At 39.9% G+C, this 67223-nt stretch overlaps 4 protein-coding genes across 5 annotated transcripts; 3 read left to right on the top strand and 1 right to left on the bottom strand.

Annotated features, from left to right (window-relative positions):
* The first annotated feature begins 6646 nt into the window (after positions 1-6646).
* On the top strand, positions 6647-10753 carry LOC111562399 (nuclear receptor coactivator 7). Of its 2 annotated transcripts, XM_023260900.3 has the most exons (7): positions 6647-6804; positions 7552-7714; positions 8529-8681; positions 8780-8932; positions 9043-9138; positions 9257-9330; positions 9578-10753. In XM_023260900.3, the coding sequence occupies exons 1-7, from the start codon at positions 6779-6781 to the stop codon at positions 9714-9716; spliced, it is 804 nt and encodes a 267-aa protein (XP_023116668.1). In that variant the 5' UTR covers positions 6647-6778; the 3' UTR covers positions 9717-10753. The 2 variants fall into 2 exon arrangements, with proteins under 2 accessions (XP_023116668.1, XP_023116685.2); XM_023260917.3 differs by lacking the exons at positions 6647-6804; positions 7552-7714 and adding an exon at positions 7727-8229.
* Positions 10754-12297: 1544 nt separating this feature from the next.
* Positions 12298-15278, top strand: hint3 (histidine triad nucleotide binding protein 3). Its single transcript, XM_023260889.3, has 5 exons — positions 12298-12460; positions 12917-13034; positions 13287-13356; positions 13584-13710; positions 14240-15278. Exons 1-5 carry the CDS (start codon positions 12323-12325, stop codon positions 14285-14287), a joined length of 501 nt encoding a protein of 166 aa, XP_023116657.1. The 5' UTR covers positions 12298-12322; the 3' UTR covers positions 14288-15278.
* A 124-nt stretch (positions 15279-15402) lies between these two features.
* si:dkey-29b11.3 (actin-binding Rho-activating protein-like) lies at positions 15403-17428 on the bottom strand. Its single transcript, XM_035943816.2, has 2 exons — positions 17281-17428; positions 15403-16917 (listed from the first exon to the last, which is right to left on the bottom strand). Exon 2 carries the CDS (start codon positions 16907-16909, stop codon positions 16376-16378), a length of 534 nt encoding a protein of 177 aa, XP_035799709.2. The 5' UTR covers positions 16910-16917; positions 17281-17428; the 3' UTR covers positions 15403-16375.
* Positions 17429-17921: 493 nt separating this feature from the next.
* trmt11 (tRNA methyltransferase 11 homolog) lies at positions 17922-28469 on the top strand. Its single transcript, XM_023261074.3, has 13 exons — positions 17922-18016; positions 19908-19973; positions 20152-20225; positions 20390-20471; positions 20631-20723; positions 20850-20984; positions 21060-21216; positions 21312-21392; positions 21557-21721; positions 22111-22183; positions 22724-22858; positions 26160-26280; positions 28169-28469. The coding sequence occupies exons 1-13, from the start codon at positions 17939-17941 to the stop codon at positions 28307-28309; spliced, it is 1401 nt and encodes a 466-aa protein (XP_023116842.1). The 5' UTR covers positions 17922-17938; the 3' UTR covers positions 28310-28469.
* The last annotated feature ends 38754 nt before the right edge of the window (positions 28470-67223 follow it).

The following is a 67223-nucleotide window of genomic DNA, read 5'->3' as shown; positions in this document are numbered from 1 at the left end:
GATGTTGGTGAAATTTAATTCTCTGTACCAAACATGTTTCATGATTTGAACAGACCTGATACAGAGAATCTACATTGCACTTAAACAGAATAACAAGTTCATATGGGAAACTTTACAACAAACAATTACTAAGGTGCACATCCAGCAAGTCCACAGTTGAGGTAAAAAAATCACTGCAAAGCTGCAGTAAGATGCAGATCAGATCATCCCTGCAAGCGTCCACTTTCACCTTGTATCCTGTTGCCATTTGATGGATTCAAATGTAGCATATAAATAAAGAAGAAAGAAAAACAGTGCCTGTGGACTTTTCATGCAAGCAAAAGTTATATACAATAGAGTGTTACTCACATGCAAACATGATCTGATCTGATCATGCTGAATGCATTGAAACATCTGCAAAGTTAATTATGTATATATAAAATAATAATCTAATTATGTATATCCATCCATCCATTATCTATACACTGGAATCCTCAATAGGGTCACACTCACATTCACGCCTACAGACAACTTGGAATCACTAATTAACCTCAGCATGTTTTTGGACTGTGGGAGGAAGCCTGGGAAAACCCATGCATGCACAGGGAGAATGACATGCAGAGATCCTGGGAAGGCTTGGATGTGAACCAGGCATCTTCTAACTTCAAGGAGAAAGTGCTAACCACCAAGCCCCTTTGCAGCCCTAATTATGCAGATGTTTTTAAATTACGCATTGTGTTAATCCTGCTTTTGTCTGTGTTTCCTCATGTACCCCTTGTATGCTTCCCCGCGTATCACCAGCACTTACTGATGACCAGCAAAGTAGCCTGAAAATGACAGCAGGAATGTGTATTGTGCATGTGAGTCCTCATGCATGTGAATACAAAAAATAATATATTGCAACAAAATTGAAAAACATGACAAATGAAGACACATTTGAAAAAAAATGCACCACTAGTTGTCAAAAACTGGCCTGAGCATTCTGAGGTCTTTGACAAATTCTAACCAAATTATTCATTTTTAAAAAATGACTTTATTCAGCTTGTCCTCAAAGAATATGTATACTTCCTGTGATGTTACATTGAGTTGTTCTCTGTGTGAGTAAATGTCACCAGTGAGCTTTCCAGGGCAGTTTTGAACATCTATAGCTCTGACATCAAACTTCAAAGGTGGCAAAAATGTTCTCTACTCTCAAAATGAAAAACACCCACAGGAGTGAGGGGTACAGCAATGACAAAAAGTCAGTACATGGAAATTATTAGCTTCTTTGACATATTTGGATGAGCAAATGTGATCCTCTTTGAAACAGTGCCTACAGATAAAGGTCATATACTTGAACAACACCACAAGGAAAACTAGCTTTTGTAGTCATTAGTTCACCAAAAATATCAAGAATGGTAATATTCTTATGTAATAAAAGTGGTTACATAGTTTGTCCTTTGGCAAAAGCAACTTTACATTTTGAATTTTGTCTCTGAAGTCAGTTTGCTGACATTTTGACGACTCTTCCATGCAAACATTACTTCAGTTGCAAGATATTTGAGAATTTTCTTTCTCATATTGCCCATACTTCCCACAACATTTCAATGGGATTCAAATCTGGGCTTTGACCTGGCCATTTTATAACCTGCAGTTGCTTTTTTTTTTGATGCACTCTGAGGTGGATTTCCAACAGGATTATTATCCTGTTAGAAGCTCTACTCCTGGTTTAAGTTTAATTTACAGTAGAATTCAGAGTTCAATCAGTGACTCCAAGCACCAGATAGCAAAGCAACCCTAAACCATAGCATTGCCACCATCATCTGTCACAGATAGAATTAACCTCATGGAAAGCACATTTTCATTTAAATGTACATTACAAAGTAAGTTGAATGTTTTCCTGTTGTAAATAATAGTGTAGCTGTGAAACGTCACAGCAAATCATGACGACATGCCACAACAACTCTTACCAAGCAACCCTGGTGGCCATGTGACCTATCATGGGTTGACCATGGTGGATGGCCTCCTCTGTCATCTAGACAAATCTCATGTTTGATGGAGGCCTGCAGGCACTGGCCATGTCATGGTCAGCCCACGGCCAACCAACGTCCTCTGTCCTTGAGATAAATCTCTGTAAAGTCTCTCTGTGTTCATCTCTCAGCACTTAAGAAGTTTCTACCTAAAGGTTTGTGACTTGAAATTTTCTCCTCTGTCCCTGTTTGTGCGCCTTTAGCAGCCTTCTGTTGCTGTTTACTGATCGCTTCCAGCCATATCTGTCTAGTTGCTGCTGTTGATACCTCCAGCTGCAAGTTTTCCACTGGTGGAGCAGTTCATTGTGGAGAAGTGGTCTGAAATTCAATGTTTTTATCATGCACACTAGTGAATCTACTTAAGCAGTTTCGGTAAAGTACTTTGCCGCTGTGTGTAGTACAGTGGAAAAACCCAGAGCCACCACAGCTCCACTAATCATGGCTGTTTACAGCACAACTCAGCAAAACTAACCAACCCCCCAGTGGAAAAAAAACCTATGGGCCTACAGTATTTGTTGTTACCCCTCAAGAGTAACTGATCTTAAATATGCTATACACCAACTTGCAAGTAGTTAGCAAACCATTGCATGTGTTTGCTTTCCAGAACCGCAAGCTAAAACCTTGCAGGGGTGGATATGAGCCTGCAGACATCAGCCTGCAGAGTGATGTCGGTTGTTGTGCATACTGCTCTGTTAATTACTGTGTTTGTGACCCTGTGAGAGAGAGAGAGAAGTATGCTGTCAAACAGAAGCCTTTCCCATGTCTGGTTTCAAACAAGCATGGGGCAGAGAGGATTTACAGGAATTGGAGGAGAGGTGAAGAAACAAGTGCTTTACAAGAAGTGACTGCCAAGGAAATGACGAAGATGTGTTTCCTGTGTGCGTGTGTGCGTGTGCTTAGGTGTGTGTGTGTGGGGGGGGGGGTGGGGGGGTGGGGGTGCATGCTCTGATGGGTATTGCTCATTCACTCTGAAGCACAGCTGCTTTCACTTACAGTGGAATGAACTAAATACACCCTCTTCAGATTACTTTATGTAAAAGAATGTTTCTAAAAAAAAAATTATATTTGAGCTGCACCCGTAAGAGTTTTGTGCAGCTGATGTCAAACTTTTCTAACATGACAGCATTTATTGTAAGTCATTGCATTCGTTTGCCATGGTGGTCTGAAAACAATTCCTGAATGAAAATAAGAATTTGCTTTCCAGCAACAATTACCAACACATTTGTATGCTTCATTTTTGTATCTCTTTCTTTCAAACAAATCCCACGTCCAAAATACACCCAACTGAAATTTCCACTTGTCATCTTGGATAGAAATCTTCAGTGTTACTCAACACCCTCAAGGGTAAGCAATTCATTTACTCATTCATGCAGGTGACCTTTACTGTGCTGAATTTCAAGCAGACAAAGCATATATTCTTACGACTGGAGCTGCTAATAAAATACTGAGCAGAGACGTCAGAACATCTCAACATGTCATCAAAATCGCCAGCCATACTACGGGCATCACAGAGGGTGTTTTCTACGCCAAATAACCAGAAACTTCTAGTTTTTGTCAGGGATTTTCTGGAAAAATTAAACCATGTGAAACTTATATTAAGCTCACAGTAGCTTGCAAAATCAAATAGCTCTACTTCAATTATTTTTTTTTGTTATGCATTTTTAAAGTTCGGCCATCAAAGCCAAATTTCCTCATTTTTACAGCCACATTTTTCATATCTAGACATTATTTGGCCTTAAGTTAAAAAACAACAGATCTTGATAAATGTAGCTTTGGAGCTGGAAACCATACTATTTACAATATTTTGACTCTAAATCTTCCCAAGTGCTAGCAAAAAAATTCTAAACAAAATAGCACACTTTTGTTCTTTTCACTCATGTTTTAATACATTCAGTGGTTGTAGTTCATGTGACTCTATTTGTACCATGTTGACTGACTTTTGAAATATACACACACACACACACACACACACACACACACACATATATATACATACTCTGTTCGTTGCATATATTTATTCCATTTTTTATGCATCTGTATTCATCTTAGTGCATTAACTTTCTATACATATTTCCATACATATTCTATACATATTTTTCAAACTCAATGTCTGTCATCATCAACTGTTAGCATTAGAAAACAATAAAACAAGCATGGACTAATTCCACCTGAACAGGTTTAAGCAGAGTTTTTTCAAAATGGATTGCAACATACCCATAAGTACATAAAAGAGTTGAGCAATCTGATGCGATATCAAAATCACGGAATCCTGCTCTACTGGAAAACACCTACGAGAAAAAGCCATCTGTCAAAATATGGCAACGGAAAATTTGATCTTTTGAGTTTGGTTGAGTTGGGAACAGATAAGTTACAAATTTCACCTCAATCCAGTGAAAAGTCAAAAATTCATAACTGAAAAAGTGTTGAAAGTATATTTCTAGGATTTTCCTATGAGCTTAATAGAAGCTTTTACATTAATTAGTTTGAGAAAAGTCATTACACGAACTGGAAAAAGAACTCTGTGAAGAAAGAAAGAAAGAAAGAAAGAAAGAAAGAAAGAAAGAAAGAAAGAAAGAAAGAAAGATGTCCTGAGACAGCTAGAATACTTCTTTCAGTAAGAATTCTTCTCTATGTCAGCATGTACACATGTATATGACTGTCACATATGCATGCATCAGTTGTGTGTTTTTAAGCAGAGCATGCATGTCTGCCTGTATGTATACATGTATCTGTATTTCTTTTTAAACATACATATCAGTGTATCTGTGCGCCTGTGTGTTTACCCATTGATCCAGTCTCTGTGTCAGACTGGACACAGTCTCAAATTGATCTCCTTCATCCTATTCCTTGTGTAAGAGCATTAAGCCGGCTTGTTGACCCCAGAATGTCCCTCATTGTTATCTCCTGGCCTGATACCTGTAACTTTTTGACTTTAGGAAAATGATGTACTCCTTTTTATTGAATAGATCCCGGATAGCATTTGTTATTGATCCATTCAAAGGGCTGCAAATTGACGCATTTGTCACTCTGGTGACGCACAAAGAAGACTTTAGAAAGTTCCAGCCATACAAGTGGAGATATTTGGAAATGAGATTCTCAGCTTACAAACAGGATTACTGATTCAGCAATTCAGTGTGTACACATTATTTAGATCCACTGAGAAGCCAGGTGTGGTAGAGTGAGTTGTCCTCTAATCTCAAGGTTGGTGGTTTCATCCACTGTTATAATAAACAGGCAACTGCATGATTCTGTTGGAGGATTAATGCAGAGATAATAACCAACACTGGAAACTGATCATTAATAAGCTGTCAATACTGCAATCAGAGTTTGCTTTCTGATAAAATCTTCTGAGATTTATCCTTCGAGGGTGGCGACTGTTTAGATAAAAACCTAAAATGATAGATGCAGGGAGCAAGATTACGGAGTTTGTGTCTGAGCCACTTCAAACCTTTAATGTAAAAAACTAATTACATTAGCAGGATGAGTAGTTATCTGCAACTGAAGCAACAAGCCATTTATTATCACAAATTACTGATATAGCATGACCCCAGAGACTTCTAATGACAGCCTTGTTCCAAATATGTGTTCACTACAGACCACATCCATTTCTGCATCTGTACTACAAACTTCCCTGTTTAAGTGGCCAAAAAACTGTTAAGTCGGTTCCTCTTTTACGGTGCTCAGAGGAAACCAGACACGTGGGAGAGTGTGAGAGTTACGAGTGGAGGAAGCAAAACGTGAATTAAACATCCGACATTCAAAGTAGCTTACAGCCCAGAAACACTTTGCTGAGTCTGTACAAAAAAGGTGTGAAAACAACCAAGAGATACATGCAATATTATTTCTTGAATAAAACCATAAGCTGCATTAGTTGCTATGGATTCAAAGTGTACAGACTATAATTACCATACTTTTATTTCGACCATCCTATTATCATTATTATCAGATCAGTGTATCTTTTAATAACTAAAGGCATGTTACTTTAAGTATCAAAACTGAACATGCTAATATTAACGAAAGGCCTCTCTGACTGTCTTACTGTTGCATAATATATAAATGCTTTTATGGATGCATTTAAATGCTAGAATTTGCATGTAGCAGCAGTTCAAGGTTGTAACTGGTTAAGGTGCAGCTGCATTTGACTGCTGTAGACATTGCTACTTTCATGCACTGTGTAGTAACATATTGCATTTTATATCCTGAGCTTCTATGCATGTTCTTCTGGACAGTAACCAGCAAATGTGACTGTAGGATAAATGCAGTAAAGTGAAAAGTGCAATATTTACAACTTTAAATGTAATGGAGCTGCAAAAACTGGTACTCAAATTTAGCACCAGAAAATTCCATTGAACAAAATTTGCTACTGATGGGATGAAAAGATAAGCCAGACATTCAGGCCATGCAGCAGGACATACAAAGCCTACATGTATAATGGCCCGAATCTTTTTTTTTGTCAAAACCACCTTGCTCTGTCACTGAGCCATGCACTGCATCGACACTAACTGAATGGACTCCAGCCTCACAGACAGGATCCCAGAGCTGCTCAGGTTAATATGTCACCAGCTTTGGCTTTCACGCACCGTTGTGAAATCCCTGCATGAATACGTGCATGCCGTGTAGCACTATCAAGTGAGAACGGGAGGGTTAATGGTCAAAAGGGCTTATCTCAGCAATTGATCCGCTAGTATAAAATGCAGGGATGGCAGAGACTCAAACTGGGAATGCTTTTCCAGCAGTGAACAAACTATCTACTGTCTCCTTCTCCTGACAGTCTTCATCTTCATTCAAACATGGGAGTTGCCTACAGCGTTGGAGAGTAAGTAAAACATATCACCAGATCTATGAACAATGTGATGCAGGTTCCCGAATATGGTTGTGTTATCTGGAGTTGAATCAGATAGTATTTTGATTTGCTTGTTTGAAATAATTCATGGAAATATGCACATACAATTGCAAAGATGTTATGCCAGTAACTGATTATTTTGAACTGAGTTCAAATCAAAAATAAATACATGATAAACAAACCTTTTGCAAAGTCATGTGGAAGTAATTAGTGTTAATGTGTTGGATGTTGATGTGACTATTTTTGGCATTCTGTGGTAAAGAGCTTGTTGCAGTGCAACTCAAGAAGTTTGAGATTGTGTTAATGAAAAAAATAAGATTTGGATTCCGCAAAATAGAAAGTAGCTCATTGCAATACGATTGTTCCATATAGGAGTTGCCTAATAGTCACTTATGCTCTCAGATAACCCCACTCCAGCATGATGAGTGCTCAAAACAGTTAAAGCATGATTCATTTTCCTTCCATTCATGCCCAGGCATATCAGGCATTCGCTGATTTCCTTTGTCAGAATTAGTTTTCACTCTCATGGGAAGTGGAGCGTGGGCTGTGATTAATGCTGTAAATGTGCAGCTTTATAGTGGTTGTGGAAACCCTGCTATTTATATTAAGACTTTTTATGTAAACTGTACAGGGATTAACAATTTAAAGCTGCTTAGGAACAATATATGATGCTTCTTCACAGGTTTTTAAAAAATGCCCTTTGTCCTCTTGCCTATACAGGGTCGACCACCTCTACACCTTCTTTGTGCAGTGGTCGCCAGATATGTACACTAAAGGCAACAAGAAACACTGCAAACCTCGTTACCTCGTTAGAGAGAAGGACATGGCTGTGATCAACAAGCTTCTCAGCAACTCTGTCAGCCCCGCTGCGAAAAACTGGGAGGTGAGGTTTGCACAAATACAATTACACGACCACAGATCAAACAAAAACACTCCGGGTTTTTGATTCATTAGGTCACGGCAGAAAGCTCTCTGGAGTTCAAACATTTGTGGATCACAATCTTCGCCTGGTAACTTACAGTAACAGAGAAAATAAAGTGCTTGGCAGCGATCCCTGACATTTTGGGAAATCCTACTGTCCATATATGGACATCCTTTTTACCCTCCTTCTCTGCATCCCAGGATCATACACCCATTTACTGAGAAAAGAAAGTGTTCAGTGTCAGAGCTAACCAATAAGAAGACCTCTACTTGAGTTTCCAGCCAATCACAGTGCAAGCAGATGTAGTGAAAGCAAGCAGAGGATGGCTACAAAAGGATGGCTGCCGTTTTAGTGAAACAGACATGTGGTGTAGCAGAGCACAGAGTCTGACAGAGAAATCAAGAGCTATGAAGCAGCTACCAGGAAATATTAAGGTGCTTTATTTTGCCAGTGAAAGTCTGGAGCCGTATGTAGAGGTAAGAATGTGGTGAATAGAATCATGTTAGAAAGTGTATGCATTCATGAGAAAAAAAGATGCTCTACTTCAGTCATCATCCATCCTAACATGTTTCCTGGCTTGATTGGCATCCAGGAATTTAGAAATGAGTTTGCTTGTAATGATTATGTGTTAAAGTAGCATTTTGTGACTTGTAAAATTGAATGTTTACTGTCTGTAAATGAAACTGTCAGCTAGAAGATTGTACAGGAAATGCAGGGGAAATTTTCTGAAAAATTTCTTATTCACCAACTGCTTGCATCTTGTCGCCTCCTGTAGATTATCACAGTAAAGGACCCCAAGCATCGCCTGAGTCTGTGCAGCTCATTGGACTCTGAGGCAGAAGAACCAGAGTACCAGGGGGATGTTGACAGTGTTCTGCCTGTTCTGAGCGACCACAGCCTGCTGCTAGATGACCACCACCTACAGAGAGTAAGTTATACTCAGCAGCAGTTTGGATTATATTGATTACAGCCTTCAGCTAAGGTTCTGTCAGGACATCGTTTGATGAGCAACTCATTTTTCAACAGCTTGCTGCTCACATGCCAGCAAGGACCCAGGGTTACCCATGGCAACTGGTCTACAGCACGGCGGTCCATGGGAGCAGCCTGAAGACACTGTACAGGAACATGGCTGGTCTGGACAGTCCTGTGCTGCTGGTCATCAAAGATATGGACAAAAAGGTTTGCATCTTGGTCATCAGTTTTAAAATCTTCACTTCTCAATACAAAAGTAATAAAACTGATTCATTACCAGCATCTCCTTTCATTAACTGATATCTTTGTCTTTTCAGGTGTTTGGGGCTTTTTCTTCTGATCCATTCAGAGTCAGTAAATATTGCTACGGCACTGGAGAAACCTTCCTGTTCAGCTTCAACCCAGACTTCCAGGTAAGAGTGCAATTGTTTGTGAAGTGGCGTATTTTTATCACAAGAAAATAATGTAAGAATGCCTCGTATTGTGACTGGAGTATTAGTTTCTAATGTCTTGCATGTGACCTTTATCCAGGCATACAGGTGGAGTGGAGACAACTCCTACTTTGTGAACGGCAACTGGCAATCTCTGCAGATTGGTGGAGGAGGGTAAGTTATGTAGTTATTGATTTCACCTATAAAAAGCAAAAAGCAGCATACTGTCAGTGTCATAATGTAATAAAAAGCAAGGCTGTAAAGTAATCACTGTAACGACTAACTGTGAGGTAACCACATTATTCTGTGCTGCTGAATGGTCCAGAGCTTATAATACCAGTTTTCTGCAGTTGTCTGTCTTCAAACATGAAGCACTTTCAAAAGATTTGACATTAATGTACTATTTTCTCTTGGTCTTTAGGGGTCGTTTTGCCTTGTGGCTGGATGCTGATCTGTACCATGGTGCAAGCTTCTCCTGTCCCACCTTTCACAATGCGCCTCTCTCCACACAAGAAGACTTTATTGTTCAGGACCTTGAGGTCTGGACTGTACATAGCTGAATGGGAACGTCTGAAAAGACGAGATGAAAACTGAACAGAATCTGTTGTCCTGTCTGGAGATACAAAACTTCCAAGACTTGAAGGAACGTCTGTGGTGCAGCCACTACTGTACCGACACTGATGGAGCAGATGTAACCATGTGTGAACCTCAGTCAGACTCTTGTGGTGGTTCTCTGGTTTGGTTGGTCTGTACCTGCTAAAGACAAGTGACCAGATGAACTCCTGTGATTCAGGGCCCTGCTGCTTTAAACCACCAGTCATTTGTTAGCAGCTCTGTGCTAAGCCCAGAAAGTAACTGGCATTCAAAGCCCTCCATGCCCTCCTTTTATTATGGAGCGCATTATGATCCAAAGTTCACAGAATTACAGTTGGATGAAAAACTTTCAGCCACTGTAACCACATTCAGGATTTAGGAAATCACTTTTCTTTATTTCATTTTAAATTGTCAGGCATATTTGTAAAAAGAAATGAATGACATCTATGTTTTTACAATATGTGTCAGTGTGTTAAATGTGCATGTGTTCTTGAGTTACATTAATTATTTAATGTTAAAAACACTGTAAGATGGTAGGACCTAGTACATCCTATCTGAGGTCTTACATGAGGTTTGGTTTTGACACTCTTCATTTGAAAAAATACAACAGACCAAACCAGTGAGGCTTGAAAAAAAGAACAGAGTTGCACTATAAACAATTTATTATTTAAGAAAGTGTCCTGATTATGGTGGAAGGGACTTCAGCTGTGTTGACGTGTATTTAACTGTCACTTCTGCTTTTTGTGGGGAGGGGTTTGTGAGACACCTGTGTGCCTAATTAGAATAGACAACACATTGTGGAAACATTCAATTTTTTTTGCATTTTTTAAAAACCAGATATTTAAATATATTTTTAAAGAAAGCTCAAACAGGAAAGCAAAGTACAAAAGCCATTAGTTTGTTTTTCTTATGTGTATATTTGAATGTATGATCTTGCCAGGCGGTGCTGGCACTGCCACTGGTTTTCTGTGGAACAACATTAAAACTGTATTTCCTGTTAAAACTGAGTAAAGGTGTGATTTTTTATTATAATTAACCACCAACGTACAATAACAACACTATTACCTACTGAATTAGATAGGTAGGTAGAAATAGAGACCCACACAACAAACAGAGTGAAATACTTTCATTGAATAATTACATAAATCAGCACAGACTAGAAGGACAAATAAATGTAAAAATTTTAATTACTCAAACTTTAGAGTTTGGAGGTTGATTGTACAGAAAAAGATGCAAAACCAGAGTGAAGGAGACAGTGGTGTGGGTGCAGCAGCAGGTTGGAGGGTGTTTTTCAGGTCTGTGGGGTGTTATGTGTCATTTTCCAACCATGCACACATAGAACACGTAAAGTCCAAGGGAAGGTTATATATATTATAAGCCATTAAAGTGCAATACTGGCTAATATCATGTTTAAAATTTCCTTCAATATTTCCATATTTTCATCCTTTACATTGGCTTTATACCTGGTTGCACAGCCATTGTTGTTCATTTAAACTAAAAAGTAATGAGGGCCACTGATGTTTTCATAAAAGTCGACAAAGTTTTGTTTAATTGATCGATTTAGGCTTCTTTGCTCATTGTTTTTTTTGTTTTTTTGTTTTGTTTTAGTTTTAGTTTTTTTGTTTTAATTAGTTTATTTGACAGGGACCATGTACAGATGAACATTAAACACAAGGTAAATATGTTCTGTACCAGATTATAGTGTACTTGCTACTTACCATCTGCAGTCCCTGGAGCAGGCATTTAAGAGAGAAACAAGTAAAGATAGAAATGCAATACATCACATTCTTAAAAAGGATCTCACATTCTCACATTTAAACAGCTAAAAATAGTCATTTCAAGGACTGTCGATGCTGATAGGTTTGGTTTCTCCGGATCCATTTTTTCGTTTCTTTAGAGAAGTTATTGTAAAATTATAAAAACAGTTATTGTCTTCAGTTCAGTGCGGAGGTTATTCCATTCCGTTACTGCTTTGTAGGAGATGGCCGATTATCCAAAGGCAGTATTACACAGAGGGATACAACACTGCCACCTAGAAGAAACCCTTGTTCTTCTGGTAGTATTTCCAGAATTTCATGCAATGAATAAAAAACTCGAGAGGTGAGGGCACATAACCATGAACAACCTTGAAAACCCAACGTACATTGGCATACACAATCACGTTTTCAAAATTTAACATCCCATGCTTATCCAATATATGACAGTGGTGATACTGTTGTGTCTTCTTATCCAGCATTTTAATGGCTTGTTTAAGTACTGGAGAGGTTTCAAAGTTGTTCTGTTGGCTTATGACCAGCATGAAATACTACATGAAATGTGACATAATCGAAGCATAAAAAGGGGTTTTGCAGCTTCAAAAGTAAATGTTTCTGATACTCTGATACTTTCTGATACTCTCAAGTGCAATTTGTTCATTAACAAATTACACTTTAACCCACATCGCTCTCTTGTGGGAATCCTCTGTCCTTACATTTGCAATTTAGATCGACAATCTGTTGGTTTCCCCTCGTGAGATCGATGAGCTCTTGGATCGACGCTGCAGGTCTGGCTGGTGACTGGTCTTGGTACAACAATGGCCGGAGTCGAAGCTACACAACCTGCTCAGGGTTACATTTCCAAAACTAACAGCGTCCCAACTGAAGGATATGACAAGAAGTGTATTTTCTGCAGGATTGTAAACAATGAAATGGGGACGGAGCTTCTGCACTGTGTGAGAATATTTTAATATGTAATACTGAGTGATTAGCTAGCTAACATTAGCCTGTTTACTGCGTGAAAAGCAGTGAAATTAGCTCTGGGACGATTTAGCTAATGTTTAACGTATAAGTCAACTGTATTGTGCAGTACATTATCTGCTGTATGTTTTTTTGTGCTGTACTTGTAGACTTTGATTCAACTGTGCATCATTACCCCCTTACAAAACAACAGGCTTCATATTTATATGTAGACATTTTGAGTCAACTCACTGAAGACATGTGCTCTTGTTAAGGTGAATAAAAAATGAAAGCACTATGCACTTAGGTGAGGTGACACAATTTCTGATTTGTATAAAAACGTGAAGATATTTTAATAGAAACGTATTTTATTATTAATATTATTATTATTGTTATTATTATTATTATTATTATTATTATTATTATTATTATTATTATTATCGCTGTTACAGGATGAAGAGATTTCATGTTTCAGAGATATTAAACCTGGAGCTCCACACCATTACCTGGTTGTTCCAACTAAGCATGTTGGAAACTGCAAATCACTCAGCAAAGAGCATGTGCCTTTAGGTAAGCTTTAAATACACACCTTTTAACTGATGCTTGTGGACAGGTGATGCAATTACAAGATAGAAAAAAGTCTTCAACAAAATTTCTGACAATGAGTTACTAGTTAACCCTGCAAGTGGATATGCGTACCTCGTGTTAAATATTGTGTACCCAAGAAAATACAAACCAAAAAGCAATATTCTGTCATGAAAAAGTGTAATTTTTAATAGCTAATGTCTCTAAAGGATCCTATGATTGTGTTGTCGTGTTCAGTGAAGCGTATGGTCGATACAGGGAAGGAGATTCTGCAAAAAAACAATGTAACGGACCTCAGTGATGTCAGGTGGGTTACATTAATACACTTTGAGTTTATAGTTATTGAAGCTGTTGTGTATTAGTGGCTCAAGAATGCATGTGTTGCAATGAGGCTGCTCCAAACATTTTGATTAAGTCAAAATTTGTAGCTTGGTGATGCAAACCTCAGATTAAGGGTCAGTCAATTTTATTTGCTCTAACACTTAATTAAAAATCCTTGCTGCCGAGTCACTAAAACAGTTTTTTTCTGTACAGGTTTGGTTTCCATTGGCCCCCATTCTGTTCTGTCACACACCTACACCTTCATGTCCTGGCACCTGCCAGTCAAATGGGCTTCGTGTCCCGCCTCTTCTACAGACTCAACTCCTATTGGTTTATCACAGTAAGAGCCCTGCTTCAGTACTAAAAGTGTTATTGTGTAGAATCAATTGCTTCTCAGTCTCAGGTTTAATCACCATCAGCCTGGTATGTGAGCAGAACCATTTATAAGTTCACTGATAATTTGCATTGTGAAAATCAATATTTCTCTTTTCCGTTTCTTTGTTTTTCTAAAAAAATTGTCTCATCTTTAATTCTTTCTAGATACCCATGATTGACATTTCTTTTTCATTTCTAAAAATTGTAGTTTAAATCACTCAGAAGGGCACTCTTTCATAAGTCTGAGTGTGGTATTTTTTTTTAGCTGCACTTCATTTTAAATTAAAAGTTCTGCCCTGTGGAGGAATTTACGGTGTAAATGCTGTATAAAAGTCATAGAAGTAACTGAGACTGCGTTGTAGATCTGCATTATCAACACATGAATGCCAGTAACTCATAGTGAAACCAACTTAGTTTATTCAGGTGCAGTTTTAAGGTCAAGAAAGAGTGATGTGCTAGTGTCTGTTGTGTCCATGTGTGTTAATGGTTTGCAGGCAGACCAGCTGATTGAGCTTCTCAACTCTAAAGGAGAAACCAACTGATAACTTGGATCCAGTTTTTGCACGAATTGACATGATGAGGTGACTCTTCCTTCTTATAGATGTCATGTTGGATGGGACACACATTACTCTGCTGTCTGTTTAGCCACAGCTTCTGACAGTATTTTAAACCGGTGATGTACCTATAACAACAGACTACCTGATTTTTAGTTTTAGCATGTTTAGTATAAAAACATTTGGGACTTATAGCCGAATAAAAGCTTGAATGATGCCAAATCTTTATTTTATGTTATTTTTTTAATTGTTTTGCTGCTTGAAACGTGTCAAACAAATGTTCTAGGAGCATTCTGGTTTTGACTGTTTTTACTGACAAAGTGAATTGAATCTAAAGTAATGTAATAAAACGTATTTAGTTCATGGACCAAAGAGCATACAGTGTGATTCAGATCTTTCTCATTTTTAATTTCAACAAAATTGAAAGATGGGTTGAGCAGAGCAATAGACTTACTGAGAGGACTTTTCATCATTTCACTGCCAGAAACACCAATTTAGCTCTTTAGCTGTTTGATTTCCTGTTATGCACGTCTGCTTTCATGCTATAAACATCTGATTTTATGCATGCAAAAACAGAAATATATTTAAAACTCTGCAAGAAAGATGAGTGATATAATCCGTATATTGACATAAACTGTGCGTACATTGATTATCTAAGCTGTGTTATTCTTGCAGCATAGCTGACATGGGTCAAAGGATAGAGTAACATCTTCATTAAATATTAATAAGGGTCCTTAAAGTAGGAAGCATGGTGCACTTCATGTTGTTAGCAAGCACTGAAATATAATGCTGTATTTGTTAATACATGCTCATCTGATATTTGATTTGAAGTAATGTGTAAAGGTCTATTAAGAAATGTAATATGGAGTAATGCTACTGTTCTATATTATCAGAATGTAAAAACAAAACCACTGAGCTCTGTTTAAAAAGGTATGCACTTTAAGATTTACTTTAATTTCGAATAAAGAATATATTATTACTTCTCAGGGTCTTTGTCATACTTAGAACTTATTTTATACACATATTTTCTCCCAGTTTAGCTCAGCCTGTCGGTACTTACAGTTCTCATTTGCATTTGCAATAACACAATAACAGACAGAAAATGGTTTCTTTTCTTTATTATAATACACTCATGAGCACTTTCTAGTAGAAAAAATGTTCTGTTGCCTTATGTCAAAAAACATTTATCAGTTTGCATGACCATTACCTTTAATAGTAGCTGATATAATGGTGTTTATCAGTCGTACTGCAGTTCTCTACTGTGTAGTTCTCATTCAATTAAAACATTTTTAGTTTATTGTGCATCTGTCTAAGTGTGGTTCAAGTATACTGAATGTGAAACTGTAACTAATTACCTAATTACAAAGCATACTTGTAATAAATACATGCTCTGAAGCACCCAGGCCAAGTCGGATCAAATTCTTCCTATAGCACCATATTGTCTGTCACAGGCAGCTTCATGTTCTCTTTGGCTTTGGTTCAGCCTCATTAACTGCTGACTTCATTTCAGCTGCTCACTCCTCCACTTTCACCACATTAAAACAAACCAGTAGAGGAAATATAGTAACAGATTTGTCCAGCTAATGTTTAAACTTCTTCATTTTCTCATTTTAATTTTGACTTGGTGCAATGAGTAACAGTGAGTAAAATCTAGTAGTTTAATTGCGAATTACCAAAGATACCTTAATGTGGCGATATTAGGGTGAAATCCCCTGAAAGAAATGTACAATATACATGTCATATTATTATTTGTTGACTGATGTACCTCCAGTTAGGGTACAAATGGTGCTTGCATAGTTTTTGGAGTTTGTAATTCTGATTAACTTACGTCAGACTGTTTTTTAAACACCTGTTGCATGTGTGTAGATACAGTATATGTTGTGTTTTTAGCATTAAGCGAAATTGCAATATATTGAACTTTGGAGCAAAAAAAGAGCTGTTTTTCATTAAGAAAATAGTGCACATTAACTGCAATCTGCACATCGTTCTTCTGCAGTGAGTGCTGCCATAAAGTAGCTGTGCATCTGCATGTACTGCAGCAGGAATCAAGGCATCAACACTAAATCCCACGTCTGTTCACTGCACCAGAGTGATAACTACATGATCATCTTTCCCCTGCCACAGCATCTCCCCCTCAAAGTCCACCAATCTCTGTTTCCTGGCACGTAGAAGAATCCCCACCAGTTTATTAGAAATAGTCACATAATGCTCGAACAGCTTCCCAAATTCTACACTGATCACTCTCCCATCGCCTCCATCTCCATCCTTTTCTCTCGGCTCTCCGATGTTCCTGATCACCTCGCACAGCTCCTGAACCTCTCTGCTGATGTGTGTGTGAGCATCCTTCCCTCTCTGCTCTGTCATGGAGCCCTGCAGGGGTTTTCCGTAGTCGTCCTGACCCTTCTGAGGACCCACCACACTGGGCCGGGTGTCGTGGCTGAAGGGGTTCTGCTTCTGGTACTCCTGGTGCTCACTGGACCACTTCTGCCAGTTGTCCGTCAAGCCTTTCACAGAAACTATACACACTGCAGTGTCATCCTTAAGCTGGGCAGGAGCTCTGACATCATCCTCAGGTTCCATGACTTTGGTGCTCTGGCTGTTTGTCCCCATCACCGACCCTGTTTGGAGAAGAATTTATAGCTTTAATCGGCCGTTTTACATATGGGGATACCATGTTTTAATGTTTCTGTTGTTACTGTTTGTGTTGATTGAAAATTTTAAAAGTGAAACTGAACAAAACTATCTGACTAATCTGGATTTTCAAGCTAAGCTCTCTGTCTCAAGTTAATATCACTGTTCACATTGTGAATTGATGATTAGCAGCGATATCCACAATCTGAAGAGAAAATATAACACAGAATAAATCACAGTTCTGACCAAATCCACAAACAAACCAAATCACAATTTATAGAGTAATCTCAAAGTTTGTACAACCTTTCAGAGATTTGAAGTGAACAGTTATCAGACATGATCTAACTTACATGTGATCCTTCCTTCACCTCAGGGACGCTTCATTGCAGCCAAAGTGCAAACAGATCCTGGTTATACAGTAACTGTGTAATACAGTTTAACAACAGCAGCATTGCTGACAATAGCAAGAGTGCAGATGCCTTTCTGGCACCAGGCAAAACCGCTGTGATGGCCATCTGTCTCAGCCAATCGGCTCTCGGGGCCAAACCGGGCAGCCAATCAGCAGCGGGTGTGGGCGGGGATTAGAAGCTGGCGCAGACGTAAAGCAGATTAGAGCCTGCAGAGGAGAGAGTTTATCTACTCACGCGTCCAGAATAGAAAGATCCTGATGAGTAAAAGTTGCGTATATGTAATATATTAGTTTTGTAATAATAAAAACCACCGTATAATATGAAAATTATTTGTAAAATGCACTGGGAAATTTGAATTATGTTAAAGGTCATGAAATTAATATTAAAATCTTTTTCTGAACACCATATATCTGCGTGTAGATATGTAAAATAATGTGGACATAAAACAACCACATTACTTAGTTAAATCCCAGCCACTGTCTCACAGTGAAATGTAGTCAGTACCTAACTTTTCTGCCATTTTTGGTAGTGTTCCCCAACCGGTACTTTGTGTCAAACCCCAGTTTCAAGTCGGACTTGTTTTGAATCCGCAACAAAGATGGCCGCCTCCAATAGTCGATCATGCCTTCAGTATTTATTACATCTTGCCCACGATAATCTGGACTTCAGGTTACCGGTAACCTTCTTAAAATAATCTCAGTATCTCTTTAGAAATTAATATGGGTGTTTAGGCTTTCTTTAAAAACGCAAAATTTTGAGTTTCTCCTGCCTCAGTTTGCTGTGTTAACTACATGCTAATTCAAGCTGAAAACCGGTAACAACTTAATAACACTATGTTATACCGTTAGGACACCTACATTTTCTCATATCCGGAAATCCTAACATGTTCATTGGTACTTTAATATATGTATATATATATGTGTGTGTGTGTGTCTGTGTGTGTTTGTCAATTCCTAGTTTAGTAGGAAGCTAGCCTCAGGAGCAGATAGATGCCACTGATCTTAAGACATGAAAACTCCTCACAGTGAACCCTAATGATCTATTGGCAACAAAAAGAGGGAGAGTGTTAGAGCCACTAGTCAGGATGAAACAAGCAGCATCCATGAATACACCAGGCAGAACTGCTAAAAGAGGCGGCAGAAAATAGGGCAAGGAAGAGGACATATGGTGGAAGACCTTTAGCAACTTTTCCATTTTCAGCTCAACATTTTCCTTTCCTTCACTGTAATCCCACTGGGGATTGGAGAGGATGAGGCGAAAGGAGTCAAGGCAACAGACATTTAACAAAATGAGACATCCTGGCTTTGACGCTGTTATGCCAAATGTTAGATGAGCAGAACTATTTTTCGTGACAGCATCTATTCACTATGAATTCAATTCAAAACAGGATAGAACTTGACAAGAATATCATACATCAGATTTTTTTATTTAACATGTACATGCTGTGATGTATAACAGGTGTGACATGAATAAAGAGTTAAAGAGTGACATATGATGGGCTGATATGTATAGTAGGCTATATATATATATACACACACGTGTTGGTCCTGCTCTCAGCAGGTTTATATATTCCTGCTGTGTCATCCAACTTTATATGCCACGGATGAGGAAAACATTTCATCAAGGATACATCTATGCATCTTCCCTTGTAGCTCCACTGGCATCCCTCCTTGTCCAGGAGGACAGAGGACACGAGGAAGCTGAAAATAGTGAAATTAGATGAAGTCTAGTCCTTCAATAGGATAAGCAGATACAGGGGGATAGCTGACATCTAGAAAAAGATGGTCTGAAGGACAACACAGATGCGGTGGTCATGGTAGCAAAAGAACAGGGATTAAGGGGCAGCTGTGCAAAAAGACAGTCCAGCACATAGTAGTGAACAGGAGCAGAAGAGGATATTTTTTATAAGGATGTGTCCATACCTGTTGATGTTAACCCCAGGAGGAGGGAGCATGAGAAAACTGAGAAGTGTCAGAGACTGAAGGAACAACTAGTAATAGGGACTGTGACCCCCAAACTGACTGAGTCGCTCCAGCAGATTGCAGATACAACACCGGAGGTTTTTCTTCAGAAGACTGCAGTCCAAGAAACACTTACTGTACAGAACCTTCAATCTCCCAGGCCTTGACTAGAGGACTCATGTTTGTAGAAGAAAGTGCGTTCCACTAATTTCACAGAAGATCAGTTTGTTTGTTACAAGGATCACTGTTGAGCTTGTGAGAAAAAATCATTATCTTTCTTAAACCAGAAAAAAAATATGTTGTGTTTGAAACTGACCATTTAATACCACCCTCTTATGAGCTCAGCAGGTGGAGTCTGAAGGCCTTTTACTAGGCAGTAGAAGTCTAACATAAATATCTTATTGCAATACATTATGTATATTTTATAATTTGGCATTTTTAAAACTTTACTTATACTATGATTTGTCTCATTGAATTCCTTCTGTCTGTCTCAAGCCCTTTATAAAGTACAATTTTATTCCACTAATCTGCCTCAACATGTGATATTGTCCTAAAGAACATAATCCTTATACTAGTAGTCATGGTTTTATGTCCTCATTCTTGTAGGAAATTAAAGCTCTGCTGGCTCTCAGAACAAAACCATTCCGGCCGTGTGAAAACTTCAAAGAAAAGGTTTGTGAATCAAAATGTGTATTTTATGCTTGTCCTTCCTATTTTCTTTGTTGTGTCCAACTCTTTAATTGGCAACAGAATGATGATTTGACATCATCTAGATCAGAATATTTCTGTTCTGTAGACGCTGTTCCTCCAAAGTCACTCCATCAATCCATTTCTTGCCTCTTCTTTACAGTCTCCTTTCTGGTGTCTGGATGGTTTGTGTGAGGATGACGTCCGCAGCATCATGGCCAGATCTGTGTGTGCAAAGTAAGTATTTTAGCTTTGCAAGTAGGAAAGTGACTCACAAGTCTTGTTTGACAGGCAGAACATGTTGTACATAAGGCCATCCAGCTCAGTCTATGTCCCTGTTTCCTTTGTGGTATTACAACGACTGCAATGTTGCTGTAGTTCATGTGATGTTCTCCTTTCAGGTCTGCTTTTGAACTATGGGGCCACGGACAGACACACAGTGAACTCAAAACATCCATCTTAAACTACCCATTAGAGAACATGGTTCGTGATGCAGCAGTTTTTTTTGTTTTTTTTTTATAGTTTGTCATAGTGGACAGAGCAGTTTCTCCATTTTTATTAAAAGTTTAATATAAACCATATGGTGCATACAGTAAATATGTTTGATTTCTGTTTGTTTTGTTCCTGTTTATTCCCTCACAGAGCCCATTCATGCACAAAAACTCCACATACAGAATCAACGTCTACACTTTCAACAAAACTTTGCAGTTTGCAGACAGAATTAAAAGGATTGATGTGAGTAGTTAGATGTATGTGTATGTAAAAAACCATAAATGAGTGCTTGTGAAAAAATACAAACACATATCACTGTTGAAGGCCTGTGTATGTGCAGAATGTCATGTTTTATACTGTTTTTACCAGGCTATGGAGTATCTTCCCTTCGAGGGCACAGTGAGCCTGAAGGAACCTGAGAACATCTTCTGTTTGTTGGAGGATTATGGCACCGACCCCAACAACATCCCTGAGCATCCGAACTACATCTACTTCGGCAGATGGGTGAGATACATTTGACTGTTTAAAGTAATGAGAAAAGGGACCTGCAGCTGAACTCTTCATATCATTGCACGCCAGATAGCGGACGGTCAGCGGGAACTGATTCGCTCACACAGCGTGAAGAACAGACATTTCATAGGAAACACCAGCATGGACGCTGGCCTCTCATTCCTCATGGCCAACCACGCTAAGGTCAAAGAGAACGACCTCATTTTTGACCCATTTGTAGGAACAGGTAAGTTAATCCCGGCACAGATTCCCACATGCGTTCACAGCAGTCACACACTGTATCAGTAAAGACTTTCTGTTCTTTGTCTCGATCCATTTTAGGGAGCCTGTTGGTGGCGTGTTCTCATTTTGGGGCTTATGTATGTGGAACAGATATTGATTACAACACCATTCACGGCAAAGGTGAATTTTATCCGTCTACACCAACTGTGGTCTTGTGTATTTTCTGATTGTCAGTTTATTTTTTACAGTTTAACATAGGTTTGCATACAAGCTTGCGAGTGTTTCTTCAGGTCATTTCTGTGCTCCAAAACGTTACTGACCAAATTTACCAACTGTTGTTTTAGGTCGATCGAGCCGTAAAAACCAGAAGTGGCGCGGACCTGATGAGAATATCAGAGCCAACCTGCGACAGTACGGAACAGAGAGGATGTATTTGGATGTGATGGTGTCTGATGCAGCCAAGCCTGTGTGGAGGAAAGCTGCTCTGTTTGATGCTATCATTACTGACCGTAGGTTCCTAGTTTATTCTGAACAAACCACTCAGTATAAAACATCTAACATGTTGATACCTTTTGCTGCAGCTTAGTGTGATTGCATTTTAAGCTGGTAGAAATAACTTAACGGTATTTTATGCCATCAGGAACCAGGTGTTGGCCAGAATATATGGATCTTGGCTAAAGACCCACTGTTGTTTGTTTGACACATTCAAGGCCTCAGTTTACTTCAAGTCATTAACACTGCAGCATTTAAAATTTGTCTTTAAGGTTTGAGCAATATAGCAGCTAGACTGCTTCAGACATGATCTTCAGCTACCACTATGCTGTCTGAATTCTTTTTATAATAGCGTAAATGTTTGTTTTCTTGTTTTTTGACTCTGGTGTGGTGTTTTTATTGTTAGCTCCATATGGTATCCGTGAGTCCACCAGGAAAACAGGCTCCCACAAGGACATCACAAAACCTCCTGACGGCATGTAAGTTCACCTGATATTCCACCATCATAGATGATTACTATTATTACCTCAGCCTGCATCTCTGGAAATAATTTACTATTCATAGTGTTTCGAGACAAACAAAATCAACTAAATACAGAAAGCCCAGCATTTACTCCAGAGCAAATTTCCCTTAGATCCTAGGACAACTTTTGATTTCTCCTAGGTGTGAGTTATATATCAAAAAAGAAAAATCTCAACAACTTCATCAGTTACATAAGCCATTAAGATCACTGGAGCTCTTTTTCCCTTCTGTGCTGCATTAGCAGAGCTTCCACGACCCTCATCACCCACCTCACTGTCTGTTTTCAATCCTGCCTTGTAATCTTAAGAATTATTTATTCATATTTATTGTTATTATTTTTATTTGCACTGTGTTGGGAGAACAGCATTTTGTGTTTTATGTATGCAAATACACAAGAAATTACAACAAATCTTGAATCTAAAATATTTCCCAGTGTTTAAAATTCTGCTTTAATTTCTCTGTTGTGAACCTTTTGTTTCTTTTATTCTTCTCTCAAGCTACGTCGAGTCTCACGTCCCTGTGTCCCAGGCCTACCATTTGAGTGACATCTTTACAGACCTGTTAAATTTCTCTGCTCATCACCTGGTCATCGGCGGGAGAGTCGTCTATTGGCTGCCTGTCTACAGACCAGAGTGAGTAAACAGACTCATGGTACCATCAGCTGAAACTTTTCTTGACTTAAGGTACAGCTACTACAGTCATTTACTGTAGCTTAACTTTAGCCTCTCAAATGCACATCCAAGCTCTGTAAACTGTGCTGATTAGTGCTACTGGGATTTGAACATTTCGCTTGTGACTGACTATAGTTGTAGCTTGTTAAAAAGTTACCTTGCACTTTGTCCTTGTAGGCTTAGATTGAGGACTGTTGTCTTAAATGCTGCTTTTTTTCAAATAATAATTTGCAACAACAGGGGGCAGGCTCATACCATCAACCAGAACTGCGCAATGCAGACTTGTTGTGAGCACAACCTACATCAGTTCAGCCTATTGTTGGCCTAATTGCTTCCTCAAATAACCAAACAATGTGAAGCAAAGGAGGATTACAATGTAAACATGATTCCATTTTATAAAATCTAATGACTGCACATAATGATCTTGGCTTTGTGAATTAAGGGAAGTATAAACCTAACACAGACAGTAGTGGATGGCCGGTCATTAATCACTTCTGGCTAATTAGTTTCAGGAGCTGCTACAAGCATTAAAGATCCTGAGGTGTGTTCGTAACTCTTTCTTCAGTAGAATAGCTCACAAAGGACTTTCCTCCACACTTTTCCACTTTGGTCTTCTGTCTTCCGGTTTTTCCCTTCAGCACTGTTGCATTCCCGCTCCCATAAAACATTGTCCTCGGTGTGTAACCACCTGTGTGAATGACAGTGTTTATACAGAAAAGGATACAGGTGTGTTGAGGTTTTTCCGCTCATACAGCTGGGCCACAGTAAACCACAACTGACAGTGGTGAGCCCCTTTATATGCCGGCTATATAACATGGCTTTTCTGAAACAAAGTTGTGTATTGTTTAATGTTCTGTGCATTAGCAGAAAATGAAGCACTGACTACATGTGCAGGTGTTCAGCTGTAAAGGTATGAACCACAACAGACTGCAGCAGCAACGGACTTCAGTCAAAGAAAAGCCCCGCAGGGCTGGAACTCTTTCTGGTCACTGATTACAAGACCGGGAAGGAGATGAGATAATCATGCATCCTCCGGTTTTTGGGTATGAGTGTGTCCTCGTGTATGAGAAACAAACAACACTTTGTGTTTCTGTGTGCATCGATACATATGCATGAATGTGTGTGGTCTGGTGTATCAGCACATGCATGCGTTTGTGTCATCATGTTGGCGCATTTGTCTTTGCTACTCATCTCAGCGGTGCTTGACACCGTGCCTGTTAGAGCGCCGAGCCAAAATAAACGTCTGAGGCCAGGCAAGTGAGATATATGAACTATCTGTCTCTATGGTCCGCAGGCTGACCCGTGTGTGTGTGTGTGTGTGTGTGTGTGTGTGTGTGTCTAAGCCCAGACCTAGCCTGTCTCCTGGGCCTAATCTGGGGCTCTACAGGGGAGATATCAGGTTTCTGTTGCCCCCACATACGTTTGTGTGTATCTGCAGCAATGACTGTGATACAAACAGTGGGGACTGTGTGTGTATATGTCTGCCTCATGAGAATGGGGGGCAGTGTGTGTATGTGTGTGTGTGTGTGTGTGTGTGTGTTTGTGTGTGATGACAGGTGACACAAAGTCCTGTCAGCAAAAGACAGCGTCTACACCAGGTCAGACTGCTTAAACTCTCTTCCCTTTCTCCCCTTGAAAAATGAATGATGGAGGTAAAAGTATCAAGACAGATGATGCATCATCAGTCATCGCAGCAATAAAGAGACCTAATTACAACATAAACAAGTGAAACAAAGACACAAAGTGGCTGCACCATCAGAACTAAAGCAATACTTGCTTCATTGATGGAGTAAATGAGTATTGATGTTGTCATTTTCAGGCCATAATTTTTATTTACTTGAGTTTAAGTTTTTGGATTTAACAAATAACTTAGTGGCACTGGCACTTTAACTGGAGGACACTTCATATTGCTTGGGCATCATATTTTGCATGCTGTGAAATTGAGAATTCTCATACACTCAGTTCAAGGACACCCAGCTAAAACAAATGCATTCTAATGCAACGATCTTCTCATAAATTATCCGCTTATGACAGTAGTGTCTAAATAGTTTAGCTACAGTAAATCAAGCTGGTTTTAAATGTGACTGATTAATTAAAGGGAAGCCTGTTGTGGTTGCAGAAGGACCAGAGTCAGATCCAGTAGCCACTGTTACAATGAGATCATTGATTAAGTTGGGATTTTAGACTGCAAGTTTGAAAATCACAATGCTTGCAGCTCCAAGTTCCATCTGCTGCTATTACCAAAACTCACCAGAATGTGATTTTAATCCTTCTTTTAAATTGTCTGTAATGATATTGATGGTGTTAAATGTTCAATTATTTACCACTGTGTACACATACTCTAACCGTAACCTGTTCAATAGGGTAGGCTGAGTCTTACAAGACAAAAAATTCACATTTCCAAACCAACCTTCTTATAATTTTAAATTCTTGCCAAAACAAAGCCAAGATGTTTACAAAGTCTAACTGTCATGAAAAAACAATACTGTTTAAATCAGACACAGCTTGTGAACAGTAGCGGTTTTTCTTTACAAAGTCAAAGAGTGTCATGGAAAAGGTGAGAGACGACCCCCTGCCTCCTCTTCAGCATTAACACCAGTGAAACGGGTCAGACTAACCACTAGTGATTGGCAGCAGAAAATGATCCCCTGGCTGCATCACCACTAGTCACCGTGACGACCAAACATCCCGTCACCACAGAGGCCCACGTGGCCATGGCAACAAGGCAAACAGCGATGCACAAATCTGGCTTTGAGTCGGGACTGTTGCTACTGTGATGGTGGTTTGGAGAAAGTGCTACTGACACAAATATGCAAACACGTACATCATCGGCTGTTAATAGGCCCTAACCTGGCCTGGCCAGCGATGACAGAGCCAGCAGTCGACATGTCAGGTCACATTCACTTTTTCCACCTTCATCTGTACACAAAGTCAGCTACCTTAGCTGTACCAGCCGTGGTTACACTGCACTGTCCGGAGGGTCAGTGCTTGAGAAACAGAAAGAGAAAAGAATTATTGCAATGGGCTGCAAAAAGTTAGGTAGTAATTTTGACAGAATTGGTGTATGTCTGTGTCCTGGCAGCCTGGTAATGGCTTCCAGACAAAATCTGTGGTGTGTTGTTTGTCACACTCCTTTCATTGAATTTTTTAAATGTGTACAATCAAGCTCTATTAGGCTCAGATAAAGAAAATTGGTCTCTGGCCCTTTTCTTTTTGGAAGCTGATCAGTAACTATATGTGTGTTTCTGTGGCCTCTTTCCAGGTACTGTGAGGAGATGGTTCCTCTTCATCCATGTCTCCTTCTCATCAGCAACTGTGAGCAGACACTTTCCAGCCACACTTCTCGTCGCCTAATTACCATGGAGAAGATCAAGGAGCCGGAGGTGAGTGCTTATGAGAGATGAAATGATCGATTGGTTTACAGAAAATCGAAGTTATTTCACCCAAAATGCCTAAAATGTAGCCATTTCAGCATGTCGATTTACTGTTTTTTGTCACATGATAGTAAATGAAATATGTTTGTGTTGGACATGTTGACATTTTTCATTATTTTCTGATGTTTTGTAGATAAATTGATTAATCTGGAAAATAATCAGCCCTAGTTTGCCTGAGTTGAGTTTGAGCTTGAGTGTGTCAGAGATTCATGCCCAAACATGCTTGTTTTTGGTCGTGTGCATCATCAGCAAACAGTGTGCGACTGTGTTTTTCCTGGAGGCATTATAATTCATGCAGCTACTGCGCAGACTGCAAAGTTGATCATATAATCAGATTTCATTCATCCTTTGATTGGAAACACAGCTTCACAACTCTATTTTTTAAGTTATATATTGTGGTTGTGCTGTTGAAAGTGACCTCATATATAACACATTACTAACCTGAATGTGTTTGTGTGCGAGCATGAACAGCAACGCAAAGATGACTTAGTTTGTGTAAACTGAGAGCATGTGTGTGCCTGCCTGTGCATTTAAAGTTTTTCATAAATTGTTTTGTATATGTATGCGTCATATACATGCATGCAGTTTGTGTATATGTGCATGCTTCTACTTGCCGTCTCGCTGGAAGTGATGGTGTCTCTCTGTCTGTCTGGGCTAAATCCTCACCATCTGGCTATGATTGGCTCATTTCTTTTATTCTGCAACCCTAAATGATTTAATCACACATCGGATGGAAAACAATCCATCTTTGGATTTGACATCCATTCCACTTCAAAACCCTAAATTGCTCCCATAATGCGCCCTGTACGAGACGCACGCACAAACACATTGCTGTTTGATCTTATCTGACTGCTGTCTATCTCAGGTCATGGAGTTTTTTTGATTCAAATAGGACTCAGTCCGCACCTATCAGCACTTAATCTTCAGAGTTCACAGCTTGATGTGTGTCAAAGTGTTTTTATGCCCACAACACGTTCCAGTGTCCACACCATTTCTGCATTTTGACATTGAGCTGGACTAAATGCTGTAAATGTTTCCTGTTAAACCAGTGTGGAATTTTTTTTTCCTTATTTATGTACTGTGACATAATATGATTAGTGTCCATGAATTGCCTGTTTGCTGAGTTAAACGTTCATATATGTACCTTCCACCTGTATAGTTGTTGGGAAAACAACTGTTTTCATTCACGTCAGTTGTGTAGTCTTGTCCCTTTATCCGTAATAATTTGGAGTCATAGTTAGGTTGTCAGTCTTTTTACCCAAATTCTTCCCTCAGATTGGTCATGGAAACTGTTTCCAGGTTGCTTGGCAGCATCAGCAAGCAAAAGAGAGGTGCTGCTGACAAATTACAGGCGCAGCGTTGGAGTCATCACTTCCAACTCAACTCACCTCATTATTCCTGTTCCCAGCATCTCTCTTCCTGCCTTCATACCTCCGCTGATCAGCAGCTACCTCACAGCCAAGACAAACTGTTTAGCAGTAGGGATTCATAACAGTTGATATACATTACTAATATGACTAATATACACAGGGCAGTCCTGTTCTTAGAATGTAAACATGGAAAAAGTATGCAAACCTTCTGACGATATTATATTGGCTTGTAGGGGGAATTGTGTTATGCTGTCTTAGAACTTTCTTTCCAAGTTGTAATATTTGTGAAGTTTTTTTTTTATTTTAATAATATTTATCATTAAAAAGAATGCTGGAAATGTATGTTTTTGGACATGTAATGTGGCTAAATGCTGAGATAAGCTGTCTATTGTCTCTAACGGGTGAAAACAGGCAGCTTTCAAGTAGTCAAGTCGAGCACAGTTACCTCTATATTTATCTCTCTGCAGGAGCTCGACAGCCAGGCTCATCTTTCAGACCCACGCTTCAGCCCCTACCAGGGACACAATGCCTTCAGGGAGAAGTATTTCAGTGGACTTAACAAAAGGTGTGGCAAAGAGGACAACAAATCTGAAGTCAATGGCGAGTGAGGGAATTAATGAACCAAGAAAAATCATCAAATCTCTTCAGAAGAGAGGAAACATTTCAGTTAGATCATTGTTGTCAGTGCAGTCAAATGGAAAACATGCTGACCAGATTTTTAAAATGTTACCATTTTTATTTCTTTGCAAATAAATAGATAAAATATAATGCAAGTGTCCTTCTTTAAGTACTTCAATATTGATTTTCGGAATGAAATTAGACAATTGACTGAATGGTAAACGCAGCTCTTATTAATATTTTATAGAATAACTAAAATGTAATCCAGTGATTTAGTCGTAAATTTCAGTAGATTGGGTTGGAAAACTTGAGAAAGACACATTAACGGTGAAATCTGTAATTCTGGGAAAGATTACTGACATTTAGCTAGTTAGCATATTTATGTAGTCTGTGCCAGAGTAGGTCCCAATGCCCCTGTTGCCCCTGTTGCCCCTGTTGCCCCTGTTGCCCCTGTTGCCCCTGTTGCCCCCATCGCCCCCATCTCCTTTCACTTTCTGACTGTCCTGTGTATAGCCACAAATGCAATTGTGCAAACAAGCACAAGACTTCCTGGACTAGTGGATCAGTCTGAGCTACTTTGTTAACAGAGCCAAGTCTGTATACAAACACCAGACTTCTTTTTCAGCACACAGCTACCAGACCGTGAGGAAATATTCACTGAAATGTGTATTGAATTAGAATCCCATACTCCACCTTTAATGGAAGAAAATATCCGATTGATGTATTCTAACCTTTAGTCTCTAATATGGGTCAGGCTCTATGGACTTTGGATAATAAATAGTGTTCTTTAAAACTGCAAAATCCAAGCTAATATATCAAATAACCAAATATACCATGTACCCCTAAAGACATGATCAGTGGTATATGATTATGTCATCATCACAAGGCTCTGCCAAAACCATATAGAACATTACGAAGCAGTTTTCACTCTCCATGACCACTGAATGGATCATTATGTGTAAAATTGGTTACAGCTACTCTTTTCTTTCAATTTTAATATGATTTAACCAACCACACATTGTCAGGGCTTCATATACATTAACTAGAAGCTTCACTGTGCCAGACTGACTTTTACATTGACTGCATTTGAAAAAACAAAAATGCTACTGAGTTGCCTCTAAAAAATTGAATGTAAATGTACATTTACAGCCACGGTTCTGCTTTAGTTCTGACAAAGGGAGCATGTTTAGGCAAGAGAGGCCTCCCTGTGCAGGCAGCAGCCCAAATGACAGGGCGTCCCCACCTCTCCACACACCACTACAGTTAGTCAGCAGCTTTTGTTGTTTTCCAACCACAGTTTACATGCAGCCTGACTCATTATTCATCTCCTGAGAGCGACGCAGCAGACCTTCATGTCCATTACCCCTTTGCTCTGTTTATCAGTTGGGCCTCTGCCTTTTCCACCACACATCCCTCCCCTTCGCCCTGCTTCACAGAGAGAGTTCCAGGCACCATCACATGATACCCGGCTCACCATCGTTTGCGGTGCTTGTTGTTTACAGTTCCCACAGTGCCCTTTTGTTGTCCATCATCATCAGGCAAAATCCAATGATTCCGCAAGACAGAGACCTCTGCTCTCTTTACTTATCACTTCTGCCCTCTCGCTCTTGGTGTTTTCTCGCTCGTGAGAATGAGCGCCATGTTTGCCACAATAGAGGATCCCTATATGTTGAAGATGGTCCTTTTAATGCAGCTGCTGTCTGTTGCTGTGTTCGAGGACTGTTGTGTGTGTGAGTGTGTGTTTGTGGCCACAATACAGCGATAAAACGTGTTCTCAAGAGCCCTCAGTCTCCAATGATGCAGACTATAATTAGGGAGGGGGAAAGGCTGTGTGTGATTGAGGGGGGTTCCTCTCTACACACAACGTAATGCTGTCCAGACGTTGAGGAAATTCTGTTTGTGCGTGTGTTTATACTTGTGTGTACTTGCGAGATCTGGTTTCATTTTATGTTGGATGCAAACTGCAGCACAGCAGTTTCCATATGTCATTCAGTGATAATAAAATGATTCGAGACCTAACTTGTAAATAACGGTCACATCCCAACTGTTGTTTAGTTTCATAATTACAGCGACGGGCTATTCTTGACCTTATTTAATAGTCTATGTGTTATGATATGTTTTCTTTATTTAGTGGGATTTATACCAGCGATTATATTCCTCTTCCATTCCTGCTTTTCTCCTGACTCCGTTCTCCACTTTACCTCCACCGGTTCTCCTCTTCACCTCCTCATGAGCTTCACCTCTGCCCTCTCCTCCTCTCTCCTCTTCTGAAAGGGGAACTCCCTGTAGGAGGAGAGGACCACTGTTTTGGAACGATGACTCCTGATTAAACTCCTCTCAGTCTGAAAATGACCTTCAACCTGCTGAATCAGGTGGTACACCATAAGGTTTAGCAAATCTAAACCTTGTTTAAACAAAAGCAGCCTTAAAGTTGCAGCAGTGTGAGAGTGACTTCCTTTAGTCCTGCCAGTACGTCACTCTGGTGACCAATAAAATATTCCATCACATAACTCCCATTAAACCATAATATGTTGTTTTTACACTTTTTTAAAAAACCCAGATTCAGTGAAGAAGTTACAAAAGACATTCTGAAGTGCTGCTAGGCAGATTTTGTTACATTTAGATGAGCTGTTTTCTCTGGTCTCCAGACTTTATGATCCTGTGGTCAGAGTTTGAGGTGTGTCTATCGTGATGTCCCTATCGCATCTGTTTGCCAGTGACAGATAGCAAGTGATCAGGCACCTACTGACCTCTAATAAATGAGCCTGTTTTTTCACAGAAGTGTGTGGGGCGTGGTTGCAGGGGGATTGTAGGCCTGTATGTGGAGGCTGTGTGGGGGTGTGCATTTTCAGTGTGTGAAGGCAAGAGAAAGAAACTTCATAGCACGCAGCTGGTATGCAGGAGTGTCCAGGCTTCACACACACACACACACACACACACACACACACACACACACACACACACACACACACGTATGAACATATGTGGCACAGGTGTTGTGCACCTGTCCGTAGCCAGGGGAGTTTGGACACCTGCAGGTCCTCCACCCCTTCTCGCCTTGCCTCCCCCGCCCTCAGGTCAACTCGGTGCCCTCTTCCACCCCGGGAAGCCCTGATCAGCCCTTTAGTTGATGATGGAGGTAAGGTGAGAACTGTTATCTCAGTGTCTGGGAGGAGAAGCACAGCAGAGCAGGAGCCATTATAGCGCTACAAATCACCACAGGAGTCCCATGTCACACAGCTGTGTGAAACTCAAACCATGCTCAGAATGAAGTACAAGAAGAAAAGGATGAACTAGGAGGGGACCATCAGAGCAGAGAGGAGGGTAGAATATCTTGTGATTTTTCCGGTTGTTGTACAATCAGTGATACAAGTTCACCTTTTTCTTAGAACTACTGAATTCAGGACCACTAGATGACAGCCTTGAGCAGAGAAAGCATTAAAAGTCTCCTTCAGAGTGAGTTCCAGTGTGTGTTGTATGTACTGTACTCTAGCATACAGACTGTTCCATACAATCAATGCTGTGCAGCTTGTAAACAAACAGTTCAGGGGCTAAGCTTTTGAAGTGATAGAGCTGTGGTTGAGAAAGTGCAGAGCAGCTCTGAACACACAACATCCTCTTTAAGATACTCGCCTGGAAGTGGTGAAGGTTGTTGGCCCAGGAAGTAAAGGGGGTGACTGAACGTCTTGTCACACAACTTCCCCATCCTTCCTTCACCTATTCATGGCTCATTTTCATTGACCACATTTGCCTGTTAGGTCATGATTATGCACAGTTATATCACCGAGTAAAGCTCACGGAAGCTGTGCTCCAACCACTCATGCTTTACTTTAAATAAACCACCAAAATATCCCACTTTGTGGTTTGTGCAGCTCCTTGTTTTCCTGTTATTTCTCCAGCATGTGACCCTAAAGCACTTCACACTTGCATTGTTGTTCTTGTAAAATTACATAGACAGTCTGTCTGTGTGTGCATGTGCATTTATGTGTGTTCATGGGGTCGTCACACTTATTACGACCGGAAAAAAGGGGGGGTGGTGGTGGTGGTGGTGTTTGTAGCAGGGAGCAAAGAGGCAAAGACAAACAGTCAATGAGTGTATTTGGATGTGTGCATATGTGCTTCATTTTTGTGTTTATAGCGTTTGTGTGGGTCCTTGCGGTTGTCAGTGCTGTTCTTCATTAATGACAAGAAACCACTCGATGGCTCCCTCACGCCCTTTTTTAATGACTCTTAACTGCCAAGTGGGTACACACACACACACACACACTAACGCACACACAAACACTCACATACACACAAATACACGCACAGCCAAGATGGCAAACATGGTGGCTGTGACACATTTCCTCTTCTAGTCTTGCAAGGACCATAAAGCACTAATGTCTCTTAATATAAGACACCAGTGAGGATGTATTACGAGAGCATTTTTCATCCATTCATGTATTTTCCACTGATACCTACCGATACTGGGAGCCAATACCAGCATGTACTGGACTCAGGGCATGGAAACAGCATGGACAGGAAACTAATCTGCCATAGAACAAATACAGACACACACCCTCCAACTGACATTCACGTTAATGAGCAAATTTGTGTGTCCGGTCTCAGCAGGCTTACATGTATTTGGAAAGTGGAACTGCCAAAGGAAATGTTTGAACATGGGAAGAACACCACAAAAAGGAAATATTAATATCCTCTGCTTTACATGATAGATTTTCTGACATTTTTTCTTTTAAATTGACTTTTTCATGTGCTTCATGGCTTTTTCTACAGCAATTTTAATGCAATTTTGAGTGCCGTTTTATGGCATTTTAAGATGTATGCATTCTAATATGCAAAAGTACCTGCAGATGCCCCTCTTTATCTCTTCCACTTCCAGCCCACTTTCATGGTCTCTCCATCCCCCACATCATCCCTCTCCCTGAGAAATTACATCTTTCAGGATGAGCTGCTCTCAGCAGTGAAGAGTGCTGTCTGTGCAGGGTTTGAATTTCAACGATGCACCTCAGTGCCTCTTGGGAGGGTATGACTGAGGTGTAGGGGTACTGAGAGAGTGTGTGTGTGTGTGTGTGTGTGTGTGTCTGCGAGCATCTTTTACTGCACAGATATGTACTCTGCAGATCGCACCAACAGCTCTCATGGGTGTTTAGCTGAGTGGAATGTGTTATCCATAGGGGTGTGCGTTAGTCAGGGCCAGGATACACGCATGACGCTCAGATGTTTTCTCCCCTGGGACCCCTATCACTGCTGGGTGAATTTGTGAGGTACCTCCTGGCAGCCAACACACTCACACCTGTCCTTTCTGCACAGGTGAGCCTGCTGAGGATCGGCTAAGCTCAACTAAATGCCTGCTGGTCTGGCTCGGTTTCTCTGTGAGTCTGTGTGTTTTACACTGTATTTGTCTGGCTGCACTTTCTGTAATTCTTCCTTTGTTTCTTTTCCCTCAAATTGTTTTGACTCATGAGCCTTATTTCAATAGAGAGAGAAACTGGAAATGTATGACAGTATTTATTGAGACACAAACAAAAGTTTTTGGTAGTCAGACATTAAACACAGGCCCAAATGGAGATACGACAACAGAGTGCAAAAGCTGGTGGTGGAACAGAACCAGCAGGTGGATGACAGAAACTTTTAGCTGATACTCCCTTATCATACTGGAGGTAAAGGAGGAGGAGAGTTTGCAATAGCAAGTCTGAAAGACAAACTTAATGATAATAATATATAAAGAAAAGCAATTAGTGACTGACTGGCTCAGGAGACATGAGCAGAACAATCAGTGGTTAAGTCTGGTGAAGTTGTCATTGTGAATTTAAGGATATGGACAGTGTGGGAAAGTGGAAATGGCAAGAATTAAAGGAGAACTAACTGCAGGAACATAGTTATAAAAGGAACCGTGGACTTTAAAAAAAACTTTCTTTGTTTTGGACCTATGGGCTGTTTTCTTTCTACATGTCAGAATTATGGATTCACAATGAAAAGATTGAGAAAGACACTGGTGACCAACTAAAATTCAGGCAGTCGCAGGATTAATCAGGGGCCAGAGTCATAGTACCACTAATCAGAGTTGCAGTGGTCGTGCTCCTAAAATGACACCATGGACAAGGTGTTATTCACACAATAGAACTCTGAGAAACAGTCACCTGCCTTGGACATTGCACAGGATTATTAGTGGAAATTAGAGTTTCTGTGAGAGCTGCGACAGTATGAAGGATGAAGGGCATAATGTTAACCTCGAAGGAAACGGTCCTAGAAAAATAATCCTTGCTCTTTCTGTGACACAAAATTACAAGATTAAATGTCGCTAAGGGACTTGAAAAGAAGTCTGATGAATATTAGGAGAACATTCTTTGTTCACACACGCACACACACACACACACACACACACACACACACACACACACACACACACACACACACACACACACACACATACACAAAAACCTCGCCTGCTGCCTCCACGACCCAGCCCTAGATAAGCGGAAGACAATGGATGGATGGATGGATTCTTTGTTCACATAATAGTCAAGTTAAATTTGCTGAGTTCAGACGGTGCAGCATTAATGAATAAGGTGTTGGGGAGATGATATTTTACATAAACCAAAATTCTGGCTGACAAGATGAGTCCCAGTCTGCAGAAGCTTGATGAAGAGGAATATTTCAGCACGATAACTGAGAAAAGTACTAATTCAACAAGAAAGCAAGTTTCACACATCACAGGATTCATTTAATAAACTAGATAAAGTGGTATGAAAATGCAAAATATATCATAGATTTAATTCTGTCAAAATACCCCCAAAATTGTTTTAACATTTTTATAACAATAGTCACAACCAATGTAGCTAATGTACTAATGTGATGTAATTAGACCTCAAACCTGGTGAAAATATAGACTCATTCGTCTTCAGCATTAAAACAACTCAAACGTATTCTGTCCCTTCAGTTTTTCACTTAAATGAGTGAAAATGAAAGTGCTTGGATGAAGTGCTCTCTGCTGTGCTGTGTGGTCAAAGCTTCCTCGCCAGTATCTGACAGTGTGGAACTCAAACCAAATAAAACCTGTAGATTTGAGTTAGTGCTTGTTCTTGTTGTTACAGCTTTCTGGCTTGGCACCGGCCTGGACCAACACTGACTCTCATCCATGTAGCATTCAGAGTTGCCCAAGGCTGTAACAACTTTGTTTTATACTGCAATATAGCGAGAAAAATAACACAGTGAAATGTCTCACAGTGTTTAGTGATTGTAAGGGCATCTCAAGCTTCAGTTGTCTATAGATGTTTTAAAAAGGAATGCTGCTCTAAATGTGTTTTTTAAAAATGTGTTTAGGTTCTTCAGTTTCTCCTGTCAGCAACAACAGTCACAGTGCTCGCAGTTTAAATAGTTGACATAGAATTAAGTGCTACGGGCAGATTAACACAAAAACAACATTCCCAAACAGACCACATGAAATGCTCTTTATTTTTCTTCTTTTCTTATGATTTTTAAACATTGTTGCTATGCTACCTCATCTTGCCATAACACCATAAACAATTTGCAGACCGCACAAGACCCTGCTGGTGGCTCAGGGCTGCTTGTTCCACTGCCAGGTTCCTGGATATCCAGTACATGTAAAATGCATACGTTTTTTTTCCTTCTATTCTCTTGTGTTTCTTACTCTACATATTGTGGTGGGAGATGTGGGGGAGCCAAAGAACTACAGAAAGCCTTATGAAAAAAGCCAAACTCACTTGTTCATGTGGAAACTAAAAAAATATGGCTTTGATGTGAATGTAGCTTGCATATTACAATCTATAGTGTGCACATGAAGTGTTTCATTTATTTACTTTGTGTGTTTGGATATAGCGTGATGAAAAGTTTGTTGTTGTTGTTTTCATTCTTGCATAGCTTTTGTTGAACATTTTGAGGTTTTATGAATCTAAATAAATAAAATGTGTGTTTGTGTAAGCTTCTGCTTGTTCATGCGGGAGCATGTAAGTGTGTGTGTGGATGTCTCCACATCCACGGCAGTGTTTGAGCGCCTTTTTTTTTTTTTGACAGTCTGTACAGTTTGTATCATGGGGGCTTTCCAGATCATCTCTTCATTTGCTTGAACGTTTTCCTTCCAAGTTGCCCCCACTGAAACCTGCACTCTGCACTCACCATCTGATACTTTTTGCCTTCCACCTGCTAGTGATTCAGCGTCTGTCACAAAACAGCATCAGCAGTCTCAAACCACCACCCTGCTTTATTTGGATTTGATTTGAATCAAGGTGTAACATTGTCATTCTTTGTGGCCGAGGCCTTTTCCACATGCAAAGTTAAAATTTTTTTTTAGCTTTTTATGCCTTTGCTGGAGGTGTTATGTTTCTGGATTGCTCTTCCATCCATCTGTCCCATTTTTACTACACCAAGGAATGCGGGATTTATGTGACAATCGGCGTGTCTGTCTGTCTGTCTGCAACATTACAAAAAAACGGACAAACGGATTTGGATTAAATTTACAGGGAAGGCCAGAAATGACACAAGGACCACCTGATTAGATTTTGGCGGTGATGTGGCTTATAGTCTGGATCCACAGATTTGTAAAAGATTTCTGAATCATTGCGAGATAGCAGCACGAGGTCACTGTAACCATGACAACAAGTGAATGCTACATCAGCTGCTTGGTGATGATCACATGATTGTGATCCTGCTACAAATTCACTGCTGCTGACTAATCGGGACTTATCTCTTGGAAATGATACAAGGAACAATTGATTAAATTGTGGGGGTGTTTCTGAGTCCCATCAATTCCCGCTGCCTGCTACATATTTAGGTCACACGATTCAGTATCTGTACATAACACATGCCCGTGCTCAGCCAAGGTCATTTTGTTTGTGGGTAAATCTATATAAAAAGGTCATATTCTATGATGCCGTGATTTCTGCCACAAATTTTTTTCAAGGTTGCAGCTGTCCAAAATGATACGACGACTGAGCAGCCTTGTTGTGAATATGTATTCGCTGGGATGTCTTAAGTAAATTTATTTAAATTTGGCATAAACATTTACAGGGCTGCACAGTGGTGTAGTGGTTAGCACTTTCACCTTACAGCTAGAAGATCCCCACTTCGCATTCTGGCCTTCCTGGGATCTTTCTGCATGGAGTTTGCATGTTCTCCCTGTGGATGCATGGGTTTTCTCTGGGTACTCTGACTTCCTCCCACAGTCCAAAAATATGCTGAGGTTAATTGATGATCCTAAATTGTCCGTAGGTGAGAATGTGAGTGTGTTTGTTTGTCTCTATATGTAGCCCTGTGATAGACTGGTGACCTGTCTAGGGTGCCCCCTGCCTTCACCCTAAGTCAGCTGGGATAGACTCCAGCTCCCCCACAACTCTTATGAAGATTGAGCGGTGCATAGATAATGGATGGATGGATAAACATTTACATTAACTCAATGACGTACTGAATAGATTTTGGTGGTCAAAGGTCACTATGACTTCACAAAACATGTTTTTGATGTTATTTCAATTTTTCAGAATAAAACAATGAAGTAGTGACATTTTATATCCAGAAATTCAGAAGAATGTCTACTTCACTGTGACATCGCTTTTCTAGTCTTTGTTCAGTGCCGTAACTCAGAAATAGAAGAGGAGATTGTCACCAGACTTCACATTTAAATTGGTGACACTAATCTTGGGCACCCACCTATTAAATTCCTTCAAAGCCTCCAGTACATATTATCTAAATAATCTAAATAGACGTGACTTTAACCTCAGCTTCACTGGCTGGTGAAGAGGACAAAACTGCAACACTGTAAATCTGGTTAAACAATATTTTTATGCAGCATATTGTGAATTTCAAGAGTAAAGTAGTTTTGAGGTCAAAATCAAATGTCCTTAAATGCTATGTATTATTTCTGCACTCACCTTCACAGAAAAGGCCTGGGTGTTCACTTTATGCTTCTATACCTGCTTCGAATATTTAACTGCTGCTGTTATGTTCTGTAAGACTAAATGCTTGAAAAAAAACTTTCAAGCTATTCATTTTGTGTAAGCTTTGTTTAATCAAATCAGTTCAAGACGGAGTTTTGTTTGACCTGTATACTCTGATACAAACCAACATTTATTTAGATCATTTAAGTAGTCGTCTCATGTCTGCCGGCAGGCTTCAGACTCCACAGCACAAAGCTGGTGGTTTTACTCTGAGCTGAGCCAGATGGCTCCAGATTCCAACAACACACAAGGATGCTGAGAGAGACATCATGAAGGTTTTAGAAGCTCTCTGAAGTAAGTGATATGTGTTCAGACGGAAGCACATCATGTTGCAGGTGATTTCCATGAAATTAGGTATGTTTTAACAGGACATTTATGCTCATTTTTGGGGGTTGTGAGTGTGTGTTCAAGACCTAAAATCACTGTGTAATAACAAATTAAATCTCCTTGTTAAGTCTTAAAATTGGACCACCAATGACTTCTATTTTCTCTTTTCGTACCACAAGTGCATGATCAACAATGGGAGGTGGATTGCTTTCCTTGGCTGTGTTTTGGCAACCATTCTGGCAACATGACTGACCATAGTCATTAGCAAGCATATCACAAACTTGACGTTTAAAAACTTGGTTTGGTTTGCTTAAACACACAGAAAATGGATCTATTGGCCATCTGCACTGCCACTTTGGTACATTCCTTGGCAGAAGATAAAGAGTTTACTAAAGGAGTATGGAAGGAGTCGTGTCCTAATTCAAGGGGTTTTATCTCACCCCTTATTCGACACTTAACACCTCATCAGAACTTTCCAGATAGGGTTGTTGTAAAAAAAAAAAAAAAAAAAAAAAAAAGGTATGACTGGAGGCGTGCCAACCTGCAGTCATGGTGAGCATGACTGGCAGGTGTTGGTGGGTGTTTCCACCGGTGGCTTTTCCTGGCATGGTCTGAACCGTACTGGGAACAGTCTGCATCTGTTTTTAAAGCAGCTTCACTGTGATCTGAGCAGTCAACACAAAGACTTTCTGAGAGATGGCTATTTTCATGAGGCATAATGGATTTTAATTACGATGGCTGCCCTGCTCCATTTCGTCTTAAGTTATCAGATAGTTAACATTTGAGTTCAAAACAAAGCTAAATCAGTCCAGGTCTGCTATCCACACATTTTGACCCACAGCATATGTAAAGCACACTGTTGCATTAGCAGGAGGGAGTTGGGCGATAAATTCCTCCCTGACTTCATAAGCATTGAAGTCATTTTTCTTTAAAGCTGCTCTCACTCAGTCAAATAAACTGACCAATTTACCTTTCGATGAGTAATTGAAATGGTCTCAAAGGAACCTTTATTTTTAACTGAGAAAAATAGTTCATCTCTCTACCACCTGACTGGACTCAGTCCTCTCTCCCTCATTCCTCATCAAAAGGTACATATGCCCGCAGTGTAACACCGTGTGTGCGTCCAACAGTCATTTATCATATACTTATTTCCAAAAAAGAGCCATTTGTGTAATGAAAGCTTGGAGAGGAAAAAAATGGGGGGAAAGGAGAAAAAAACCTTCAATCTGTAATAAAAAACAGACATGCCATGTAGGAGGCAAAGAAGGTGACGTCTCATTTGCTGCCAGCACTCCCCAAGGTGGTGGAGGTGGGGGAAACGTTACTTTATAAGGAATGAATTAAGGCTTGGATGCAAAGCGGGAGCTTTAGATGCTCTTCGCTTTTATGAGGCTGCAAGCAGAACCAAACGCACCATTGTTAGGTTGGCTCTTAATAGCTGAATGCTCTTGCAAAAATGGCATCAGCACCAACTGCCATGATTCCCAGAACTGAGGTACATTTTTCCACTGTTAAGATGTCACCAAACAAATGTTGAGGATGTATGCCCAGCAGACGGCAGATGTCTCTGGAAAGAACGTTAAGAAGCAGAAACAGTTGGTGGACATCAGAAAGGGAAAAAAAATGTTGTTGTGCTCAGATTGTAGTGACCATAGTAGACATTAAACATTTATATTTTGCACATTTGAACAAATTATTTGCTTTTACAATGCTTCTTTCTACTGCAGCTCATTATTTTCATCTGCAGAAGTTATAATATATTTATTTGCGGTTTAAGATACAAGCAGGTCTGTGAGGATGCATTTAGGCACATCAGTGGTTTGACTTAAATACTAATACTATCATGACAAAATGCTTGCAGTGGAGATGCTCCTGTTAACAGGAGGAATTTTAATGACTTTATCACAGTGTTTATGTAAGATGATGGGGGTTCTTTTACTCAATGGTCACGCAGAAAAAAAGTTAAGAAATAAAAATGACTGCAAGTCATCCTGTGCAGGACATGAATGTCTGTACTAAATTTCATGGCAATCCAGCACTGGTTTAGTCATGGGGTCTAGAGGAAGTGTTGTCAAGTCATGACCCAAGTCAATAGGCTTCATCCACTGGGCACTATGAAGGTCTGTAGAACATTTCATGGCAATTCGTCCAATAGTTGTTGAGATATTATTGGTTTGGACCAAAGCAGTGCAGGCACTGAAATAAAGTGAGCTAGCTCCATGCCACTGGCCTGGCTGGTCATCAGTACCTTGCTGTCTTTGAGACAAGTAAGAGTTTATTAATATCAACCACTGGAGTCTAATTCTATTCATAATATCGCAAATATGCGTGTATGCCTTGTTTATGCTTGAAACTTCTCTGGTGCTGAAGTGTAAAATTTGGAGTAAATAAACTGAGAGAACCCTTCCAGTAATGTGACGTAGAGGAGACAGGCCTGGAAGAACAGGTCATTCTCATAAAAGTGACTTACACTTGGTTAGGTCAATGCAAACAGATGTGTGGAACTGTCTTTGTCCTACATGGACTTTTAACTCTATTAGCTTGGATAATCCTAAACAGGTGAACAGTGGTTTCTCTTTCAGTGTTGCAGAGTTTGAACAGCAGCCACAGGGGATCACAGTGCTGTTTATACAGGGACCTCCATCATACATTACAGCATGTTTTATTTTACAGCACGAAACGTAAAGATCAAACACTTTTATAAAGCCTTTTAATTCAAACCCCAACAAATACAATAAATTACTATTGCGATTTCTCATTTTCACCTGTTTCCATTCATCCTGCCAACGAAACCAAGTTGGCATTTTGAAATACCTACACTAATTGACATAAAACACCCTCTAAAATCCACATTGCGGCTATTATTATGCAGCTGAAGCTTTGAAGCTGTGAGGTAATGGACTACTGTGCTGTATTTCTTCTTGACACCCTCTTTAGCGGGGAATCAGATCCAGCACATGCGCTGACAATGGAAGCTCTGTGATGTAGCGTCCAGCTAACTGACGGTAATGGCTGGTAATTGAACATTCATGTTATTTATCGAGCATTACAAATTTACAGTTTGAAAGTTCAGCCTCGACACATTTTCTCACCTATCGTGTGTGCAGGCGGAGAGGTCACGCTTGTTAGTCTGAAACACTAAAGTGGACCGTATGTGCAGTTTGCAACAACATGAGGTGAAGTGTGTTGAAAGGCTTTTGGATTACCAGTGAGGAAGACAGGAAAACATGTTTTGTGTGTGTTTCTTCAGGCCATTTCTGGAAAATGTGTTTTGTAAAGGTGTTTTATAGAGCCAGTATATGCATAGACTTTGTTTACAGTTCATCCATAACTTCTCAACTTCCCTTTATACCCCAGTTTGCTGATGATTATTCTCTCCTTATAGCCTCTACCTGTCTGTCTCATTTTATGTCCCAATAATTTCCTTCTTGTTTCACTCTCTTGCTTTATTCTCACTACGATTCTGCATGCTTCCATCGCCAAAGATAACCAAGGCGTTAAGAGAAAGTTCCTGCTACTGTGAAACACACTTGAGGTAGGTTATGGTTCTCTTCAAGCTGCAGATTGTCGATCATTTGAACAGCCGTCCTAATGGTTGAGTGTACAGTATGTTTGGAGGGTAATATAAGCAATTGCGTTGAGTCATTTTTAAACCCACTGCAGTGCCAAGATACCAACACTGGCATCAGCTACATTACATGTGTGTTTGGAGAAATGAACACCATAGCAAGTGTGTAGTGGACCTCATTATGGGATAAAATAAATCAGAGATGACATCACTTATTGGGCTCAGAAGAAGGACTTTTGATGGAAGTGTCTGTGAAAAGAAACAATGAAAAAAATGTTAAGCTTCCTCTACTTTCTTTTTTTGGTCACATGGCAAACATTATTATAATGTCTGCAGATTAAAGGATCAAATCACTTGTGAGAAAAAACAGTTATCAAATGATCCCCAGCTCTCACTATTTGTGTTCAAAAATCTTGAATGTGTGTTTGGGATGAATGGATAATCAGTTAAGTGAACTCAGCGTCCTCACAAACAAACTAAACTGAGGATAACAAGTAAACACACATGATTATGATCAGCACCGATGAATTAAGTTTGCATCTAATGTGGCATCTGATGTGACTAGAAGGGACAACACTTGACATGTTTGTTTGGAGATTTTTAAATGTACAATAACTGTAGGGTTGGTTCATGAAACATTTATGATGTATGGCAGAAACTAGAATCAACAGACATTCTCATCAGATGTATCATTGTTTGATCTTTTCTAACAAACCACCGGTTAATCTTTTTCTCATGATAGAGCGCCTGCTGGATGTTATTACTAAAAGAAATCCTATGTTTTTTCGGTGTTAGCAGGATACGGTCCACTGCATAGATACATACAGTAGATTGTGTACACACATGCACACAGCTGGAAAAAGTAGGCCCTCAAGTCCTAAAAGGGAGGACAGTTAATATCTTTAACAATAAATGGCTGCTTGTTTATACTTTAATAGAAATGTCCTCCAACAGGGATGAATCTACAGCTTAGATATGGTTCATGTCATTCCAAATGCATATTTGAGAGCTGACGATGCCACAGATAGTGTCTCAGAAACCAAAGCAGACGTTGGATCAGATGCGGATCTGACTTCAAAAGTTGTATAATGCGCCAAACTCTGTCATGACCAGCTCTGCTCTCTGACCAAGTGGAAAACATTAGCTCAGTTACTCTGAGTCTTTGACAACATGGCAAGCAGAGAGATATTTATTAAAAAAAGACAAACCACAAAGAGCACATCAGGCTCCCAAGCAGCTCCACAGGTGCTCACAGAGGAGAAACAGAAAGAGTCGAAATAGGAAGACATTGCTTCTAGTTTATATAAGAACATCACTGGAGCTGCTAAGTGATAAATATATTCTATATCTACAGTATAGCATCAGGATTCCACATCCAACTTGTTTAGCTCCAAAAGGAAAGCAAAACAAATTCTAGTTTGTTTTTCCGGTTGCTATGGTTCATTTGGGCTTGTGTGAAAGCTGTCTATCGAAAACTCGTGTGGACCAAACAACTAAACAAAGACCACTTGAGAGGGTTAGCCTCAAGGAAATGCCAGTGATGTTGATTTGTGGCGTGACAGCAACCAAACCAACAAGTAACGCTGCAGTCTAATTAAGCTGCTATGTGGAGCATAAAGTTTAAAACCTAATTTTAAATATTTGCCTGTTTTTTATTTTTTAATCATCCAGAACTAGCTGGTGGTTAACAACACATTTTCAAGCTCAAAACATACATTTCTTACTGCTTTGCACTACATTTAATTTAGGTAAAGTTAGATTTACAAAACCTTGACATATTTATTGTTTATTTTACAGTTTTTATTGTCCATATGAACATGATGTTATTTTTAAAAAAAATCTCATTGTGCCAAATTTGATAAATAGTTTTCAAAAATGCTACTTGCAAAATATAAATGAAAAATAAAATGCAAAGGATATATATATATATATGTATATATATATATATATATATATATATATATATATATATATATATATATATATATATATATATATGCAAAGGATATATATATGTATATATATATATGTGTGTGTGTGCGTGTGCGTGTGTTAAAAAAAATCTATTAATCTGTAGGAATTAGTAAAGTAACAAAAAGAACTATACACTGCGCAGACTTTTTTGTTTTTCCAAACTGCTGGACACTTCAAATCGCAAATATGTGTGAGAGTTTGGAGACTGACCTTATTAAATCCAGCTATAATGCAGATGTTCACATCAGGTTACAAAAGGTTCATCAGGTTCAGCTTTATGATAGAATGCTACAACACCTAGAATGGAACAAACTCGATGTTAGCGCTGACTTGCTTTTAGGAAAAGTGGGTTGAGGCACGGTTTGTTTTCATTTGCACACTCTGAGGTATCGCAAGCACATAAACACATCTGACCTGTATCATTCAATCTCTCTGACATCCTGATCTCTAAAAAGCACACAGGCTCTTGGCCTTTTCAGGCTCGGTAAGCATTGTTATGATCCTCCGTCTTCATCTGCAGGCCAGAGAGACCCAAATGAAAAACTATCACATTTAGAAAATGTCATGTACTTGGCTGAGTTTCAAAATGAAGTCAGCACATCTTTTTTTTTTTTCAGTCTTTGCTTTTATTGAAAGCCTCCTTCAAGATGATTAACATGTTTGCATTTTGGAGAGCAGCAAAATGCTTTTCCTTAAAGCATGCAGATATGTATGGTTATAAGCAAGCTGCAGTCTGTCTGAGTGTCGTGTCTGCAACTGATGTGTCAAGCATACATTGGCTGCTGCTATAATGCACCTGGCATATCCTCGCTGGCTGACTAACAAGGCCTGACAAGTTTGTTTTATGATGGTCCAGCAGAGGAAAACACTGTAACATGGGCCTTACATTATGATGAGTTGGCAGGTCATTACCAGGATCTCCATGGGATCCTTACTTCAGCCAGATGAGCTATAACAAAGGGCAGAACTCAACCATTGTGAGTGTTTGCATTGCAGGAATATCTATTTTTATATCCGCAAATCCACATTTTGGCCAGTGAGCACAAGTCTGTGGGAGCCTGAAAATTATGAATGCAGTGACACACACACACACACACACACACACACACACACACACACACACACACACACACACACACACACACACACACACACACATTTTGCGCCATATTGACATGATAGCATCACACAGTTGCTGCAAATTTGTCGGCTGCACATCCATGATGCCAGTCTCCTGTTCCACCACATCCCAAAGGTTCTATTGGATTGATATCTGGTGACTGTGGAGGTCACTGGAGTACAGTGAACTCATTGTCATGTTCAAGAAACCAGTTAGAAATGATTTGAGCTTTGTGACATGGTGCATTATCCTGCTGGAAGTAACTCAGGAGATGGGTCCATTATGGTCATAAAGGGATGGACATGGTCAGCAACAATACTCAGGTAGGTTGTGGTGTTTAAACGATGCTTAATTGGTACTAAGGGGCTCAAAGTGTGCCAAGAAAATATGCCCCACACCATTACCCCACCAGCAGCCTGAACCGTTGATACAAGGCAGGATGGATCCATGCTTTCATGTTGTTTAGTCACCAAATTCTGACCATCTGAATGTCACAGCTGAAATGGAGACTCATCAGACCAGGCAATGATTTTCCAATCTTCTATTGTCCAGTTTTGGTGAACTGCAGCCTCAGTTTCCTGATCTTAGCTGACAGGATTGGTGTGGTCTTCTGCTGCTGTAGCCGAATCTTCTTCAAGGTTGGATGTGTTGTGTGTTCAGAGATGGTATTCTGCATTCCTTGATTGTAATGAGTGTTTATTTGAGTTACTGTTGCCTTTCTACCATCTCCAACCACTCTGCCCATTCTCCTCTGAACTCTCACATCAACAAGACATTTTCATCCCCGCAACTGCTGCTCACTGGATGTTTTCTCTTTTTAGGACCATCCTCTGTAAGCCATGGAGATGGTTGTGCTTGAAAATCCCAGGAGATCAGCAGTTTCTGAACGGCTCAGACCAGCATAAATGACTATGCCACATTCAAAGTCACTTAAGTCTCCTTTCTTCCCCATTCTGATGTCTGTTTGAACTTCAGCAAGTTATCTTGACCACGTCTACATGCCTAAATGCATTGAGTTGCGGCCATGTGATTGGCTGCTTCGCTATTCATGTTGACACACAATTGAACAGGTGTAACTAATAAAGTGGCTGGTGAATGTATTTTGGTCTGCAATATCAGAAAATTTATTGAAAGTGCTGTTGAGGACAGAACGTGGATGAGTTGCATAACTAATACTTCTGTCCATACAGTGCGTGTACATGTGCCCATTTTTTCTGCTTTCAAGTGTGTGCCTGTGTGTGCATGTATTTTGCACTCTTTAAGCAGCCCTCTTTGATGTGCCCTCCCAGAGCTGAAAGGGTAACATGAGAACATGGGAGCCACAATGCTGCTCTCACCTGTGTCCTTTGATGATGGGACAGAGGCTAAGTAGACCAAACCATGGATGTCTCTGTCATGAAACACACACACAATCATGCACATGCGCACACGGATATTCTTCGCGACCTTTTATTGTGGTGAGTGCACGGCTCAAACCAGTCCGGCTGCCTTTGTCGGCCGCTGCTCTGATGCGCTCCTGTTACGAAGGTGAATGGATGAGTGTCACGCCGAGGTGAAGGCAGCGCTCTCCTCTCTCCATCACTCAGCCTTCGCTCTAAGAGCCACTGAAAACTCTGGATGACACTGTTGCTTCCAGACGACTCCTCCTCTTCCATACATCACCTTGCATTACTAGACTCTTCGTGTGTCTCTGTTTCTTTGTTTATATGCAGTTTCTTTCATATTTTCTAACTTTTGAGCTTGGTTTGAGGAATGATTGCAGCAGACGTAGGTAAATACAGCTGGGTTACATAGTTATTTACTAATGCCTGCCATCAGGATTTTGTGTTTTTACTATTTGCTCGATCATCAACTCAAGATATTTTATAGAAGTCATGAGAAGAAAACAACATCATCTCATTGTTAAGAAGCTGTTGAGCATTTTATAGTAGACTATACTGTATCCATTCTGTTGTAAACACATCAGAACAACTGAAACAAATATTTACTTGCTTACAATTTATGTTACACTCACACATTTTGTACTGCTTTGCCCACAGGAGGGAGCAAAAGGGACATTTCTTATTAGTAACTGACACTCCCTGCATTTAGTTTGCTTTGTTTATTTTTTATTTTTTTGTTAAATGTGTTGCATTACAATCTCAACTTTTCTTTAGTAATTATGTTTTACACTCAAATATCATAGTACGTTTTGAGGCAATGACGGTGATTGAATCGTTTGAATAATTTTCAGTCTTAAAATACCTCTACATCCATTGGTGTGAATCTGAACTGTTTCACATTTGCACCAGTCGATGGTCGTAGTTTTCAGTCGACTCTGCAGCCTCAGAGGGATAATAGTTGAACGGAGAGCAGCGAGCAGACGACAGGATGAGGAGATCTACAGTGGACAGGTGAACCAGATACTGGCTCGGGTCAGTACAAGGTCAGAGCACAGTGAGAGACCGTGTGTGTGTGTGTGTGTGTGTGTGTGTGTGTGTGTGTGTGTGTGTGTGTGTGTGTGTGTGTGTGTGTGTGTGTGTGTGTGTGTGCAGTACTTCCAAGAGGTAACAACTCATATTCTCTCTCTTCTCTAACTCCTCCTTTTCATACACAAACCCACCGTTGAGGACGGCAGAAACAGCCCATTGTCAAACCAAACACGGCACTGAAGGCTCCTGTCCTCCGGTCGCTTCATCCCTCCCTTCATCCCTTTATCCCTGACAATGACAATGACCTCTGTCTGAAACAGAATAGGTGCTGCACCTGTGGATAGAGCAGGTCTCACACAGGCTAGTTTGATTCACTCTTCTCTTTTGTCCTCATTATCAATGTCATACAACGGGGAACACAGAGCTGAAAATCACTAATCACTTTGCTGATTTGAATCACATTCAAATGCACTTCCGTTCATGCAACTGTAACTTAATGTGCCCCTCAAAGGTCACTGTATGAGAGTATAAGGGGAATGTACCGTCATTGAAATGCTCATCAGTACGTTGACAATAAGCTGTTCACCGTTCGGTGCTGATTCTATCTTCAGTTGAGTTTGTTTAGTCTGTTGCTAAGTTTAGCACAAAACCAGCCTGTTCAAGCATTAACACAAGGTCAGTTGCTCAGCAGTTTGTTATCATTATTTTTTAAAAAATGATCTTTGGGCATTTATTATGAAGACAGGGGACAGATATAATAAAGCAAAAGACCCAAGCTGGAATCAAATCTGGCTTGCTGTGATAAAGATTTTAGCCTTCAGAGCTCACATTCTACCAAGTGAGATAGTAGGGCACTACAGCAACGTTTTATTTCTGAATGAGTTAAGATTCAAAATGTTTCTGTGGCTTTTACAGTCAAGGAATATTCTCATACCCAGAAAATACCTTTCAGTCATCAGTGAAAGGAGCTTTATAGTACAATAATGTGCAGCTCCTCTGTTAATCCATCCTGCTAATGAAGAAAGGAACACTGGGAAATGTAAGGAATAACTGTCTCCCATCAAAGTCAAAGTCAAGTCAGATTAACCTTTCAGTTCTCTACAAGACAACATTATATCTGTTCTGCATCTATTTACATGTCCTTGTCTTTTCCTCCTCTTCTTTCAGCCCTCTTCCAGCCTCTTCACCTTCTTCTCTGCTTTCTAAACCTTTCCCTCCTGTCCTCTTCCCCCTCCATCTCTTTGCCAGCCCCAGTCTGTCTCCAGTGACCCAGCCTGAACCAACAGAGCTTTAATCCCAGGATCACCACTCATCGCTGGGTGACAGAGCGGGATCAGACCTCCTCCCACCTCCAGGAATCTGTAGTTCAGACCTCATGTGCTGGACCACACCACGTGAAGCTGGGAGGGTGTGGAGGACGGGGAGGCCGACAGAGATAGACGCCGACACGTGTCGTGTAACGTCTGTGTAATTACAAATGAAGTAGTGGCTGCTATTTATTGACACAACTGATCCTCTGTGTGTCTTGTGTGTGCAACTGTCAGTCTGGAACATCGGGGTACAAGGTGAACAAGGCTTGTGACAACATTTCCCTCATAGCTGACATGCTGCCTGTTTCATCTCCTGTGCAATGTTGAGCTATACTTCACACATGCACATTAATACAGCATCAACAGACTGAGGCTTAACAAGACCAATCACATCGGACCCAAACACTGGCTTTAAAGGATGAACGGGTCAGGAACTGATCATAGTGAGGAGCAAGTTCAGTTTTCTTGATTTTGCAACGACATAAAGCAAAATCAAGTCCTGAGTGTTTGTGGTGGTTTGGTCACATATCGGCACAGAAAAACATGCAACTTCATGCATGCAATGAAGTGTCCAATATGAAGCATTGCTTTTCTGTCAGGGCGGCTCTACAAGAGTGAGTTAATAGCTAATAATGGGTCCGGTCATCCCCCCTATTGCACTGACAGCTGCTGTTAATCAGGAAACTGTTCGAGCCGTCACAAGCCACAAAGAAGGGCAGCAGGCAGGCAGGCAGGGCCTTCTAATACTGAGGGGTTGACTTTAGTAGCACTGTAGCATGACAAGATAACACAAAGCACATCTGCTTAGTCTCACCACTCTCACTTTATCATGATCAGACAATATTTTAACATGCTAAAAGGTTTAAACCCTGTATTCGTTAGTAATCAGTAGCATATTAGTAAAATGAAGAGACCTAAATAGCATTTTTACTGCATCGCTGAAGGGGAAAATAGGGCAATGTTAATGCATGAGGATGTACTGATATTCTAAATTTGAATTTCTTTTCAGATTTTTAGGAAAAAACAAGCCTGACTTTGATTTCCTGTATAGGCCAGACCCTGATGAAACTGAGCAGTTAAACCTGCGTACAATAACCATCTGCTCAGTGTCAAAGCTCAGACATTTTGTCATCAGATTATTATATTTCCAGTACACACAATCCTGCAGTTAATGAGGTATCAAATAGTATTGAAAGTCACACTCGGGCTGAACCTCTGAGTCCTAAGGGTTTCCTTCAGTAGCTCTGTGTCATGACAAGATAAAACACAGCACATCTGCTTAGTGTCAGCGCTCCGGCACGGCAGCGGGCTGGAAGGATGAACTGGTCGAGGGGAGTGTGTGGCAGCGGTGGGTGATTTAAACTCATGAGCTGATGGCTCTGCTTTTCCTCTTTCGGAAAAGGGGGGAAGGCCTAAAATACAGAAGATTTAACGCACAGCTCCATACTGTATTATCAGGTTTAGAGCGTGTGTGCACGGGTGAGTTACGCAAAGGCTGGCTAGTAATGGAGTACTTGTAATGCCGTTACATAATGTACTCTGTTGTTTATCTGGCTCTTTGATTACAGCGACGGTGCTAAAATCCAATAACTGGCTGTTTATTTTGGGATATTTAGGGATGTTTATGACTGTTTCTGTGTGTTCTCATTGTTGCTCATAAACACAGCTGGATTTGTCGTCATTTACTAATTTGGTGTGAAGCTTAAATGAGAGGACAAGGAAGGAGGATCGCACTCAAGTCAAAGGGTTTTGAAAACTGAGCTATGTTTCATTCCTATATGCATACCTTTTTAATCACATATCTGTTTTTTGTCCAATTATATAGCTTTGTTGATCATCTTAGCTTGAAGGTCAGTTTTCTGTGTAAGATTTCATAGTGTAAAGAAACAAAGGAATCAGGTAAAGCTTGACGAAGTCTCTTCCTACTGTTTCCCCTTTTTCTCTGCACTCTCTTCCCCCATCCTGAAAGTGCACCTCTGCCTTGAACAACATCGCTAGTGCATGGCACTGCAGAGCCGACAAAACTCACACTATCACACGTTCTCTCCTCCATTCTCTCTTTTCCTTCACTTCTTCTTATTTCAGAATAGTTTCTCTTTCATTAACAGTGCCAAATGACTTTACAGTGACCTTGGAAATAAGGAGGGTTTATGGAGTCCAAACCTTCATCTATCAGCAGTAAGAACAACACAGGCTTGTTGCAGTCATTTTTTTGGTCTTAAAAATGTCCGTGGCGATGTTATCATTTTATGAGTGTCCTATTCTTTTCCTTAAAAGGTTTGTTTGTCATTCTCTACATGTGTGTAAAAGTATCTGCTTACATGTACAATAATGGAGCTACTTCTGTGCAAATTTCCATCCGTCTTTCAGTGTGTGTGTGTGTGTGTGTGTGTGTGTGTGTGTGTGTGTGTATTCATGTGCTGCATGTATGCACTCCGTGTGTGTTTATATGTGCCTGTGAGTGTGTCTATGTATGTGTTACCTGGGGTCATAACTTTGCCCAGGACAGTTTTATAAAGTGCGGTGCAGCCAGCAAAGCAGCAGTAAATCAACTTTATTTGCTGTGTGTTGGGGGTCAGCTCTCTTGACACCCCCGGACCCTGACACCGCAGGAATGGACTGGCTGCCTTTTGCTATTGCAGCTGTGTTGTTGCTGGTAGTTAAGGGGGATTTATTCTTGCATGAACATGGTTCACCTGAGGAAAAAGTTGCTGTTGCTTTTTGTGCAGTATTCAGTTTAGCTTGGAAAGTGTACTTTTTTGTTTCTTGGTTGGAAAACTGGTGTAAAATATGTGTATATATGTACATGTGTGAGAGACAGAGGAGTACATCGCAAGCACTCTTTCTATTCAGGAGACACTTAGTTTTGCACAGAATGGAAACAGGAAAATATTTAAGTCTCGGTTATACCCCCTTGTGGAGTCACACATGGACACTACAGATGCATAGTTGTTGTTATTGTGTTGCTTTTTTAGCTCACTCCTTGTTCCACAGACATCTACTAGAGCCAACAATACCTGTAGCATAGACACAAATGTTGGGTTACATCTGCATGGACTCTTGCAGACTTTAAGAGATGATAAAAATGATGTCACATGGAAGTGTAATACTTCAGCTCAGTACAAACAGTCTACCATCACCTCAAACATGTTAAATAATGTACTCTAAAGGCACCGGTAGGCAAATTGTGACAGCGCTGTGCTGCTTTACCCATGTCCCTTATGCTATGCTAACTGTCTCCTGGTTCTAGCGTTATACAATTTTATTAAACAACTATGTAAAAGTGTATTTCTCTGAGATACAGTGTCAGATTTCTCATGTTGTTGTGTGAGTGTACAACATTGTTTAACACTGACAGCTACCTAATCCTAACCCTAAAGCCCATATTTCAGCATCTACAAAAAACAAAATAACAACACAGCTGGATGAAAATAGACCAAAAGGGCATCGAGGTTACGATTGTTTCTGGGAAGTCTGCAACTGCAGTTGAAATAAATTACTACAAAACATAAACTTTCAGAGAAAAATTGAGCCGAAACGAATAAAGCAGATTATGTTATTACTTTTTGGTAAATGTTTCCCATAACTGGGGAACAGACGTTTGTTGTTCAGAACAGTAAATAGCATCAGATTTTGTGAATGAAATGTTTTGGTCAATGTCTTATTTGGTCTAATGGTTTCACTTTGCTGTCAGATACTCATCCCAAATCCTGCAGGAAATGATTCATGATTCACACACATACGCACAGACACACACACACACACACACACACACACGCACGCACGCACGCACGCACGCACGCACGCACGCACGCACGCACGCACGCACACTTGGGGCTGCACTGCGTGGCACACCGTTGATATAAACACTATGTGGGAATGCAAACAAACTCCCTCGCTCGTTCTTTCTTTCTCTTTCAGCAAATGTCTTCTCAGGAGCTCATTTTCTTGGAGCTCATTTCCTTCAGTCCTCCAGACGTAACAAAAACTTCTTCAATCCAAGACTCTTCTCAGATAAACAAACTATACTGATTAATTTAAGTTATAATTACAATACCTTATGATAACAGGTATATGTAAGCTTGAAATGAGCTGTGGGATAACACACACACTGGCAGCATGGGGTGGTGGTTGTTAGAGTTATTTAGAAATATGCATATATAAATTTGAGGTGTTCAGTTCTGAGTTAGTTTGAGTTAGTCACCAGACATACCTCTGTTAGTTTTACTATTTCTGCTCCTCTGGAACAATCTGGGTCTTGTGACTAAAACGGGGTACCTGATCTACTGCAAAGCTCCATTTTAGGCCAGACACCTTTGTCAGGTTTAACCACGTATTATACAATACTCTGATGGACTCTGTGCATATCATGTTGAGTGTTACTGACTGCTCGAGTAATACTCACAAACACAAACAGCAGTTGAGTTGAAAGTGGAGTGGAATTACGTGCAGCAACAAACAACTTCCTGCTGAATGCAAACAAATGAACCTCTGGCAAGACACCGTTATAGTCGCTGTAGGGATTTTATGAAAAGGAAAAATTATATGTGAGCATGTGATTTCTTATGAACCAAACAGTTATGCATGAAACTGAAGAGATAGGACCTGCAGTTTATTACTTAACTTCTAGGGAAGTTCACTGCTGCTGCTTAATGAGGTATGCTGTTGTAAAGGAACTGTCATCACCTCACTCTCATTTTATATCTCAGAATTTGTTGACAGAGCGTATTATATGATGTATGAGCGAGTAGCAAGGGTTCTCCACTGCGCTCCAGTGTCGACCATGATGCCACTCTGTTGGGCAGCGACAGCGGAACTTGGACGAGGTGGAGGAAAAGCTGGTGACCAGAGGTGAGCAAACTTGTTTTTTCCAGGGCTTGACAGAATCAGTGGTGCTCAGGGACTGAATATTTGAGAAGAAGAAGGTCGGCATCTGGAGGAGACGTGACAGGAGGAGGTTGACTGTGAGGCCAATAAAGCTGCTAATTGGGTGGGAAAGACTGAAGTGGTGAACAACTGAACTGAAAGGGGCTTGTGACTAGAAGTGAGTCAGTGTGTGCCTGAGCTACTGTGAAGCTCTATTAATGAACTCTGTCTGGACGGAGTGCAACAGTTGTAGTGGCAACCTTCGGCCAGTGTCTGAAGAGTTTCCTGCCTGTCATTGTCTTCTCATCAGGAACTCTATGCCAGAGAAGATGTCTTTACTTTATCCTCACATGACCTTCTGCGGGGAATCTTCTTTTGCTTCCAAGGGATGATTGATAGTCATGTCCTGTTCATCAAAAACTTGCCTCAACAAAGGGATGTGATGTCCTCTAGTCCCATAATTGTGATGAGCTCCAGCCAGGCGGCCGATGCATCATCAAGATGGTTGTTCTGTCGTCAGACTGCTGGCAAGTTTCTGACCCTAAAAGGTCAATTAGATAATTATTTTACCATGACCACACATATGATAGAAAATACATCCACATATTCTAATCTGTGCAATATTTGTGCAGTTTGATTTTAAAAAAAATACTGTAACAAATTGTTAGATGACACAGTAAAAAAGTCAGAGTGAACTAAGGAGTCAGGTTTTACAAGTAACATGCAAATACGTTAAATTTGTACCTCCTGTTATTTTATTGTTGTGGATTGTTGTGGATTTGGATTATATTGTGCAGTCTCTTGTAGATTTACCTAAACTGGATGAAATTTAAAAGTAAACTTCAAATTACAAACTATGTAGACCTTTTGTTCATAGAAGGAACTCATTTAGAGACTATAAATTAGCACCAAATCACTAATTTCACACAATGTGGAACTGCATTCAAAGACACCCAAGTTTGCACAGTTAAAGACTACATTACAGAGAAATAATAAATCACAAAAATAATAATACTTAATGTTAATCCTGATACAATGACCAGACCAGTCAGAGATAATATTTTCACAGGTCAACAACAATCTAACAGCACTAATGCAAGGCAGCTGAGTCTAAATGATTATTTTCGGAAAAAATAAATAATCTAAATAAATTTCATCAAGTCTTAAATGGTGTTTTGGTCAGCTGTGTTATTTTACTGCACCCCAATACAGACTTATGTACGTGCTCCCATTTAAACATGTTTTCAAACACTTACTCACACGTGTGGAAACATTACCACATCGTTCTTAATTACACAAGCGTACAGTGCAGTTAAACAAAACTGACAGCAAACAAAATCAAGCGGGTATAGAAAAATGAAGAAACTGTCCTCATTCACGTTTAGGTTTCAAAACCACTTTTATTGTCAGAGATCATTTCCTTTCACAATCATTAACAACAAAAATATCTACCGTAACATATTAAATATTCACTCATTTGTTTTCTCCAAATATTTATCAAATTATTTATAATTTGAATATAAAATTGTAATATAATCTATTACTATTATTATTCCTTGAACGGTTGAGTCTTATAGTATGTGTTCACTTTTCAGTTGTTGTAATTTGTGCCATGTTCTCCCTGTGTTTCTTTAATGTATGTTATCTAATAGATAAGAAGAAATCATCTTTCACACCAGACAAGCAGAATCATTATAAGTCCCCTTTGCTGTCCAACCCCCTGCTGTTTCCAACACCGTGACAAATTCCTCTTCCTGATAGCCGCAAGAACCTGCCCACTACAGAAATATGTATATGCAAACACAGCAGGGGGTAAAGAAGTAACTCTCTCATAAAGGCTTTGTGAGATAAAATTAATGAAACACAAGTTTATAAGTTCATCCAGCACTAAAAAAAGAAGATAAAAGGCTATACAGTTCTTTGAATTTAACTGAATTTAATTTATGTTGTTATGTGATCTGACATTTATCCATGAATGAAATTTTATGATAAAATGAGGAACTAAAATATATATACATACATTACATTTTCCCTCCTGCTATCTAAAGAAAAATGAAGCAGATAGATCCAGTTTCATTAGTTTTTAAACTACATGTTAACCATGCAGATACTCACATCCAAAAAGCAACCAACTAGGCATAATTGAGAGCATTTTTACACTACAAATCATACAGTTGTGTGTGTTCAAGCAGCACCAGCTAATCCTGTCTCTCACCCTTTTACATCAACTGTGCCACATGCAAACGGAGGTTCAAACGATGCCCACACACCTCTGCATGTGTGCTTTGGTGTGTAGAATGAGATGCATTGACATTCAGCAGAACCAGGGGAAAAAAAATCCCTCTTCACACATTCTGTCAGGATCTGGGGGTAATTTCCTGTCTTCTTCTGTGTGTGTGTGTATTTGCATGCACCTGTTTTATGTTTCTTAGCTATCAACTCTGGAGGTCTTTCAAAGCAGGCTGCAGAGTCCAATAATCAACAGATGCCTTCTCACAGGGTCAAGAGTATCGCATGAGCTGCATGTGTAAGACGGAGATAACATCCTTAAAGCCCAGGTACAGTTTTATAGGTGACAAGATCAGAAATGAAATACAGTTTAGTTAAAACACAAGATTCATTTTGCAGCCATGAATACAAATACATTTAAATTTAGTTGTTGTTTTTGTGCTTAATTGAATCATGTGTTGGTGGTTCATTGTGAGACTCTAAATCTTGGTTCCTAACTAGAGTTAACGCTGCACTTGTCACACATTTCACCAATCAATTCTGAAACTTTCTAGTGCACCAACATATAAGGAGTGTGTGTGTGTGTGTGTGTGTGTGTGTGTGTGTGTGTGTGTGTGTGTGTGGTTTGCCCTCATGTTGTCCTATCTTGAACCCAGATGACATCCAGAAACAACCACTCAGGCCTCTCACACGGGACTGGAAACCATTTTAACAGAAAGGGGTCAAAGTCAAGGTGGTTTAACACCTGATAGTGACACAAAGGACTATTGTGTATTGACACAGAAAATGAAGTTAAATTGTGTTTTATCATGACAACTGTCATTTATTACCTGTTTCTGCAGCAGCCACTTTATGGGTCCCCACAAGAGTTATAATTGATGACAAATGCAGGAATAAACACATGATCTGCTTAGTATACTACAAGATATTACAGTACAAGGCTGAAAATGTGAGTAGGGGTTGACATGGCACAGAGATGCTAATGAAAGAAACAAAAGTCTGACCTGTAAAACTGTTGGAGCTCACTGGTGCGGAAATGCATCCTTGATTTGTCCCTCTTATAGCCTTCAATATAAAGGTATGGGAAATGGAGTAAATATTTGCAGAACAGAAGCGCAATGTGATCAAACCTTTAGAGATGCAGTTGTTTGCTGGCACATTTAGCAATCTAAATTTTAAAAAAAGCATACGGCTAAGAAGAAACAAAGAATCCAGACTGTTATTGTTAACATACACAACATTTTCTGAGGTTATATAATGAATTGCCCTTGTCTCTGTTCAGTTAATTTAATAAACAGCATATTTAAAATGTATTCATCTAGAGTCCCAAAAAACAAAGTGTGTGTGTGTGTGTGTGTGTGTGTGTGTGTGTGTGTGTGTGTGTGTGTGTGTGTGTGTGTTTGTGTGTTGAAAGGAGGGGTGTAGGCGACCTTATGGAGCATGTGGAGGAAAAAGTGCTGGAGAATAGCAAGTCTTCAAAAGGATGAAAAATAAAATAAAATAAGCAAGAGATAAGGACTACAAAATATTGCACCCAACACTTGGCAGGGCTTCATTGCTGCCTTGATGAACAAACCATTGCTCTGCCTCCATTCCATTTCACTCATATGTACAGGGAAAGGGCTTGCCTTTCCAGTTCAAACTAGCCAATCAGGACACATCTATTATCCAATCAAATTGGATATCCCACCGACTCGGTGAACCAATGAAAGAGCTGCTCTGGGGGCGTGGCCTCTTCTGTAAGCACCTGGACAAGATGGCCTATGAGGAAGAAACTCTGACAGGTGAAGGCTTCTTTCAATAACTTGTCGTTGACAGGCTGTTTGCTATAATCAGCTAAATTAACTTTACTTTTTTAATTAATTAACTTTACAAAGAAAAATTCTCTCTGTAGCCACTCTGGAGCTCTAAAACTAGATAAAATAAAACAAAACAAAATGGTGTGTGGATCATGTTCACTTCTCTACACAAAAGATCTGCATGTTGACAGGTAGGGACCCTTTAGCATCATTTTCCAATGCACAGGTTTGTTAAATAGATTATTTTTTTTTAAAACACTGTGATCTTTTCCTAATCCTAACATAGTACTTCTGGTACCAAAGCATAACCAAGTAAACTGCAAGTGAAAACCAAACTTAAGTCACAAAAAATCTGACAGCGAATCCCTCCACCCTCCTTATGTTGCTCATGTAAACTAGCAAATGTCTTATAAGTTTACCTGTGCTGAATACTGGTGTAGGTGGCACCAACAAAAGCAGCTTTGACAAACTGGTGATTTTTGACACCCTGAGGAATGAGAACAGGTTGTTTCAACAGGTTATGGTGACTAACAAGTAAGCATGGACAGTTAAAAACCACCTGATGCCATCATCTATTTTCACTTAGAAGAAATTTGCTTACGTAACCATCTGCAGTTGCTAAACAGCTAAATGAAAAGATAATGCTTAGTTTTAGCTTCTGAGTGAGCCAATAGTATCATTACTTGGACAAATATCCCAACTCTGACGATTGAAATTACAATACGTAACTAAATTAAACCAAACTCAGTAGTCAACAGAATGCTACTGTAAGTGTAGATAAAAATAAACTATAGAAGCCAAAGTTAGTGTAAATTGAAAGAACAGTAACAACATGAGAGGTTTGCAAGTAGTCTCATTAAACAGTCTACACATATGCCATTTGAAGTAGTAGCTGAAATATTGTCATCTATGGAAAGACTGGGTGTGCCTGTACTGAAAGGATTTATTCTGGGTGAGTGCAAAATCTAGGAGAATTCAGGAAGGGTGTCAAAACTGGCAACAGCCTTCAGTCGTTATGGCAGCACTTCCTGGTTAATGGTGTATGAAGAGCCTTTGATCGCCTTTCAGAGCCTTAAGCCACCATCACTGCAAAGCAGGATGTAGAAAAATGTGTTGAGGCCAGCAAATGACTTGCTAATTATCAAAAATACCACTTTTTTGTATTGTGGTTATCTACAAAATGAGTTTGAAATAGCTTGCATGGTCTGTCCAAACACATACAATGTGAATGAATTAACCTCTAACAATCCCATAAGGACACGCACGTCTGAGTGTTTTTGATCTTTTCAGGGTTTCAGCATCACAACTTACTGTTAGAGCTTGGAGTCACTATTTGATCTACGTTGCAGATTAAACACGAAACAGCAGCTGCAACCAAGCTGCTCTTTTGAAATTTTTTTTAACATTTCCATAACTTTTCACCAATAATTCGATATGTGAGACGAGCTGTAGTGTATAAATGGTCTTAAAAGAATAGATTCCTATATTTTGCAGCAAGAAAATATTAAGGAAAAAAGTTATGTAAATATGAAATCTGGATACTATTCTCTGGCAATGGATATCTTTGATTATTTCAAAAACTGTACAGCCTCTGTCCATTTTGATCATACTTTACAATGTAAATTACAAATTGTGAATGAAATTTTGAAAGATTTTCAGGCATTTGATATTTAAACATCAAAAAAACAGGTGTTGGTATCAGTGGATCTTAACAACGATGTTGAAAGTCTGAGTTTTCATGCTTCAGTTGTGTTTCCGTAAGAGCATTAATGTCTTATCAGGCTTCTTATCATCCACTGTCGGTATGCGCAGCTGGAACATTATGGTCACACCTAAATTAACCTCTTGCCAGGCACGGACACATTTGCACTTCAAGCTCAGTAATTTAGGATGGAAAAAGTGAGGCAGAAAAAAAAAAACCTCCAGCTCTAATATGTATTTTTATTAGTAAATATGATGTATTTTGCCCAGGGCCAGTCTCTTTCATTTCAGCCTGCTGCCAAACACCAAAGCCCAGGGTAAATTAATACAAGCCATGAAGCCATGTGCCATTAAACTGGACTCAAAATCCTGGCAGAGCACCAGACGTCCATTATTATTTATTAATTTATTTTTAATTCTGCAAATGCTTTACAGATGTTTCACATACCTCGTGTTTTTGAGAGACGATGTGAGGGAATAGCAGTGGTACCTAACATGTGCTGAATGTTTTTTCTCCCCTGCTCACTTAGTGGTAGCAGAGAAAAAAGCAGCAGCAGCAGCGTAGTCTGTTTTAGTTTATTTTCAGGTGCACGTCCATCTGAAATTCCTGTACCATCTGTGGTTGTGTGAGACAGAATTTGTAATAATGATGAATCATTTTGGCTTCTCTTTATCATCCAGTTCTTTGTATTTTAAACAAGGGAGCTGCTATTAGGTCTGAAAAGGGTTCATGAGGACAGCCTGTAGCTACAGGAGTCACTGGGTTACAGTCGAAGTCTAAAGACAACCTTGAACATTTTTACTTTTAAGATAAAAAAGGCAGCCAAAGTGGTAATAAAACTGTGTTGTGTGACTACATGTTGTGTCACCACTTTGCCCTATAGGTCTGAAAACCATCTTTTCCTCTGACAAGGTTGGATTGAGTCATTAAATCCATCCGGTGCTGCATCTATGTACTTAAATACAAGAAAAAAAACACATTAAAGTCATATACTGCTTACACAAACATACAGAGCTCCAGTCAGACTACAGTACAATCATAATGACTAACTTTGACCACATTAGTACTGTAGAACACCAATAAGACCACAACAGTCCCAACCACAACTGTTTATAGAGACCTTACTGTTTTCTCCTATACCGATGCAGAGGACTGCTTCTGTAATTTAGGCTGTTTGATGTCCTTAATTAGTTTTTAATGGTACGGAGTGAGGTGGATATTATCTACTACATGTGTGGTTTTATGGTTATTTGCCATTGGAGTAGTTTGTGTGCTATATTAAGCCATACCAGATGCACTTCACCCAGTCTCCCGCTCAGATAGCCGGCTAATGATGCTAATAAACAGGTGCTCTGTGAAATATTTTCTCTTTTCTGGAGCAGAATCTGACATTTACTTCCCTCACACTAGCAGTTATAGGTCTATCATGCCTCTGAATGTGTTTTTGTCCTTATTGCTTATAGTCATTATGATGGGAAGAGCAGAAATGACTCAAGTCATGAAATCCATTATATTTATTTCTAATGTGGTGGCTGTGGCTTTAGTTCTGCATGTATATGTAGATGCGTGTCCAGTGTCTGGCAGTGGACTCTTCTGTCTTTACTGGAACTTTAGGGCCTCGGCGGTTAGCGGTCACTCACTTACTGGACAACAACAGTGACTTTAGAGGTTTGATTGAATCGGTGCACAACATTAAAACCCACCAAGCAAGCACCAACCAAAAATCTACGGCCATGTCGTGATTATTTTACACCCATGGATTCAATCCTCAAATATGATAACAGACACGCTGCTGGATTGTCTGTAATTTTAATATTGTTACCAATATAGAAATGGAAGTACATCATTGCAATTGGGAAGAGACCTTCCCAACATGGGGGAGAAACTTTACTCCTCTCTCCCCAAAGGAAGAAGTATAAATGTAGCAGCTTTTATAGTCAACACAAACTTGTCCTATTGGCTTGTAAGAGTCCATCTGTCAGGCTGGCTGCTGCCAGGCCTAGTTAGTGCCCTCCCCTCTCCTTCCTCTTTCCTTTGAGGGCAGCCCAGCAGTACAGAGGAGGCAACAGGTGTTCCCCATCGGCCATAATCAGCCAGCTCATTAACAGGTAGAGTGCAACCAATCAAGCTGGATCTAGGCCACAATATAACCAGACACGACCCAGCTCTCAGTGCCGGATCGTAAAAGACATGTTCCTTCTGGACCCACCTGTTCCTGCCGTTAGCACTGGACCCAGGTTATCACCTCAGAGACAAGGAAACACTCACCTGAGCCGACTCCCTCCTTCTGACGTCCGTTCCCACTCACCTTTTGCTGCTGCAAGCCACCCACCATCTGGCCTGAAGCACACTGCTCCCAAACCCTGGCTGCTACTGCTGTGAACCAGTTCTGTGCATTCCTAGTTTACTTTGTGAGTTTGTAGTCCAATTATAGTTATAGCTCTCGTTAAGAGCACCGTATTTTGGAGAAGACTTCTTTCGTAGTTACCTCTCGCTATCCTCGTAGAAATAGCCTCGTGTCTTGTTTTAGTATTCCTGAGTTTGGCCTTTCTCGCCTAGGTGTTACCTACTGCGAGTTAGAGCTATTATTTAGTCTTGTTACTGTACCTCCCGGCCCCTAAGTGCCGCCGTAAGATCCAGAGCCTTTTGCTCCCTATTTCTGTTTCCTGTAGTAGTCCTAGTTTCCGCTTGTAGCACTAAGGTCCTTTGTAAATAAATCTGTGTTGCATTCAAGACAGTCTGTTCATTTCCTGCGCCTGAACCCCGTGACACCATCTTTCCAAATGACAAAAACCTTTTCGGAGTGTAAACATTTCTTGTCTGGTTGACCTCAACCTTGAATCTATTTAACCCCTAGGTAACGCTCCCATAATTATGTTGAGCTATATGAAAGTTACTAACGTGAAAATTATTCCCCAGCAGCAACGATATATGTTTAAGAGCTCGTGGTTGATTTTATTTTCACACATACAAGCTGCTCTGTGAGGTTCAGTGCTACTTTGAGCTACACTGAGTAGCCCATATTTCCCAGTTAGGCCCAAGTTTCAGTTTCACAGATGTTTGTTCATAAACCAATGGACAAATGGACAAACTGAAAGTCAGACCCACTACGTTGGGTGGAAAGTCAGAAGTTCACAAGTTATTGGAAATACATGCTTAAGGAAGAATGTACAAAACTTAATTCCCGTTGTAGATGTTGGGGTACAAGATCAAACATCATGGATATCTGTACTAAATGTCATGGTAATCCATAATTAGATATTTGAGATATTGTAGTGAGGACAGATAAACCAACATTGCCATCCCTATAGATCCACACCACCAGCTTGGCTAAAAAATCTGCAGAGGTTGCCAACAGAATTATCTACTTGCCTGTTTCTTTTTTGTCTTTGTATGTCTTTCTGACTTCCTCTTTCTGTCTGTATTCTAATGAGTTAACTTCTTCTCTCCAGGGCCAGCTGGCTGGACTTTATTGGCCTTCAAGTGGAGACCCCTGTTGTAGGTAAAAGGAGACCCTGTCTGCAAGGTGCACTGCTTTACAGGGGTCTAATCCAGCAATAAAGACGTCAAAGAAAGAAAAAGAGGAAAAGAGAGAAACAGTGAGTGTTCTTTTACATTTCCACACTTTCTTTCCTTCACACTGGTTCAATCTGACCTCCAGTGCCATGTAGGTTTAATATATTTTTCCATGATTTAATTGGCATTTGTATGCTGCTTGTTTTCACACTCAGAGGGTCATAGGGTTTATTATAAATGTGGTAAAAATTAGCAGTTGTTCTGCCCTGTATGCTTCTGGTCCTACCTGATGAGACGTACGCTTTTAGTCATCAAGTCTTGCCTAAATACAAACTGTATGCATGAATAAATTCTGCTTTTACACATTACATTGATAATGTAACCTGAGTGGCAGACAGTTTAGGTGAACGTCTGAAAAAGCCCTGATTACTTAGAGCAGTCATTATCCCTCAGCTTTTTTCAGTGTTATCATTACAGTACTTGTGGTATTTTTGTATAATTACAAATCTGGTTCCAAAAATGCAATGTTTAAAATTGTTTCCACAAAACTTTGAGAACATTTGTCTAAAAATTACATTCTGTCAAATCATAAAATTCTCATGCGTCTAAGTTCCTAATTCCGAGGTTTATCCGATTTTCCTCAGCAGCTGCAGAATAAATTATTATAATCCTGTAAATTGCAAACACAAAATACACTAAAGGTCTTGAAAGGTTATGACTTCTACAAATGAGCGAATGTCACGATGCAGTTTCCTGCTGAGCACTTTCATTTGTGTGCTGTGTTTATTCGTGCTTTTATAGAAGCTTCCAGGGCGGTTGCAGCGGCTTTGGGCTCGTTCTGTTGTTTTCCCTCTGCACTGGCATCGCTTTGGCCACGTTTGATGGTTGATTGAACGCAAAAACACTTGACTGCATTCTGCGAGGAAGCCGTGAAACTGTCAGCCTTCCTCCTCCCCACCGTTTATTCAATCGTGACTGACAGTGGTGGACAGACAGATGATCCTCTAGACCTCAACACTCTAAACTTAACAATCCCATGTTGACAACCAGTTGAGAAGTGCTGAGTGGTAAATGGACGAGTTTTGGGAAATGGGAGCCAGTTTACTCCTCGGGGTTCCTCACATTCAGCGCTGCTTCTCTCTGTAGGTCATCAGTCACACCCAGGTTAATGAGACTCATTCAGGTCCGTCTGCTTGTTTACACTCTTATAACAAGGTCTTAATGGAAGGTAATGCTGTGCTTAGGTGGTTCAACACTCTCTAGGTGAGTATTTTGATTTTATTGCAGGATATTACACTGCTTCTGTCTAGTCAGAACGCTATTAAATTCTTCTTTTTTTTTTTTTAAATTCTGACTCAGGCAGTAACATTTAATTAACAACTTGGAGATGCTGATGTTGGTCGTTGTTGTTCTTTTTTCTATAGACTATACATGTTTTCTTATATTTTCTGACAAGGAGGCTCTGTTTCATTAGAAGCTGTTCTTGTCACTCTCATCTTGCCTGTCAGTCTTCATTGTGTACTTTGTTAAAACAAGTGCCAAAAAAATCACCTTTGATTTGACGGTGTAACTCTAACCAGACTCCAGCTTTGATTATCTGAAGGCAGACTAAACTCCGCTGTGCAGCCAGCTGTTGGGGAAATATGCAGACACCCCAGAGATGACCCCACAATTATGAAAATGAAGTATTAATAGCTTAAAATTGCACCCAAATGGCTATCATGCCGGCGCACAAGAAAAATCTGTTTGTTTTTTCTCGCCATTGAAATCATTAGCAGAGTTTGGATTTTTTTTTTTTTTTTGGATGAGGTTCAGAGGTATTCTGGACATTTGTGGTGTGTTAAAAAGGGGAATGTGTGCGTGTGCATGTAAACCTGTCCATGCTTTTTCAGTATCTAACATCTCAACCTTAAGGCTCAGTCTGACAAATATCTGGCAAATATACTGTTGCCAAGTTAGTGTCATATTTGTTCTGTGTGTGTGTGTGTGTGTGTGTGTGTGTGTGTGTGTGTGTGTGTGTGTGTGTGTGTGTGTGTGTGTGTGTGTGTGTGTGTGTGTGTGTGTGTGTGTGTGTGTGTGTGTGAGTGTGTAATCAGCTTCAAGACACATGAAATGCTGTAACTGAGAGGGGTGGGGGTGAAGCATATTGACGTTTTCAGCTCAGTTTCTGAATCTGACGGATCAATGTTGAAGTTCTTCAGAAGCCAAAAGGACATACATTTTGGCCTAAAACCTTCAAAATAAACAGTATGGTGTCTATTTTCTCCAGTTGCAGAATAACAAAGCATTGTTTTAGTCCAGCAGTGTTCCGAGTCAGTTTCAGTTTGCTGAACAAGGCTTCACTGTGAAGTTAAAGATGGGCAACTTTGAACTTCAAGAGAACTGGAGCATTGAAAAACCCTGAATAACCAGGGGAGCAGACTCCTGTGATATATTGTACAGTAGAGAAAAGAAAAACTTTAAAGACCTTTTCGATCTTTTCATCTTTTTTTTTTTGCAAAGATGCAGTTTCTTTAGCTTGAGACAGGGAAAGGTCAGTTTAACTGAGTCGACAACAGGCTTTTTCTTTATTTTGAGAGATTTTCACAATCAAGTTTGATATTTTTTTGCATTAAACTGAAATCTTTATGGTGTATTTTTAAGATGACCTCTGTGCTGTACATATGAATTGATGTTCTCAGTATTGTTTGATGAGTGACAAATCAAACAGCTACAATCATTGGTTCAGCTTTACTATTGTGGCCACTTTGACAGTAGAAGTCTCCAGTGTTCTGCTGTAAACATGCCTGTGAGTGGACCTGTGTTTTATTCTGAGCCCTGTGCAGGCTCTTGGTTGGACCCCCACCTCAGCCTCTTGTGATGAGCCGGAGTAAGATGGATGATACCCTGAAAACAAAACAATTTCCTGGTCTAATCCCAGGTGGAGGCAAACAACAGACAATCCAGCAGTGTGTGTGTCACATAAAAAGCCTTGGTTTATTGCTTTTCATTTTAAATAATTGCTGCACAGCAACTACCTATATTTTTTATACATTTTAAAGACAAATATTAACATTTAGGAGTAGTTTGACTCTTTGGGAAATACTTATTTGCTTTCAGGTTTAGCAGTTTAATGTAAAGATGGACACCAGCAGCATTATTGTGCTTTTTGAAGCAGGTTCTCACAGCTCTTGGTTACGGTTATTGAAGGATAATACCCAAAAGGGCCACAGTAATGTTTTAACCCAGAGATGTAACCCACAACACACAAGTTTAAAGCCAATGAAATTGTTTTGATTTGTACTAGGGCATATCCCATTTAGAAAAGTTCAATACAAACATTGAACTCTGTGTTGCTCTTTGTGATTCTATTACTATGACCTAGGATTGTGTTTTAATGAACTGAATTTCAGTGATAATTTTGACCTCACTAACACAGCCAAATGCAACAGAGAACATTGTTGAGCTTTTGGAATCAATAAAAAACAGTTGTACGTGATGCAAGACCAGAATCATAGCCTATTTGAATTGGTGCCAATAAATATCAGATATGTTGGAGGAAAAAACAGGCAGCACACTTGTATTTCTGTTTAAATCTACCTCTTTGCTCTTAGGCTACATCCAAGTTAATATATTTTAATTTTAAAATACATAACCTCTGCTACATTTATGTCTAGCATCCACGCTACTCTGGTCTTTATGACCATTAAAATGCAGATTATTGGACTCCATGTTAGTTTCAAAACTCCTCGGCTACAGTTTAGGTGTAGATATGAGGACTTCTAGTAACAATGACGTAGATGCCCATGTTTTCTTTCTGAGTGATCTTTATTGTCACGATGTGTTATTCCTGATTTGCCACTTTTTGTCAAGACATCATCCCTGACTAACAGTGGTTAATGCAAGATTCACAACAAATGTCAGGCATTACATTGTCTTGCAATTGTTGTGCAGAGAACATCTCTGGTCTCCTTTGTTGTGTAGTTGCAAGCTTCCAGCCCCCTGCTTCATGTTCACACCCACATGCCCTATGTACGTGAATGGTTTTGAGATATGCATTTTCCAGTGTGTTAAAATGCTCAGATTATTTGTGAAGCAGAGCTGAAACACTCATGTGGACAGACAGAGTTTTCATCTTAAAGCGTTTAATGAA

Source organism: Amphiprion ocellaris, chromosome 9 (genome assembly GCF_022539595.1).
Source record: "Amphiprion ocellaris isolate individual 3 ecotype Okinawa chromosome 9, ASM2253959v1, whole genome shotgun sequence".
Taxonomy (NCBI): Eukaryota; Metazoa; Chordata; class Actinopteri; family Pomacentridae; genus Amphiprion; species Amphiprion ocellaris.
The sequence above is the reverse complement of the archived record's forward strand: the minus strand, read 5'-3'. Positions and strand labels throughout refer to the sequence as shown.

Coding starts and splice junctions, on each gene's coding strand:
- si:dkey-29b11.3 (XM_035943816.2), bottom strand. CDS start 16,909: ATGGGGACAAACAGCCAGAGCACCAAAGTCATGGAACCTGAGGATGAT.
- LOC111562399 (XM_023260900.3), top strand. CDS start 6,779: ATGGGAGTTGCCTACAGCGTTGGAGA. Junction 6,805..7,551: donor GTTGCCTACAGCGTTGGAGA/GTAAGTAAAACA, acceptor TTGCCTATACAG/GGTCGACCACCTCTACACCT. Junction 9,331..9,577: donor CTGCAGATTGGTGGAGGAGG/GTAAGTTATGTA, acceptor CTTGGTCTTTAG/GGGTCGTTTTGCCTTGTGGC.
- hint3 (XM_023260889.3), top strand. CDS start 12,323: ATGGCCGGAGTCGAAGCTACACAACCTGCTCAGGGTTACATTTCCAAA. Junction 13,035..13,286: donor CAAAGAGCATGTGCCTTTAG/GTAAGCTTTAAA, acceptor TGTCGTGTTCAG/TGAAGCGTATGGTCGATACA. Junction 13,357..13,583: donor ACGGACCTCAGTGATGTCAG/GTGGGTTACATT, acceptor TTTTCTGTACAG/GTTTGGTTTCCATTGGCCCC.
- trmt11 (XM_023261074.3), top strand. CDS start 17,939: ATGGCCGCCTCCAATAGTCGATCATGCCTTCAGTATTTATTACATCTT. Junction 19,974..20,151: donor GTGAAAACTTCAAAGAAAAG/GTTTGTGAATCA, acceptor TCTTCTTTACAG/TCTCCTTTCTGGTGTCTGGA. Junction 20,985..21,059: donor ACATCTACTTCGGCAGATGG/GTGAGATACATT, acceptor ATTGCACGCCAG/ATAGCGGACGGTCAGCGGGA.